This window comes from Pseudorca crassidens, chromosome 3 (assembly GCF_039906515.1).
Source record: "Pseudorca crassidens isolate mPseCra1 chromosome 3, mPseCra1.hap1, whole genome shotgun sequence".
Classification (NCBI taxonomy): Eukaryota; Metazoa; Chordata; class Mammalia; order Artiodactyla; family Delphinidae; genus Pseudorca; species Pseudorca crassidens.
In genome coordinates this window covers 79828200-79900288 of record NC_090298.1, presented here as the reverse complement: position 1 = coordinate 79900288, position 72089 = coordinate 79828200, and positions in this window count along the sequence as shown.

Genomic DNA, 72089 nt, shown 5'->3' with positions numbered 1-72089 from the left:
CCAAGTCAACACGTTGTTATAAAAATGAGGTAGGGGTGGAAGGTAAAGTGATCAAAGCCCTTGACTGAGTGGGAGATAGTAAAAGATCAACTTAAGGCAGCCATGGGATCACAGCGAAGTGCAACTTGAGAGTATCCCCAACGTCTGATTATCCGTAGACTAATTCTGACCAATTAGAATTGGTCAGATATATTTACAATTGTTATATCTTCTTGTTCTGGTGATCCCTTTTTTATTATATAATGTCCTTCTCTGACTCTTGTTACAGTCTTTGTTTTAAAGTCTATTTTATCTGATATAAGTATTGCTATTCCAGCTTTCTTTTAGTTTCTATCTGAGTTTTTTCCATCCCCTCACTTTCAGAACTAGTCAGAATTAGTCAGAAGATTAGTCAGTATTTACAGAAGATTCTTGGTTTTTGCAGTAGTAGGGTTCTCTAAAGTTGCTACGAACACTGAATTAATATGAATACTGAACTAGGGGAAAAGAGGGTTAGATTCCTGTGAGCCTCTGGTCACATTGACCTATGTTGTGATCGATTGATACATAACCTTCTTTTATGTGTGTTTCTGTTTAAAGACACCTTATCTAAGATATGTTGTTGATTCATTAACATTGAACTCATGGCCACCAGTACTATAACTTGCCCTGAAAAGGGCTTATCTAATATATGCATTTTCTCTTTAAGGCACATTAAGCCTTCCTGTGCTCAGCAGCACTAGACAGAACTTTATTATTTTGCTTGGGGATATTTTAAATAGTAAAATGACCAAGAAAAAGCACAAAAATGTGAAAAATATGGCACTAAGTAGACCACAGGAAGGACACTTCTTTATAGTATGAGAGCTGAAACAAGAAGGCAGAGTGTCACCTTGTCCAACCTCAGCTGGGATGTGGCCATTAGATGACTCAAATATTTTGCTGCTCCGCGTGTGTCTGGGAACGACCTCAAGAGCTCAGCGGGTATTGATTTTGGGGTTACAAATAACTTTTAGCAAGTAGTGAATTCGCAAGCACAGAATCCATAAATAATGAGGATTGACTGCGTATTCACTTTGATAGGTTTCAACACATGCTTAGCACTTGGCAGCTACAAATAAAATCTTCAATTCTAATTTTAATATTCCAAGTGGAAAGAAAAACAATAGAACATGACCTTTAATTATATATTCCTATTTCTCTACATGGTCAGAGAAAATATGACTAGTTTATCAACTCTTTTAAAGGTTGTGCTTTTGTGCAAAATGTTCATTTACTCCAGAAAATTGATGGAATAAGTTCCTAAAATTTTAAAGCTCACAAGTTTATAGCCTTATGTGTTCTTTCTAACTGCATAAAAAACTGTAGAAAAATTTGCAGTAATTTGACACATTAAAATCAATTTTACTCTATATTCCCAAAAGTCCCAATTGCTTTTTTAAATTTTAATACTTAAAACCATTTATGAAACTACAGTAACTACTAACAGAGTATATAAAAATTTTCAATTACTAAAGATTCCCTTTGCACCCTCAACTTCAAAGTCAGTTATCTAACTCAACAATTCAGACTATATTGATGGGATCAAAAATATAACATTCACATAAAAAAGCAATTTAAAGACATTAGTGATACAAAATATAGTATTAGGTATCTTACTTCAGAGAAAGAATCATATTTTTAAAACGTTGGCAACCAGAATCTATCAGCTGTTCTGGCATCTCTGTCTCTCCTTCCCTTTTATTATTCTTGGGCAGCCAAGTTTCCTCCAATATAAAAGTTATTTACGGCAATAGGGAACATTTTGATTTCTTAAAAAAGTATTTGTATGAGGTATTCATTAAGGTAAGCTGCAAGGAGGGATGTCATAAGGGCTCTGTTTGGAAGGTGTCAGCATAAGAATAAGTAAGACTGTTGAGCACAAGATAATTGAATAGTGACTGCCTTATAAGGGTTTGAAGTGAAACTCCTAAGTCTTGCGGACTGCTTTTGGAATGTGATAGTAAACCGAAGAAATTTTAATTTGATTAAAGTTTTAAAAAGCTCAGAATTATAGACACCTAATTTATGATGAGAATTTCCTTATCAGGTATGTGGTGGGAGAGAATTTGATGGAATGATAGTGGGTAGATGGCTTGTGTCTTTCCCTTAGAGGGCACTAGCTCACTCTGTAGGTTTTGTGCCTTGATTCTTTTGTCTAATGGAACCATAATCTCTTCCTTGGTCTTCCTTTTCTCCAAGGAATGGATGTGTGTAATTTTGTAGTTCCAGGATTAAGAAAGCACCCTGTGACCAGATAATAGATCTGTATTAATTGGAATATTTGGGAGCTTGATTTTACAAATGTGGCCTCACTGGCACCATGCTTGACCTGAATAAACTAAATGTAGTACCTAATACTCTTGTCTGCACATGGTAAGAAATGTAAGCAGTAAGTATTTGTTGATATTAATTTAATTGAAGTGGACACAATATATGGATTAAAAAAACATAACCTATTTGTGTTTTATTTATCTATTTACTACTATTTGGATTATTAGATACTAGACAGGATGACCAACAACGGGCATTAGTTATATAAACAGGTTAGCTACTAATTGATTTAGGACTTTTGGCCTGTTGAGAGACAGGATCACATACTATAGAATCTTTGGAGGCTCCTTTGAATAATACGACTGTATGATCCCATTTTATATTTGGAGATAGAAATATACATACAGAGAGACTATGTGACATTATGAGAAGTGAGCTTAATCAGAGATAAAAATTGATATGAAATATATATAAATCTTTAACTCCTTTACCTTATTATTTACCTAGCTCCTTTGTTTCTAGCCTAAGAAGTAGCTTTTTGAACATTTTTAAGGATTCTGGTTGGAGCCTGTTAAAACTAACTGGACCAAAAGACCTAGGGGCTGTTAACAAATGGTAAAATATATGCTCTGACTTGTTTAGAAATTGCTTAGAACATTAATCATGCTCATCATTTGACTAAATTGCCTACCCCCCCTGTTTTATTTAAATCTCCATTCAGTTGTCAATAAAGAGAAAGCATTTTGCAGTACAGTTTATTTTCTACTTGCCTGACTTCTCTTAATGCATTCTGCTTTGTCTTTGAAAGATAAGTACAGAAATGTACAATGATTTAAAGGAATAGAGAACTTCCTGACCAGATTCTGTATTTCCCTATGTGACTTAGAAAGAGGGCAAACCCATTAATGCAGGATTTGATTTCCTAACAGGGCATCAGAGTTATCAAAGAAGTTGATATTGTAAGCAGTTCATTTACTCATAGAGTAGGCATCTCTCCTGCCTTAGGGCCCTCACACACACGGCAGGAATAGTTTAACTTCCTTACTTGTAATCAGATATGATCTACCTTTCCTGATCATGCTCAGCATTGACTCATAGTTTCAATTACCTACAGAGGGATGAAATGAAGATGAAGGAAAGGGAGGTACACAACATACTACATTACTGAGTACTTATGTGACAGATCATGTGTTAGAATATTTTATGTATATTACCATATTTGATCCTCCTAAAACCTATGGAAGTAAACGCTATTCACATTTTATGATGGAATGTTGAAACTCAAAAAACTTAAATTATTTGCCAAAAATGATATGGTTAATAAGTAGAGATGGTTGCTAAATCTGGGCTCAAAACAAAATGAAGCATGGCATAAAGAGGGCCTAGAAAAGAAGCAGAGGGTATAACACCTATAAGGAATCAGACCTACTTGGAGTCCTTTTAAAAAGTTCAGCCACTTCTTTTGCAGAATCAGATGTGTGGCACAGTTATCTATACCCTTGTTCTTTTTACTAAATTCATTCCCTTCTCACAACAGGGAAATGTTTTGTTCATTTAAAGGTCATGTTTTTAAAGCTATTGACCTAGAGTTGTCATCACTTTCTTCCTACTTCAAATAGTCTGAGTAGTAAGATAAATATATTCTTTATCATTTTATGGTTAACCAGATTGACTCTTCAAACAAAGGGAAAGAGCCAACTTATGAAAAATAATACATAATATGTCATGATATACTTGCCTCTATGATGGAAACTCTCTTCCTAAAATATACATGGATTGGAGTATCCTCACTCTGAAATAAAAGTAATCCATATGAGAAGGTGGGAGTCTAAAAACAGGAAAAAAAAGAGTAAAGAACGTTGAATACAATGGGTAAGTAAAAAGGCATAAGGCAGTTGGGTTCAGGAGAGGGAAAGGGGTGAAGAGAAGTATTGTAGAAAATCCCCCTTTGGACATGCTAGAAGAAAAGAAGCCCAACACAGAGAGGGATTCTTTAAATGTGGAGCTGTTTGTCCAGCCAAGGCTGGTCTTCCTATTTCATGTTTCTCATGGGCAAGTTTCATGCTATAGGGCTCACATTTCTATATTGTATGGTCAGCTGTGCAGTGACCACTCAGGGAACCAGCCACTGAAGATACAGTGTGGCATTTTATGCAAAAATGTAGAGGATCACAGAGCAGGATGGGGCATGAGTAGGCCATGAGGGCCATGCAGGAGGCATGGGGATTCACCTGGGGCTCCAGCCAGTTTGGAGAACTCATCAACAGTACCAGTAAAGGCAGTTGCAGAGTGGTCCAGGCAGTGATTGGTACCTTTGGAAAGAATGAGGCACTGAAACATTCTGAGAAGGCACATAGGTTTGTGTTCATTAAGTAGGGCTGTCAAAGTCTCCCTGAGGGTCATCTCCTTTCTATCCAGCCAGGAGAAAAAAGAATACAGATGAGAGTATTTGGGAGGTTTTCATGAGATAGTCCTCCAAGGCACACATCACTTCTGCTCACATTCCACTGACTACAATTCACCCACATGGCCACATTTAATTGCAAGGGAGGCTGGGAAATGTAGTCTAGCTGTGTACCTAGAAAGAAGAGGAAAACTGGGTTATGAGGGGCACCTAGCATATCTACTGTATAAATAAGAAATTGAGGTCTAGAGAAATTGAATGTCCTGCTAAAAGTCACACAGCTTAGAGTCCAAATTATCCCTATGAAGATGTACTTCTTACTTTTTGCCTTCAGGGCTATCTGCAAGTTTGTGGATATGAGCATTCATACCAGAATAAGGTATGGAATCCACTAGTTTCAGAATAAGGGCTGACCCTTTTGCTTGGTTTTGAAAGGAAAGCATGGCATTTAGAAGATACATTTGATAGACCTAACCATATCTTATCTCTTTTGGTATTCTAAAATAAAATATGTAATTCTGGGAGAAGATTTAATTTACATTACATTATAATTGAAGTTAGTAAGAATTGGTTGTTTTAACTAATAAATAAAGAGAACTTCTTGACATTTCAGTGAACCATTAAACTAAAAAGCTCAAATCATGGTCCCTCTGTGAGAATAAATTATAGGTAGATGCTTTACTTTTCCCAAACTTTGAGGAAAAACAAGACATTTTAGTTTAACGAATGCAGGTTAGACCAACCCAAACTGTGTAGCCACAAACAAATGTTATAAGCATAATATTTCAAATATTATGTAAGATAAAGCAAATAGGACTGATCTTGATAGTTCAGAACATTGGCTAGGACTTCCATGGTGGCGCAGTGGTTAAGAATCCGCCTGCCAATGCAGGTGACATGGGTTCGAGCCCTAGTCTGGGAAGATCCCACATGCTGCGGAGCAACTAAGCCCGTGCGCCACAACTACTGAACCTGCGCTCTAGGGCCCGTGAGCCACAACGACTGAGCCCACGTGCCACAACTACTGAGGCTGCGTGCCACAACTACCGAAGCCCTCATGCCTAGGGCTCATGCTCCGCAACAAGAGAAGCCACCGCAACAAGAGAAGCCACCAAAATGAGAAGCCCACGCACCGCAACGAAGAGTATCCCCCGCTCGCTGCAACTAGAGAAAGCCTGCGCACAGCAACAAAGACCCAGTGCAGCCAAAAATAAATTAATTAAATAAATAAAAAATTAAAAAAATAATAAAAAAAGAACATTGGCTAAACCTCAAAGTTGAGGCCAATGGATAATGAGTAGTTTATGATCTAAACAGATGTGCTAGATACATCTTTGAAGCATGCACTTAATAGGTGACATAGATCCAGGACCATCACACAATTCTAATCCATGTAAGAGGAGGCTAGAGATTAATCAAGTAAGTTATTTGAAAAAACTTTTTAGGAGTAAAGAATACTTTGGCATATTTCTTTTCACTTATGAGAAAGAAGAGGGAGGGTAGGCGAGAGTAGTTCATTTCTTTTACCTTAAGTCAAGTGAGGGGGACTCAAAAAGAATTATCTAGAACATTAAACCTGTATGAAAAATGAGGAGACTTGTGCTTACGCTTATCTGGAAAACTCTGAAGCCAAGACCCAGGCTGGTAATGTTTCCTCTGCTAATGAGGCAAGGATTGAGGAGCCAGCAGTTGGTCAAATTGTACTCTGTAATTTTGTGGGAGTCAAACATTCAAGAATCTTCTGTGGCCCAAGTGAGCACATGAAAAAGATGGGTCGGCTTAAGTTTTCTCAGGACCCAGCCCAATGGGACTGAATGTGTGGCAAGAGAAACCTGGCAGAAGGTCCTAGATCAGGGGAGTGTACTAGACCTTGGGATATATCTTAAGAACCTACCAATGTACCCCATGGCATCAGATGACTATTCCCACTCCTTGGAGGATGTCCTTAGGTTCCAGATTCTGTTCTACCGAGCCTTCATTTCTGGCAACTCCCATGCACCTCTCTCTTTCCATCTGTCTCTCTGCCTTTCTTCCTTTGTCTGTGGGGTAAAAGTAGAGGTCAAAATTTAGGAATTCTTCCAAGTGACTCTGGTGCTATTTAATTGCCACAAAACAGATAATCTTCACATAAGGCTTTCTAATTTGTTTTCATTAGGTTATTAAAATTTTAGTGTGTCTTTGTTTTTCCCCTTTTCTTATTCAACTTTGCTAAGTATTTGCAGTGGGATACAATTATTTTTGGGAAGTCACTACATGGGTCTCTCTTGTTTTTTTTTTTTTTTTTGCGGTACGCGGGCCTCTCACTGTTGTGGCCTCTCCCGTTGCGGAGCACAGGCTCCGGACGCGCAGGCCCAGTGGCCATGGCTCATGGGCCCAGCCGCTCCATGGCATGTGGGATCTTCCCGGACCGGGGCACGAACCCGTGTCCCCTGCATTGGCAGGAGGACTCTCAACCACTGCGCCACCAGGGAAGCCCTCTCCTGCTATTTTTTTTAAGTGGGAGAAAAACAAATTGGTGACTTAGGGAGTTCTTTTTGGCTTCTGGTGTGTTATGATCTCTTTATTACGGGGAAGGGGTTTCAAGTCTAGAAATGCATTCTTCATCCTCTGCCTTGTCATGCTTTCCTCTTCACTAGAAGATATCCTTCAGATTTGGGGGTGTCAGTGAGATTTTTTAATATATTTGTGACTTCCTTCTTCTCAGTACTGCTTGAGGGAATAGGAAAAGGAGATGTATCATTCCCAGGGTCCTTTACTTTCTTAAATATAATAGGGGATGATCATTAAGACAGACATTTTTAGATTTATAACGGCACCTATAAACAGCTGACCCACATAGAGTTTGATTGCAAACTAAATCCAATAAAAATCCAATAATTTTCTTGGCCTTTTAAGATTAGCAGATGTGAATAGAACCATTTAACTCTGAAATGATTTAACTTGAATTGAAATTGCCACTCTACATAATAACATGTGAAGACTACTCACAGAATTAAAATGTTCTTTTCAGAAAATGCAATTTGTACATTGCACATTAAAAATAAAGAAGATTCTTGTTGGGCTCTAGTGAATACACTATCTGGAAAACAAAACAAACTAAACACCTTTTCTTCTTTTCGAAATGTTCTCCTTGGTAAGGAAAATTAGATACTTAAATTTTCTCCCTCTTTAGTTCTTTTAATAATATATCATGAAAGAATATGGAAATTGTATTCTCTGTACAACTTGAAAATAAAAGACTGATTTATACACCTTGTTAGGAAGAATAGTAGGAAGATGTTTGAGAAGAGAGAATCAGTTTTGTCAGATTTTTAAACTCTTTATAGTTCTACAGACATATTGAATGGAACTACTGCAGTTTACAGTTTCCGGAGGCACCGTTCACATCATAGTTAGCGTGAATGTTGTTCCATGAAGTTGTATGGCATTGTGCGGTGTGCAGTCTAAGCCATGTGGCTGTGTGGAGGTCATGCCCTGGAGTCTCTTTTACATTACCTTAACAATAATGATAATGATAAAAGGATAATTCTTCTCATGTCCGGTAAATTTTAGCTTATTCTCATTGAAGCATAAACAAGTTAGGTAGGAAATCTCTAAAAGACTGCACCTCAGAGACAGCAGGGAAAGCTGCTGGGAGTGCTGGTTGGCTTGTAAAAATAACTGAGGGAGGCAAAGGAGATCTGTGGGCCTGGCAGGAGAATAAGCAATACTGCCTGTGCCAAAGCAATGACAGCTGGCATTCCATGGGTTTTTGCTATGGATGAGAGTACTCAAAATTGGGCTACTTCAATATTTTCAGTTATGGGTGGCAGCTTTAATGGTCAGCTGCTGGTCATTCTTGACCAGATCCTCAATAGATATACATTGTTCACTATTATTTTTAGATCTACTCTTTCCTCAACCCCTCTCCACACATTCTGACATTTCATATTGAAACACGGACAAGAATAAATTAAGTTACCTATAGTTGGCTAGATTGGTTTTTCCTATTCAGCTTTCAGGCTGGTATGAGGATGAGGGAAGAAAAAAGTTTAAACAGACTTGCTTTGCTGTTTTTGAAATGACGGCAGTGTAAACTCAAAATGTAAAATATCAACCTTAAATTAAAAACTTAAAATTTAATATAATATAGTGTTTTCCATTTGCAAAATGTCTAAGACAAGTGGACTTTGGTTTATGAAAATTTTGTTTATCTTATTTTTCTTCTGTGGCTCAGACTAAGTCCCTGCTTTATGGTTTAGTTTTTAAGTCTTTGCTACTGGAATCTCTTCAGTAGTGTCAATTTTAATGGTTTCTCTTCCCCCATACAATGTTCCCTCAAAGCTTCCTGAGGAAGACAGGTTCAGAATGCAGGTGTAGGCTCACCTTTCATGTGAAGTGGGCTCATATACTATTGCAAGTCTTAGCTGTATTTCTTCATATGAAAGTTCTATCATACAAAACCCTATTTATTTTGCTTGATGATACACACAAGATGGGCTTTTTGGTTACCATAGATTTAAACAACACAACGTACTTATTTCAGTTGCTTTCCTAGGGAAGATGATGCATTTTTATAGAACAGATCACATTTATTCTTTAGTTGTACTTCTCTGTTACCAGTATGATGTGTTTGTGAGATAGCTGGGTTCACGTGAGTCTAGAATTCCTGGCATTACTCTCAGTATCACTCCTTTTGACAGGTGACCTTAATTCCCCTTGGCTCTACTACTTTCAGAATTTTGGATTTCATCTAACTGCCATTCTAGCTCAGTGATTCCTTCACTTAGAACTTAAGAAGTCTGTAATACTTGGCTATTTGGATTCTTGGATGAACTATTCATCACTGTCTGTCTCATGGTTTTACATTATTCTGTGTCATTTTTTTCTATGCACCGTCCCAGTCCTAGTCTGTGCCTAGATTTCTCTGTAAGTATACAAGATTTCACATATTGAGAAATGTATTAGGATTTAATTTTAATGGCAGTCATATAACTTCCAGTTAGGATCAAGGAACTAGCCCAATTCTTTCGTGTCTAATCTATGTTCTTGAAAAGAGAAGTAACTGTGCCCTCCTTAACTGGAACTTCCTCACTGCTTGAGATAAATGTTGTAACAGTGCAGACTACCACCCCGCACACCTCCGGCAACACACATACACACACACACACCCAACTCCTTTTGGTTAGTTCTCTAGAGAAGTAATAATACAAAATATCCTATAAGAGATGACCAGAAAATCATTAGAAATGATCATTTAGAAAACAAATCAGGCAGGAACAGTGAGGCAACAGTGAGTCAGGGAGCCAGGAAAACTGTCGGAGGAGGAACATATTTTGGCCCCAAAGAAAACAAAATTATGTCATTATAGGCAAACAGGAATATTTTTTCTTTGTTTGATGTTTTTCTAAGAGAAGTTCAAAATAACCTACAAACATACATTAATAATTAGTTCTCTGAACAACCCCATTTTTTGAACACTTAAATTGAGGCAGATGGATAATGATTGACTTATTCAAAGCACTCAGCATGTCAGTGGTTGGATTTTGTTGAGATCCCTCATTCACCGTAGACCACACTGTTTCCAATGATCTATGTATAATTCATCTCAGCTTTATCCAAATTAGGAGCTGATATTTTTTGGTAACACAAATCATAGCCTCTTGTCAGTAAAAGAACCCCAGTGCAGGAAACTCAGACTGCTATGAGGCTCAGTGTGTTGCTAACTTTGTTGTTTTTGTACAGATTTTAGAGAATCTAATAGTTTGCCACCTTTATGTTGGCACATGGACACATATGTTTATTGATGAGGTTGATTTTTCTTCAACCCAGGTATTTTCTGGGCAGGCAGGAAAGATCATTCTGAGGATTTTCTCCTAGGTGGTTCAACATGAATTAACAATAAAAATGCATTAAAAATGCTTTTGGTTCATGGGACTTTCCTGGTGGCACAGTGGTTAAGAATCCGCCTGCCAATGCAGGGGACACGGGTTTGAGCCCTAGTCCGGGAAGATCCCACATGCTGCGGAGCAACTAAGCCTGTGCGCCACAGCTACTGAGCTCGCATGCCTAGGGCCCGTGCTCCATAACAAAGAGAAGCCACCGCAATGAGAAGCCCACGCACCACAAGGAAGAGTAGCCTCCATTCGCCACAACTAGAGAAAGCCCATGCGCAGCAATGAAGACCCAACGCAGCCAAAAAATAAATAAATAAATAAGTTTATTTCTAAAAATGCTTTTGGTTCAATACTTTTCCAGTGATGATCTTTGAATGATAACTATGAGCCTAGAAAGCAGAATAAGCCATTTTATTTCAGTTTTTTACACGTATTTTTGGAATTTTAAAAATCTTTTCTCTCTGAGAGTTGTGTGACCCCTCTTCTCTTTGAGTCCCTCCCTGTTTTGAGAGTGAATACCTATGATCAAAGGCTCAATTTTACTTCCTTAATATGCAGAAGTCGTTGACTCCAAGACAATTTTTTTTTTTTTTGCGGTACGTGGGCCTCTCACTGTTGTGGCCTCTCCCATTGCGGAGCACAGGCTCCGGACGTGCAGGCTCAGTGGCCATGGCTCACGGGCCCAGCCGCTCCACAGCATGTGGGATCTTCCCGGACCGGGGCACGAGCCTGCATCCCCTGCATCGGCAGGCGGACTCTCAACCACTGCGCCACCAGGGAAGCCCTCCAAGACAATTTGAGATCAAGCTGAGACATGCACAGATGAAAGCAGGAGAGCAAGATCCAGAGAGGACCAAGTGATACTGTAAGGTGTATATGAACTTTGATTCCAAACATTAGCAAAGCTTTCCCTTTATCTTTATACAATATAAAAAACAAATTTATCAATTACATCTTGACATGGGTAGAAACTGGCAATGTCTTGAATACTGAAAATTCTAACTAGATATGGTCTAGATGCCACATAACTTTGCTGCATCGTATTTTCTATTAGATATACAATTTTTTCCCCATAGAATAGCTTTTTACTTTATAGACTGAGAAATATCTATGGTTAAATTTTATTTAAATTTAGGAGTCTTTATAGACCCTTCCTAATTAATTATACTTGTTTTAACTTATTACAAAATCATTTTAGTAAAATGGAATTAAAATAGTGTAGGTGTAATCATGTTTAGAGTTTTGTATAATAAGACATAGACTTTACCTAGTCAGAATACTTAATGAATGGGAGTTTAAAAATGTCCTTCTGAAAAAGAATCAAATCAACAAAGCTGCTCTTAGGAAGTTATATTTTAAAAAATCAACTTACGATGTTTTTCTTGATCAGTACATGTCCAGTATTTGTTTTCCACATCTTCTATATCTGTCATTTTCTCTAAAATCATCGGTGTTGACAGAGATAACCCTGACGGCCTGGAACATACAAAGTCAAAAGAAAGATTAGATGATATTTACTTATACGCTATTGACTAAGGCAACATGAATATTAGTATAATTTTTAAAGACTTCAAATAAAAATGGTTGAAATGAAAAAAAAGGGAGCAGCTTAGGTTAAGACTAAGATAATTAGAGAATTCAAGCAGCTGTCATCATCCATGACCTAAACAGTAGGAAACACTGGGGTTCAGTGTTTGCCAAAATTATTTTTTAACTCTCTAACTTAATATACATGTAGTTATGACAAATCAATAAAACGGGCTTGTCTATTTCTTGCAGTGTTATACAAGTGGTCCAGCCTACAGCAAGAAAAAAAAATCAATTCATTCAGGGTCATCTGTTACATTACTAAAACAGTGAGAATTAACATTCAAAATCTATCTTCCTTGTTAGAACGTTTTCCAAGAGCCATTATGAATGCTCCCATTTTAACATCTAAATATGTATTAAAGGTCATAAACCACTATTTAAGAGTCTAAATCAAAAGCTATACATTATTTATTACACTGGAATTTTACTATTACTTGATTAAGAAGGCTGGAGCTTGAATATATTTGTTGGTGGTGCAGAAATTATTGTTGAGCTCATGTTATAATTATAATTACAGCATCTAATTACTCACAAATAAAGGTTAAATGGCTCACATCTTTCCAGTGATGGATGATAAATATAATCCACCTAATCATCCACCATTTCATCCATCTTTCCAGTACTGAGAGTTTACTTTGTAGGCACTCTAATATTGATACAGATATTCTAATATCAAGAGGATTATGAATGCTATGATAAACATTAAATGTTCTTTTACCAATTCTATTTTATGCTTACTCTGTGCTAGGCACTGGACTTAGAATTAGGTATGTAATAAGAAGCAAACAAAAACAGACAAAAGGCAAAAAACTTCAAATTCACTTTTGAAAATGTATTAACAGGGCTCTGATGCAAGAGATCAGTTGCAGTGGTCCATGACATGAATAATTAATCCAAATATCTGTATCATTCTTTTCTATTAATTAGATAAAAGGATAAATTATTCTACTTTATACAGTTGAAGAGAAGTCCTCAGAACAATCTCATGATTTAAGTATTGTGTTTTTGTGGCCTTAATTAAGCCACTTAATTCTGGTAGTTCAGAAGATACATAGGAAAGTTTGCATAAATTGGCTATTTCCATAATTTTATTAAACACTCAATGGGGAAAGAGATGAGGGTGTGTAGTCAGAGAGAACAGTATCAATTACACCTCAAAATGCCTAACAAAGCAGCATTTTAGCCAGATAATAGTTGATGACTCTCTTTTCCAAGATGTTTTACATTTCTGAAATATAACTTAGGTATTAACATTGATTTTAAATTACACAGGACAATATGATAAATTAATATCAAAGGGAAAGTACACGTAATTATTTTTGTAGGCCTTCCTTACACTCATAATTAAAGATTTATGAGTCATAGTTAAAGTAAAATATAAAATTGTTTACTGGTAGGTCAAGTTGTCATTGCCTTTTGTATTTTACCACAAAAAGTATATTGATCATTTCATAAAATATTTAAAAATTGAAAGCTTCATATAATTTTTGACAGCATGAACAAATATGGTTATCAACCATGAAGACATAATGATAGTTTCAAATTAAACAGTTCAAATTAACACATATATATTGAAGACCTTTTGTGTATAAAACAATCTGTATACTAGGCACAAGTCAGTCTTGACTTTTCACGTTGACAAAGGGTTTTTAAGTGGCCATGGATCTAAGATCAATAAATTTTTGTTTTGTTATGATGCTTTTCTCTTTGCTATTAGTCTATGAGGTGTAGCTACTATCAAAATGAGAAGATTCACATGTGAATTATATGAAAATAATACATACAAAACCAATATGAAACCATGTATATAATGTAGTGGAAAGAATAACGGATTCATTTACACTTTGTACTAAATGATTTTTGTGATGGGAAAACTTGCCCTGTCTTAGTTTCTCCATCTGTAAAATAAGGAGTTTATAATATCCAACGTCTCTTTGATAAAAAATGTTATTTTGTAAATATGGCATAAAGCCAGAAATATAACTGTAAGATTATAAGGTCTACTTAAATTTCCTTTATTGGGTCTTAACCCATAAATGATGAATATTAAACTTTTGTTCAAAATTTTCTACATATACTTTTATAGTAATCTAAGCAACACAGATCATCTTATTAGATTTTACTTGGAAATACAAACATTTCTTGAAAGGACTGGATGTGCATATAGTAAATATTCTGTAAGTAAAAATTATACCCGACATTCCATAATTTTGTTTGAATGCTTGGTGGACACTGTATTCAATAAAATCATAATTAAGCAGTAGCAGCATAAAAGTAGAGGGGAGAATTTTTTCATTTATGATTAACCCTGGTGCTACTCGTCTCCACTGTTTTTTCATCCAAAGAGTCATCCATGGGATGGGTGTATCTAAGATCTAAACGATCAGGAGTTCTCGAAGATTTTGAGAAGTGCTAATTTTTATTTCCATGAAGGTTTGAAATCTCTTGTCAGGGGAATAAGAAGGGAGGTACTGATAAGAAGGGAGCCAGGTGGGAAAGCAGGTAGTGAAATTCTTGAGTAGAATAGTGTTCAAGGTGCCCTTGTGGGTTATCTCTCTGTCTACTGGTAAATGACACCAAGAATGGCATCTGACTGGAGGTCAGCCAAGTAAGTCTTCAAGATCTATCAGCAGAGCCTGATTTAAAGAGATTTAATTCTTCCAACAAGAGTTTACTTGTTGATAACTCTTGTCCCATGCCATGGTTGTGTCATATTTTTGGCGATAATATTTTATTTCTAATGTGATATCCTATATATGAGAAGAACTTTGTTGAACACATTTTGTTAAATACATATTAAAAAATACAAATCTGGAAAACTCACCTGCTTTCCTCCCTTCCTCCCTTCCTCCCTTTCTTCCTTCCTTCCTTCCTGCTGTCTTGCCTTCCTTCCTTCTACTATCATTTATTGATACCCTATCATGTCCAAGAAACACTGAGTTCTAAAGCATTCAGAAAGATCTAAAAGATCTAGCAGACACGGTTCATGCCTTGGAAGGGATATGAGTATGCAAATACTTGTGGCATAAAGCAGGACATTTATTTCCACTAAATTAGCATAAAGCACCATGAGAATTCAGAGGTTAGAGCGACCCTTTCTAGTTGTGAGGCAAGAGATAGATGGGCCCCCGGGGCAAATGGTTTGAGTTAATTCCTGTGGACCAATACTCTGAGACCAGAATAACAGGACAATTGAGAGAGGATGCTAGGCCCTGCCCAGAAAGAAGATAAGAGACCACATATTCCTCATTCTCAAAGTCAAGAGACCTCCCTGACTACTCATGAGCAGAAAGCTCCTTGGAGGTCAAAAGAGGAGTGATGCCAAGTGGCTAAATCTACCCATAGGCCTCTTCGGTAAAATCCATCTTGGTTAAGAGATGCACGTGAACACATGGGAAAATCCTGAGATATACCAAATATAGACTTTGAACCAGACAAATCAAAATGATCAGCCAAAGGAAACTTGGAAGAAATGCCCCATATAAGTGATTCAAACTGCCGCAAGGGCGCGACTCTCTGAGTCCACCTGTGTGCCTATCCATGCGTATTTTTTCTCCTAATAAATACTTTACTTGTTTCACTACTTTTCATCTTTGTGGGAATTCTTTTTCTGCAAAGCTGTAGGGCAGGGCCTTGTCACTGATCACTGGTCTAGTGGCTAGGATTCAGTGCTCTCACCGCTGTGACCCGACCTCAAACACTGGCCGGGAACTGAAACCCTGCTTCAAGGCGCTGCAGGCTGAAGCCACCGGAAATGAGTTTTAGTGAGCAGGAATCAGTCAGTTCTCCAAGGAGTCCTTATTCCTTTTAATGGACTATGGTATTTAAAAAATAAGATCTGATATGGGATTCTGCTGCTTGTTCCTGGTAGCTTTCAGTGGACAGAGATAGGGAATATATGTATGAACATAAATATATATATACTATATATACATATATATGCTCATTAACACAGTTTCATCTCTATTTTTAAATCTATGTATGTGTGTGTGTGTGTATATATAGAGATAGATATTTAAGATCATAGGTCTGTACCAATACCTCCAATTCCAATTCAAATGGTAGGCTTCATTCCAGATTTCTCACTTTCTTATTTTAACTTCTTTCCCTAACATGGAGAAACCTGGCTCCCATTATCATTAATATTATTAGATCAGTTCCTCTGTATGTAACCAATCTCCCTTTGAGGCTCCTGGCCCTTCCCACATACAGAGGCTTTCTTCATCTCACCCACCCCTGACATTCTGTGACCAGCCACCCTATCACACGATGCCCTACTCACCCTGGTCAAGTCACAATGCCCTGCATCATCTAGTCAGCTGACATGTGGGTTGCTCAATAAATATCTGATTGACTACTGTATCTCAATAGCACAATGTTTGGGGTTTTCACAGAGCAGCATATTGTCACAAGAACAATAACGCTAACAAATTTAGGCTTTATTTCTGTGCTAAAATTACATTGTGTTAGTGTCAAACTCAAGTCAAAATTACACTGTGTTAGTGTCAAACTCAAGTCCAGTTATTTCATTCCAGACAACAGAAATGAAGTATGCAAATATATTTTGGATGATGAGGTTTGAAAAGGTCCAGGATGACAAGGAAGGAAATGGATTTTCTGCTGGCATTTTAAACTGACTCATTTAATAATTTAATTCTCCCTGGCTTGTAAAAGAAAAATAGATGAGATGTTTGCAGATACAATGTAAAAGAATGCAAAGGGCACAGAGAGGAGAGTAAAGAGATTTTAAAAAATCCTTTGGTTAATTCATGGTATTTCCTAGCCATAACTTCATATATAAGTAGAAAGGGGAAATAAATGAGAAACGTTTTCTTCTTAAATATGGGCAAAAATGCTCTGCTGCAAAAAAAGTAGGAAATTAAGTTGTATGAAAAATCTTTATATCACATATTTATTTAACTAAATTATGACTTGGAAGATAAGGCCTAACATAGGTTGCAATCACATACTAGTAACAATTAATCAGCAACTGTAAACCAGAGCAAGATTGATCAGTGTATGTTATTAGTGAAATATCAATGACTTGGTAATGACCAATAGATTCATGCCAATTCATTGTGGGCAAGGGATTCTAGAATTGTAGATCTTTCATTGGTGTGTCCATTTTGCTTTGTTCCTTTCTCTGACAGACTCAGTTTACTTGGAGTATAATTATTAGTAAAATCCTTTTTAATTTTGGAAAGTGTTCCAGCTTGGATGATAAATTATATGGTCATCCTAACTGTAGATAGAATTTGGAGAGAGAAAGCTGAGGAATCTCAGCTCCTCCTGTTTGTCACTTTGACCTACAGGAAATAAGGCAATTTTAAGTAAATTCAAAGCCACATAGGGCTAGTTCCTCTCTGGACTACATATGAATACAAATTGGACCAATCAGCTACATTTTACACCAGGTGTAACTTCTGTGGGGTCTTCAAAGACAACCCCATTTAGAGTGTATTTCAGTGATGCAAGGGAAATTTCACAGACTGCTAAAATGAGGGTGGGAGGTCTGCATTTGAAAGAGGGGGTTTCAATCACTGTATTATGGACAGCAGGAGAAAAGCTTTTCTACAGCTGTCACCTGAAACTTCAGCCACTAGTTACTTCATAGCATTCTACTATTTCCCCATAACATAGAGATAAATTCTGAACACCATGCTATTCAAGGTGGTGTCATGGATTAAAAATGTAATTTAGCACTCCTTGTCCACAGTGTTCAATGTTGACCAAATATGCTGTCAATGCTGCCTTTTGTGTAATGAAGGGAAAACAAGATTTAATTGGATTTCATATTTCAGTTGTGTGATTCAATACTAATACAGTATGCTCAGGTGCAAAATTATTAGTAATATAATACTTTCACATTGAGTATTAAGATAGGAATGGGATTTCTGTCTGTCAAGATTAACTGAAAAATTCAGGACTTGACTGTGAAATATAAAGTTTTAAAGACCACCTTGTCTGATCAAATCCACCAAGAGAAAATTCTATGTACATGAACAAGGAATATTTGATGCTACACACTTGATCATAAAGACACTGAGAAGTCTTTAATTCATCTTGGATGAAGTGATGAAAAACATACCATGAGGTGGTGTCAAGATATGGAGAATAAAAATGTTCAAAAGATGAGAGAAAGAAAAATAAAGCCAGGAAGAAAGAAAATATAGGGGCTGAGAGTCTCCAAATATGAAATAAAAAAGAAGGAAACCAGCAAGAAATCTGAAGGCCACTCCTCCAATAAAATGGTAATAAAAAATTTACATTTTCTTGCTTACAAAGAAATGACTTTTCAAGAGATAGTTTTGGAAATAGGCTTTAGGCTCCCCCCCCCCCATTTCAATCATTCCTTTGGGGTATAGAAAAGCAGACGATGTCACCCAGGGTTACGTGATACAAACTTTGCCTACTACCTAAAGCTTGTCAGTTCTTCAAGCAAGCTGGAATTTTGGAGACAAAGAGGATGGCTGGTTTGGGTGTCACTTGACTCTATTTCCTTGGCCCCCAAAAAAGTCATTTTCTAATTACTGAAAATAACTTAAAATGTACACTCATTTACATCTTGGCAAAGCAAAAATAAGAGCTAGCCATACCCTCACTTAAATACATCATGTCTTTCTGTCTCATGGATTTGGGCTCTAGCAGTGAATTACTCTCAGAAGTTGTACTGTAAGAGTGGGAATGTCTTTGTTTACATCCCCTGTTCACGAAGTATAGAATCAGGATTTTGGAGGAGAGGACTGCTAAGATACCCCTATGCCAGAAGGATTTGCCCATACAATATTCATTCCACTACCTCATGAATTGACAATCTCCTAAGGTTTGAGAAAACATGGAAGTCCTATTAATTTAACTTGTGAGACTGAAGGGTATCAGAATATGCTAACCCCAAATCTGCCTCTTTGGCATATGGATTATTTTGAGCCACAGGCAAATGCACAAAACAGTCTGAAAACACAAATTTCCCTTTTATAAAGGAAATTTCCATTTGTAAAGGTATCTTCCTCTCCTGTACCAGGAGGAGGACTCTTATCAACTCTTATCAATGGAGAAGGCACTAAGTTAAATCTGTAAAATAAACCTTTATTATTATTATTATTTTGGCCATGGTGCGTGGCATGTGGGATTTTAGTTCCCTGACCAGGGATCGAACCCATGCCCCTTGCATTGGAAGAGCAGAGTCTTTACCACTGGACTTCCAGGGAAGTCCCCAAACAAACCATATTAAACAATCCTTGCTACCATACTTTTGTTGGTCAGTCACCTTCCCTTAACTTGCCTTCCTTGTCCAGAAGCTCAAACCCTTTTTCCTTTGTTTAGCCTGAGATAGTACATAATAAGCTCAAGTTCTAACCAGCCCTTTGAGTTACTCATCACTGGGTGCTCCCATGTGTAATTTGTGCATCCAAGTATGATGCACAAATTAATAAATTTGTTTGTTTTTCTCTACCTTTTGCCAGACTAATTTATAGGACCTCAACTGGAGAACCTTAGATGGGTAGAAGAAAAAGATATTTTTCCTTTCCTACAAGATTACTATTATTTACTTCTTCATACATAACAAAATATCGGCAAAAAGATTATGATTTTTTCTCACACAAAGAAAAAGATATTTTGTTTGGCAGCAAAATCAAGCTCTTTGGGGCTTCTCTGGTGGCGCAGTGGTTGAGAGTCCACCTGCCAATGCAGGGGACACGGGTTCGTGTCCCGGTCTGGGAGGATCCTACATGCCGCGGAGCGGCTGGGCCCGTGAGCCATGGCCTCTGAGCCTGCACGTCTGGAGCCTGTGCTCCGCAACGGGAGAGGCCACAACAGTGAGAGGCCCGCGTACCGCAAAAAAAAAAAAAAAAAAAAAAAAAAAAAATCAAGCTCTTTGCTATACAGTTACTCTGCCAGCTCTGTGACGATTATAGGATGTAGTACAGGTAAGAGGTGATGTACAGAAATGATCATATTATTATTTTTTATTAAAGTATAGTTGATTTACAATATTATGTAAATTTCAGGTATACAGCATAGTGGAAATGATATTATTAAATAATTCCATTTCCCCCCGAATACTGATATGCTTAAAGACACCTGTTTTGAATATTTAAAGTACATAATTATAAGCCAAAACTGGTATTTCAAAGAAAGGACAAAAAAACTAAACAATTTCAGCATATTTTTTCTTTGCATAAATCTACAAACCAAAGTAACTTAATATTCACATACAAATATATATTCTAAGTTTATTTACTCTCTCTTTTTTTTTTTTTTTTTTTGCGGTACGCGGGCCTCTCACTGTTGTGGCCTCTCCCGTTGCGGAGCACAGGCTCTGGACGCGCAGGCTCAGTGGCCATGGCTCACAGGCCCAGCCGCTCCGTGGCCTGTGGGATCTTCCCGGACCGGGGCACGAACCCGTGTCCCTGCATCGGCAGGTGGACTCTCAACCACTGCGCCACCAGGGAAGCCCGTACTCTCTTAATGCTTAATAATCAGTGGGGACTATCAGAGACCAAGAAGTGCATGCAGACAAAATAAAACAACAAATTTGAGCACTGATGCCTTCCTTCTTTTTCTCCTCATCCTTTAACCACTATTTCTTAAAATATTACCTGAGAACCCACCTTCATCTGAATTTGTAAAATTTAGAGTCTTGGCGCCCATCAGAACTATGCAATCTTAATGTCTAGGTTGTGGCCATTTATTTTCAAATCTTGCATACAATTCTTATGCCTTAATAATTGTTAATATCCCTTTCAGTATTCTCTTATTTTGCCTCCTTCTGGCAGCAAATCTACCTTAATCTTGTTTTACTGCTTCCTTCCACCACTTCTTTCAGTTTTCTTTGTTTATTTGCTCACACTTAACACCACCTTTACATTAAAAAACAAATATTCTTAATGTGCTGGTATATGGTCACAGACTTCACTTATCACTTATCCCAGGAAGCCAACCTGCAAGTTTCTAATAAAAAGGGAATAAGCAATGGGATATAAAAGGCTCTGTATGGTCATTCCCCGCTTCCAAAAAAATAATTCAAAGGAAATGTCCTGTCTTGCACCAGTGGTATTATCCTCACGGATAAAAGGACAGCCCATTAATCATTAATTGTCATGCTGCTATGAACCGAGCAGGGTGGTTTCCAAAGAACACACTATTCTCCTTCCCTGATCCTTAGCCACTTTATTCTTGCAGTACAAGTTGCTTAGACCTTGTTTCTGGGCATCATTTAAGTAGTCAGAACAGGAAGGGTGGAGTGCAAGATAACAGATGTGGAGTTTTAAGCAACAGAACATAGTGTTGTCTTTTCTGTTGAACCTTCTCTCAATAATACTAACTTTTCTGTAAAGAGGGAATTGTGAGGGGTAAAAAGTCTTGGCTTCAAGGTCTGTAGTTCTGAATCCTCCTATCCTGAGGAAAAATTTGACCATTCTTAGTCAAGTTTAAAATGTTGACAGTGGAGATTGGGACAGAAGATTCCAAGAGCAGGAAAAGGGCCCTGACATTTCTAAAAACTGTTGTGCGACAGAGTTGGACCAATGGTTATCATGGGAGTTGGGGGAGAGGGAAAGATGAATAAGGAAAGGGTGTGAAGTAACAGAAGATGGGGGAACGCTAATGATGGAATTCAGGAACTTTATGGTTAGAATGAAAGTAAAGATCGCCGTGTTCGTATCAGATGTCACACAAACAGAATGAGAAGTTATGAATTATTAGTATGATTATACATGATTATATGATTAAGATTGGATTATCATGATTCTCAGAGGACATGATTATATGATTAAGATTGGATTATCATGATGCTCAGAGGAATTTCAAATACAATTCGACAAGACCTCTGTCTCTCCTTTCACAGAAAGATATGGTACATTTTAAAATTTGTTTCTCTCAGTTTGTTGGGATGTTGATTGATTCAATTTTTTTCCTGAACTTTAATTTATATTTTAAAAATGACAACAAAGATCATCTCTTATCTCATAAATGAGGAACAAAAATGCATAAAATTGGTTTTCACAAGAGTCTTTTAAACTTTGTAGTAGACCTCTCCTTCTAATTTACGTGCATTCAAATATGTCATGAGCCCATAATGTCCCCCAAACATAACTTATAATCACAGCCTGTTATCACATCTTTAGCCTATTCTAGGCACTTGGCATTTTAATTCTATTTACCACATACACTTTCAGCATTAATAAAATTATTAAACTTAATTAATTAATTAGTTGCCCAGATTTGACCTCCCACCCTGCCCCTTTCCATGAGGTAAAGAGGGAGCTCATACTCCTGGTGCCACCTTCTGGACCGCTCTATCTATTTGATTTTAGAATAAAATATGAATTGTCAAATAAAATAGAAATTTGGTAATATACAGGCTAACGTATTGTTTGTAATATGTTATTAATAAATTAAATAAAAACTTAAAAGTTAGGTAAATAATAATACCCTTTAGGAAACAGTGCCAAATCTATCGATTTTACTCCATACATGACCTGAAAGGACCCACTGTTCTCTTTGCCTCATTCAATTCATTCAGTTTTAACTTGGGTCTATATTGTGCAAGACACTGTGCCAAGTGCTTAAAAAAAGTGCAAGGAGGAATTACAAATGTTTTGGTAAAGCCAATATTAAATCGTTCCCTGACACATAATAGATGGTCAAGAAATATTAGTTGAATGAATGACTGAATTTTCAAGATTTTCTCAATCTAAGCTTACTCTTAAAATTTGGTTTTACCCCCTTTCCCCACCTATTTGCCTTCCAAGATACCCAAGAAAGAACCAAATAGAAACAAAAAACAATGATTAGTCTGACATAATGAGTTATATTTTACCTGTATTGGTCTATGCACTGGAATAATCATAAAAGATACTGATTTTTTTTTCTAAATACAAAGGAATTTTGTATTCTTTCAAGATCAGTTTTGCTTTAAAACTAAACAGACTTACCAACCAACAAAGCCAGACCTACATAAATCAAGTGGCCATGTTATTCAGCATTCTTTTATATTTCTGTCAAACTTGTCCATATTCTTTAAGTTTATGCAACAATGTTGACTCCTAAGAGAGTTCTCTGATCACCCCATCTAAAAAAAGTCCCCTACCCTGCCCCACTGGTATCCTCCAGCACCTCATTGTGATTTAAGTTTCTTCATAAATATTTATAAAAAACTGACTTTACATGGATATTATAAATGTATTTGTTTGTTGTGCATAGTCTGCATATCTCAATAAAATATCAACTTTAAAAAGGCAAGGAGAGGGGGCACAGTTCTTGAGGTGCTAGCCTGCTGTGTTTCCCTCTTTGCCTGGCAAAGAATAAAGCCACCCTTTCATTCTCCTCCAAAAAAAAAAAAAAAAAAAAGGCAAGGAGACTTTGTCTTTCTCTATCTCCAGTACCTAAAACAGCTGCTGTTGCATAGTAGGCGCTCAATAAATTGTTAATAGATGAATTTACATTATACAATTTAAAAAATGTTCTCCAAGAATATTATTAAATAGAAGCAGCTTTAAAAAGAAAATTATTTGTTTATTTATCTTGTCTGTGTCTGGTCTTAGTTGCGGCATGCAGGATCTTTTAGTTGTGGCATGTTGACTCTTAGCTGCAGGTTGTATGTGGGATCTAGTTTCCCGACCAGGGATAGAATCCGGGGCCCTTGCATTGGGAGCATGGAGTCTTACCCACTGGAACACCAGGGAAGTCACGAAGCAGCTTTAAAATACACATTAGGGGGCTTCCCTGGTGACACAGTGGTGGAGAATCCACCTGCCAATGCAGGGGACATGGGTTTGAGCCCTGGTCTGGGAAGATCCCACATGCCACGGAGCAACTAAGCCTGTGCGCCACAACTACTGAGCCTGCGCTCTAGAGCCCATGAACCACAACTACTGAGCCCATGTGCCACAAGTACTGAGCTCACATGTGTAGAGCCTGTGCTCCGCAACAGGAGAAGCCACCGCAATGAGAGGCCCACGCACTGCAACGAAGAGTAGCCCCCGCTCACCGCAACTAGAGAAAGCCCGCACACAGCAACAAAGACCCAACACAGCCAAAAATAAATAAATAAATTTATTAAAAAAACGAAAAGAATGAACTTGACATGAAATATCTTAGGCCTATGTAAGGAATCTACAAATCCTGATCTAGGGTCATAATCAAAGACCTAAATAAATGTTAAAAAAAATACACATTAGGTTTAGAGATCTAATCAAACATGTATTATGTCCCACAGCAAGAGGTGGGAATTAACTGAGTAAAGTTTTTAGATGTGTTTAATAGACTTTTGTTTTATAAATTTCAATTAGATATGCATATTAAACTGCTTCAACTCAAGGAGGTACAAACACAACACATTGTAATTTTTTCCCCCAATCATCTTCCATCATGCTCTGTTGAGTTTCTCTCTCATCTTGGGCAGATCTCATAGCTTTCTAGCAACTTTCAATAGTTAAGATGCCCCAGTCTAGTCAGTTTAAACCTATAATCCCCTCTCTTACTTTTCTTCCTACTCAAGTAGGACCCATCTTCCATGTTCCTGCATGAGGGTTCACATTCTCTTCCCATTGCACACCTCAGAGTATGGCGTGAAACCATTTCTTTTACTTCCTCTCCCCTCTCTCTTCCAGTTCTTTTCTTTTCTGTGGCTGGATATGATAGAAGAGATGGCAGGGTTAGTTTATGTGCAAATGGACTTTCCTTCCTTGGTTGTTGCTACTCCTTGGGCTAACACTGATTGGTAATGAAAATGTTGGCTTTCTCTTGAAGTACATGTGTGAGTTCTTCAGGGAAGTCTGTGGTCTTGCTTTGTCTTCTCCTAATACTTGTAAAAGAGTTATTTAAAACCTTCAGTTGGGGCTTCCCTGGTGGAGCAGTGGTTAAGAATCCACCTGCCAATGCAGGGGACACGGGTTTGAGCCCTGGTCCGGGAAGATCCCACATGCCGTGGAGCAACTAAGCCTGTGTGCCACAACTACTGAGCCTGTGCTCTAGACCCTGTGAGCCACAACTACTGACATGGAGTGCCACAACTACTGAAGCCCACGCTCCTAGAGCCTGTGCTCTGCAACAAGAGAAGCCACTGCAATGAGAAGTCCATGTACTGCACCGAAGAGTAGCCCCTGCTTGCAGCAACTAGAGAAAAGCCCACGTGCAGCAACAAAAACCCAACGCAGCTAAAAATAATAATAAATATATTAAAAAAATTTTCAGCCACAGGAAAAATATTTGCAAAGTACATGACAAAAGGTTGGTTTCCCTTATGTTTAAGCAATTCTTATCAATTAATTAAAAAGAAAAGATATGTATCTAAATAAAAACTTTAAAAACAGGTAAAGAACTTGAACAGAAAATTCAAAAACAAGAAATACAAATAGCTTATAAATATTTGGAAACATTTAAACAGATAATAATGCTGAAGTAATCTTTTTTGTTAGGCGTATCAGATTGACAGAAGTGTAAAAATCTAGTATGTAAAATGTTTTTGAAATGAGTATTCTCACACTCTGCTTGATGGAGAAAAAATGGCTTGACGTTTCTGAGGACAAACTGACAATCGTATTCAAAGGTCCTATCCTATGAATATATACAGCATTTGACAGAGAAATTCTACTCCTGTAAAGTTATCCCCTTCTAAAATAGTCAGAAATACATGAAAAGTTTTATGTACATGGATATTAATTATGGTATTTTCAATTGCAAAAATTTTCAAATAACTAAACAGTAGAGGATTGGTCAAATAAATTGTAGAGCATCTATACAATGAGATATTATGAAACTTTTAAAATGATAATTGACATTTACTGGACACTTGTTATTTGCCAGGCATTTTTTCTGATATATTTTTAATTTTAATTTTTTAAAGTATCTTTATTGGAGTATAATTGCTTTACAATGTTGTGTTAGTTTCTGCTGTATAACAAAGTGAATCAGCTATTCTTATACATATATCCCCATATACACTCCCTCTTGCACCTCCTTTCCACCCTCCCTATCCCACCCCTCTAGGCGGTCACAAAGCACCGAGCTGATCTCCCTGTGCGATGCAGCTGCTTCTCACTAGCTATTTTACATTTGGTAGTGTATATACGTCAGTGCAACTCTCTCACTTCTTCCCAGCTTACCCTTCCCCCTCCCCGTGTCCTCAAGTCCATTTTCTACGTCTGGTCTTTATTCCTGTCCTGCCCCTAGGTTCATCAGAACCTTTTTTTTTTTTTTAGATTCCTTATATATGTGTTAGCATATGGTATTTGTTTTTCACTTTCTGACTTAATTCATTCTGTATGATAGACTCTAGGTCCATCCACCTCACTACAAATAACTCAATTTTGATTCTTTTTATGGCTGAGTAATATTCCATTGTATATATGTGCCACATCTTCTTTATCCATTCATCCGATGATGGACACTTAGGTTGCTTCCATGTCCTGCCTATTGTAAATAGTGCTGCAGTGAATATTGTGGTACATGTCTCTTTTTGAATTATGGTTTTCTAAGGGTATATGCCCCGTAGTGGGATTGCTGGGTCATATGGTAGTCCTATTTTTAGTTTTTTAAGGGACCTCCATACTGTTCTCCATAGTGGCTGTATCAATTTACATTGTCACCAACAGTGCAAGAGGGTTCCCTTTTCCCCACAACCTCTCCAGCATTTGTTGTTTGTAGATTTTTGATGATGGCCATTCTGACCGGTGTGAGGTGATACCTCATTGTAGTTTTGATTTGCATTTCTCTAATGATTAGTGATGTTGAGCATCGTTTCATGTGTTTGTTTGCAATCTATATATATTCTTTGGAGAGAAATGTCTATTTAGGTCTTCTGCCCATTGCTGGATTGGGTTATTTTTTTGATATTGAGTTGCATGAGCTGCTTGTATATTTTGGAGATTAATCCTTTGTCAGTTGTTTCGTTTGCAAACATTTTCTCCCATTCTGAGGTTTGTCTTTCATCGTGTTATGGTTTCCTTTGCTGTGCAAAAGCTTTTAAGTTTCATTAGGTCCCAATTGTTTATTTTTGTTTTTATTTCCCTTACTCTAAGAGGTGGGTCTAAAAGTATCTTGCTGTGATTTATGTCATGGAGTGTTCTGTGAAGGTTTTCCTCTAAGAGTTTTATAGTTTCTGGCCTTACATTTAGGTCTTTAATCCATTTTGAGTTTATTTTTGTGTATGGTGTTAGGAAATGTTCTAATTTCATTCTTTTACATGTAGCTGTCAAGTTTTCCTAGCACCACTTATTGAAGAGGCTGTCTTTTCTCCATTGTATATTCTTGCCTCCTATATCAAAGATAACGTGACCATATGTGCATGGGCTTATCTCTCAGCTTTCTATCATGTTCCATTGATCTATTTTTCTGTTTTAGTGCCAGTAGCATACTGTCTTGATTTCTGTAGCTTTGTAGTATAGTCTGAAGTCAGGGAGCCTAATTCCTCCAGCTCTGTTTTTCTTTCTCAAGATTGCCTTGGGTATTTGGGATCTCTTGTGTTTCCCTACAAATTGTGAAATTTTTTGTTCTAGTTCTGTGAAAAATGCCAGTGGTAGTTTGACAGGAATTGCATTGAATCTGTAGATTGCTTTGGGTAGTATAGTCATTTTCACAATATTGATTCTTCCAATCCAGGAACATGGTATATCTCTCCATCTCTTTGTATCATCTTTCATTTCTTTTATTAGTGTCTTATAGTTTTCTGCAGACAGGTCTTTTATCTGCTTAGGTATGTTTATTCCTAGGTATTTTATTCTTTTTGTTGCAATGGTAAATGAGAGTGTTTCCACAATTTCTCTTCCATATTTTTCATTGATAGTGTACAGGAATGCAAGAGGTTTCTGTGCATAAATTTTGTATCCTGTTACATTACCAAATTCATTGATTAGCTCTAATAGTTTTCTGGTAGCATCTTTAGGATTCTTTATGTATATTATCATGTCAACTGCAAGCAGTGACAGTTTTACTTCTTCTTTTCTGATTTGGATTCCTCTTATTTCTTTTTCTTCTCTGATTGCTGTGGCTAAAACTTCCAAAACTATGTTGAATAATAGTGGTGAGAGTGGGCAACCTTATCTTGTTCCTGATCTTAGAGGAAATGGTTTCAGTTTTTCACCATTGAGAATGATGTTGCCTGTGGTTTTGTCATATATGGCCTTTATTATGTTGAGGTAGGTTTCCTCTATTTCTACTTTCTGGAGAGTTTTTATCATAAATGGGTGTTGAATTTTGTCAAAAGATTTTTCTGCATCTATTGAGATGATCATATGGTTTTTATCCTTCAATCTGTTAATATGGTGTGTTACATTGATTGATTTTCATATAGTGAAGAATCCTTGCATTCCTGGGATAAATGCCACTTGACCATGGTGTATGATCCTTTTAAGGTGCTGTTGGATTCTGTTTCCTAGTATTTTGTTGAGGATTTTTGCATCTATGTTCATCAGTGATATTGGCCTGTAGTTTTCTTTTTTGTGACATCGTTGTTCGGTTTTCATATCACAGTGATTGTGGCCTCATAGAATGAGTTTGGGAGTTTTCCTCCCTCTGCTATATTTTGGAAGAGTTTGAGAAGGATAGGTGTTAGCTATTCTCTAAATGTTCGATAGAATTCACCTGTGAAGCCATCTGTTCCTGGGCTTTTGTTTGTTGGAAAATTTTTAATCACAGTTTCCATTTCAGTGTTTGCAATTGGTCTGTTTATATTTTCTACTTCTTCCTGGTTCAGTCTCGGAATGGTGTGCTTTACTAAGAATTTGTCCATTTCTTCCAGGTTGTCCATTTTATTGGCATAGAGTTGCTTGTAGTAATCTCTCATGATCTTTTGTATTTCTGCAGTGTCAGTTGTTACTTCTCCTTTTTCATTTCTAATTCTATTGATTTGAGTCTTCTCCCTTTTTTTCTTGATGAGTCTGGCTAATGGTTTATCAATTTTGTTTATCTTCTCAAAGAACCAGCTTTTAGTTTTATTGGTTTTTGCTATTGTTTCCTTCATTTCTTTTTCATTTATTTGTGATCTGATCTTTATTATTCCTTCTTTCCTTCTACTTTGGGTTTTTTTTGTTGTTGTTGTTCTTCTTCTTTCTCTAATTGCTTTAGGTATAAGGTTAGGTTGCTTATTTGAGATTTTTCTTGTTTCTTGAGGTAGGATTGTATTGCTATAAACTTCTCTCTTAGAACTGCTTTTGCTGCATGCCATTTGGGTTTGGGTAGTCGTGTTTTCATTGTCATTTGTCTCTAGGTATTTTTTGATTTCCTCTTTGACTTCTTCAGAGATCTTTTGTTTATTTAGTAGGGTATTGTTTAACCTCCACGCGTTTGTATTTTTTACAGATTTTTTCCTGCAATTGATATCTAGTCTCATAGCATTGTGGTTGGAAAAGAAACTTGATATGATTTCAATTTTCTTAAATTTACCAAGGTTTGATTTGTGACCCTAGATAAGATATATCCTGGAGAATGTTCCGTGAGCACTTGAGAAAAAAGTGCATTCTATTGTTTTGGGATGGAATGTCTTATAAATATCAATTAAGTCCATCTTGTTTAATGTGTCATTTAAAGCTTCTGTTTCCTTATTTATTTTCATTTTGAATGATCTGTCCATTGTGCAAGTGGGGTGTTAAAGTCCCCTGCTATTGTGTTACTGGTGATTTCCCCTTTTATGGCTGTTAGCATTTGCCTTATGTGTTGAGGTGCTCCTATGTTGGGTGCATAAATATTTACGATTGTTATATCTTCTTCTTGGATTGATCCCTTGATAAATGTGTAGTGTCCTTCTTTGTCTCTTGTAATAGTCTTTAAAATCTATTTTGTCTGATATGAGAAATGCTACTCCAGCTTTCTTTTGATTTCCATTTGCATGGAATATCTTTTTCCTTCCCCTCACTTTCAGACTGTATATGTCCCTATGTCCTAGTGGGTCTCTTGTAGACAGCATATATAGGGGTCTTGTTTTTGTATCCATTCAGCCAGTCTATATCTTTTGGTTGGAGTATTTAATCCATTTATGTTTAAGGTAATTTTCAATATGTATGTTCCTTTTACCATTTTCTCAATTGTTTTGGGTTTGTTACTGTAGGTCTTTTCCTTCTCTTTTGTTTCCTGCCTAGAGAAGTTCCTTTAGCATTTGTTGTAAAGCTGGTTTGGTGGTGCTGAATTCTCTTAACTTTTGCTTGTCTGTAAAGATTTTAATTTCTCCATTGAATCTGAATGAGATCCTTGCAGGGTAATCTTTTTTAAATTTATTTATTTATTTATTTTTGGCTGTGTTGGGTCTTCGTTTCTGTGCGAGATCTTTCTCTAGTTGCAGCGAGCAGGGGCCACTCTTTATCATGGTGCGCAGCCATCTCACTGTCATGGCCTCTCTTGTTGCTGAGCACAGGTTCCAGACGCGCAGGCTCAGTAGTTGTGGCTCACAGGCCCAGTTGCTCCGTGGCGTGTGGGATCTTCCCAGACCAGGGCTTGAACCTGTGTCCCCTGCATTGGCCGGCAGATTCTCAACCACTGTGCCACCAGGGAAGCCCAGGGTAGAGTAATCTTGGTTGTAGGTTTTTCCCTTTCATTACTTTAAATATGTCCTGCCACTCCCTTCTGGCTTGTAGAGTTTCTGCTGAAAGATCAGCTGTTAACCTTATGGGGATTCCCTTGTATGTTATTTGTTGTTATTCCCTTGCTGCTTTTAATATTTTTTCTTTGTACTTAATTTTTGATAGTTTGATTAAAATGTGTCTTGGTGTGTTTCTCCTTGGATTTATCCTGTATGGTACTCTCTGTGCTTCCTGGATTTGATTGACTATTTCCTTTCCCATATTATGGAAGTTTTCAACTATAATCTCTTCAAATATTTTCTCATACCCTTTCTTTTTCCCTTCTTCTTCTGGGACCCCTATAATTAGAATGTTGGTGTGTTTAATGTTGTCCCAGAGGTCTCTGAGACTGTCCCCAATTCTTTTCATTCTTTTTTCTTTATTCTACTCTGCAGTAGTTATTTCCACTATTTCGTCTTCCAGGTCACTTATATGTTCTCCTGCCCTAGCTATTCTGCTATTGATTCCTTGTAGAGAATTTTTTTTCAAACATCTTTATTGGAGTATAATTGTTTTACAATGGTGTGTTAGTTTCTGCTTTATAACAAAGTGAATGAGGTATACATATACATATATCCCCATATCTCCTCCCTCTTGTGTCTCCCTCCCTCCAACCCTCCCTATCGTACCCTTCTAGGAGGTCACAAAGCACCAAGCTGATCTCCCTGTGTTATGCGGCTGCTTCCCACCAGCTATCTACTTTACATTTGGTAGTGTATATATGTCCATGCCACTTAGAGAATTTTAAATTTCATTTATTGTGTTGTTCATCATTGTTTGTTTGCTCTTTAGTTTTTCTAGGTCCTTCTTTTATGTTTCCTCTATTTTCTCCATTCTCTTTCCAAGATTTTGGATCATCTTTACTATCATTACTCTGAATTCTTTTTCAGGTAGACTGCTTATTTCCTCTTACTTTGTTTGGTCTGGTGGGTTTTTACCTTGCTCCTTCATCTGCTGCATATTTCTCTGTCTTCTCATTTTTTTTTATCTTACTGTGTTTGGGGTCTCCTTTTCACAGACTGCAGGCTAATAGTTCCTGTTGTTTTTGGTGTCTGCCCCCAGTTGTTGAGGTTGGTTCAGTGGCTTGTGTAGGCTTCCTGGTGGAGGGGACTGGTGCCTGTGTTCTGGTGGGTATGGCTGGATCTTGTCATTCTGGTGGGCAGGGCCATGTCTGGTGGTGTGTTTTGGGTTGTCTGTGAACTTAGTATGATTTTAGGCAGCCTCTCTGCTAATGGGTGGGGTTGTGTTCCTGTCTTGCTAGTTGTTTGGCATGGGGCATCCAGCACTGGAGCTTGCTGGCCATTGGGTGGAGCTGGGTCTTAGCGTTGAGACGGAGATCTCTGGGAGAGCTCTTGATTGATATTACATGTGGCTGGGAAGTCTCTGGTGGTCCAATGTCCTGAACTTGGGTCTCCCACCTCAGAGACTCAGGCCTGCCACCAAGTCGTGGCACCAAGACTTAGTCAGCCACACGGCTCAAAAGAAAAGGGACAAAAAAAGAAAGAAAAAATAAATAAATAAAAATAAAAAATTAAAAAATAATAATAATAAAAAAGGAGAGAGCAACCAAACCAATAAAGAAATCCACCAATGATTCCCAGCGTGAAAAGCTAAAGTAAGATAAACCTGAAAATCAGAATCAAATCAGTCACAGACAGCAAAGCCCAAGTCTACCGTTGCTCCCAAAGTCCGCCTCCTCAATTTTGGGATGATTCATTGTCTATTCAGGTACTCCACAGATGCAGGGTACATCAAGTTGATTGTGGGGATTTAATCCACTGCTCCTGAGGCTGCTGGGAGAGATTTCCCTTTGTCTTCTTGTTCGCAGAGCTCCTGGGGTTCAGCTTTGGTTTTGGCCCCACCTCTGCGTGTAGGTCGCCTGAGGGCATCTGTTCCTGCCCAGACAGAAGGGGGTTAAAGCAGCAGTTGATTAGGGGGCTCTGGCTCACTCAGGCTGGGTGGAGGGAGGGTAGAGTAATCATAATTGGAATGCAAGGCAAGACTGCAGTGGCAGAGGTCGGTGTGATGTTGCAACAGCCTGAGGCATGTCATGTGTTCTCTTGGGCAAGTTGTCCTTGGATCACGGGACGCTGGCAGTGGTGGGCTGCACAGGCTCCCAGAGGGGTGGTGTGTGTGGATAGTGGCCTGTGCTTGCACACAGGCTTCTTGGTGGCTCCAGCAGCAGCATTAAGCGTTTCGTGCCTATCTCTGTGGTCGAGCTGATAGCTGCGGCTTGCACCCATCTTTGGAGCTTGCTTAGGCAGTGCTCTGCTTTCTGTGGGCACACAGGGAAGGAATACCCTCTCCTCATGCACCCCGAAACAATGGTCTCTTGCCTCTTTGGCGGGACCAGCCTTTTTCCCAGACTCCCTCCCATCTAGCTGAGGCACACTAGCACCCCTCAGGCTGTGTTCACACAGCCAACCCCAGTCCTCTCCCTAGGATCTGACCTCGGATGTCCGAGCCTCAGCTCCCAGCCCCCACCCGCCCTGGCAGGTGAGCAGACAAGGCTCTCAGGATGCTGGTTGGCACTGATCCTCTGTGTGGGAATCTCTCTGCTTTGCCCTCCACACCCCTGTTGCTGTGCTCTCAGTGGCTCCGAAGCTTCCCCTCATGCACCCCGTCTCTGCCAGTGAAGGGGCTTCCTAGTGTGTGGAAACTTCCTCCTTCACAGCTCCCTCCCAGAGGTGCAGGTCCTGTCCCTAACCTTTTGTCTCTGTTTATTCTTTTTTCTTCTGTCCTACCCAGGTACGTTGGGATTTTCTTGCCTTTTGGAAGGTCTGAGGTCTTCTGCCAGCATTCAGTAGGTGTTCTGTAGGAGTTGTTCCACATGTAGATGTATTTCTGATGTCTTTGTGGGGAGGAAGGTGATCTCCACTTCTTACTCATCTGCTGTCTTGAGGGTCTCCCCCACCCCATGATTGACTCTTTATTGTGAGAACTGTGATATCATAGACTAGCTGTCTCCTTTCTTCAAGAATTATTGTCAGCTCAGAAGTTTTTCCTCAAACACTGATATGTGGACTCCATGCATTTTCTGTGTGTGCTTTTTTTTTTTTTTTTTTGCGATACCCAGGCCTCTCATTGTTGTGGCCTCTCCCGTTGCGGAGCACAGGCTCCGGATGCGCAGGTCCAGCAGCCATGGCTCACAGGCCCAGCCTCTCCGCGGCATGTGGGATCTTCCCAGACCAGGGTACGAACCCGTGTCCCCTGCATCGGCAGGCGGACTCTCAACCACTGCGCCACCAGGGAAGCCCCTCTGTGTGTGCTCTTAAACAGGCTTTGTTAATACAAGAAAATGGGATTTTATAGTTTAATTATTTCCTGCCCTTGTTTATGTAGCATACTCAAGGATACCTTAATTCAAATTCAAAATTCATAGCTTGAGCCCCCTATTTTTGCCTAGGATAGCAACTAGCAGTTCTGAATGTCTGTAAGAGCAATATCTTTTCACCTTTTCATAATGCAGAGCTACTGAAACTGCTCATTATACAGGCTTTTCTTGGAGGGAGCAAATAATATATGTATCCTCCATGTTTATATTCAGGGCTACAACTTCAGATTTGTACTCTGGACATTAAATTTACACAGATGATTTCATGGATTTAGGCCATCTTACCATTTTGCTTATATTACAGCAACTAAAGTAGAAGTGTTTACATGTGTAATGTGTATCAGAATTCCACACTGATAGCTGTATATGAAATTTAATATTCATTAAGAGATTTAACTGATGTCTTGAGCTGCATCTTCTCTGTGAATTCAGTCATATGCTACCATAGGCTCAAATGAGAAAATTAAACAAAGACAAAACTATTACCTGCCCATTCTGATACTAGCAATTACACATTGGGAGATTCACTATGGTACTGGTGAGCAAGTGTCACCCTGTATAACCTACTAGCTGGAATATATACTGGGATGTGAGTTCTCCTTGATAATAGTGATAAAATATGATAGAATATTGAATTTCCTGTGGTACAGTGATGGACACTAAGATGTTCTACATTTAAGTATCCTTTGGATTAGCTTTAGGGTCAATGTGAGAGTTGTAAGAACAAAATACTGCACTACAAGAGAACCTCAGATGTGCTCCTGTATTCTCTGTGCAAACTCAAAAGTGCAAGGCATGTTACCAGATGATTTCCCAAGAGGATATGGTGTTGCTAAAAGAAGGATCTTTTTCCTATAAATTCAGATTGTGGAGGCCACTGGACTAGAGTGGGAATAAACAGGCCTGATAAGGCAGATAAGAGGAAGGTATCTAACAGAGATGCATGGTCTTTCCAGAGGTTCTGGTCCTAAACATCTTCCCTTCTATAGAATCAGTACTTCCTCCCTTTTTCACTGGGCAAAAATTGACCCTTATTATGCCTATTGGTAAGTAGTTTTAGGTGTAGAGATAAATGATGATAATACATGCACAGCAATCTGTAATATTAATTAAAAATTACAGATTTACCAATAATATATGCCATATAAACTGAATTAACTTAGATTTTCTTATACTCTTGAGATATTTTTTGGAGGAAAGAAAACATTGGGAAAACATAATCTTGTAACCCTGCATCTGTGGAATACATGAATAGGCAACAAATCATCCCAAATTGAGGAGGAGGACTTTGAGAGCAAGATTTATGATTTTTTCCCCTTTTCCTCTTTTTGTGAGTGTGTATGTGTATGCTTCTGTGTGAGATTTTGTCTGTATAGCTTTGCTTCCACCATTTGTCCTAGGGTTCTATCCATCCATTTTTTTTTCTTTTTAATTTTTTTCATAATAATTATTTTTTATTTTAATAACTTTATTTTATCTTACTTTATTTTATTTTACTTTATCTTTTTGCTTTCTTTCTTTCTTTCTTTTCCTTCCTTCCTTCCTCCCTCCCTCCTTTCTTTCTTTCTTTCTACTTCTACTAATTCTTTCTTTCTACTTTTTCTCCCTTTTACTCTGAGCCGTGTGGATGAAAGGCTCTTGGTGCTCCAGCCAGGAGTCAGTGCTGTGCCTCTGAGGTGGGAGAGCCAACTTCAGGACACTGGTCCATAAGAGACCTCCCAGCTCCACATAATATCAAATGGAGAAAATCTCCCAGAGATCTCCATCTCAACACCAGCACCCAGCTTCACTCAATGAATAGCAAGCTACAGTGCTGGACAACCTATGCCAAACAACTAGCAACACAGGAACACAACCCAACCCATTAGCAGAGAGGCTGCCTAAAATCATAATAAGTCCACAGACACCCCAAAACACACCACCAGACATGGACCTGCCCACCAGAAAGACAAGATCCAGCCTCATCCACCAGAACACAGGCACTAGTCCCCTCCACCAGGAAGCCTACACTGAACCCACTGAACCAACTTTAGCCAACTTTAGCCACTGGGGACAGACACCAAAAACAACGGGAACTACGAACATGCAGCCTGCAAAAAGGAGACCCCAAACACAGTAAGATAAGCAAAATGAGAAGACAGAAAAACACACAGCAGTTGAAGGAGCAAGATAAAAAACGACCATACCTAACAAATGAAGAGGAAATAGGCAGTCTACCTGAAAAAGAATTCAGAATAATGATAGTAAGGATGATCCAAAATCTTGGAAATACAATAGAGAAAATGCAAGAAACATTTAACAAGGACCTAGAAGAACTATTTGTTAAATAGATTTTAATACCAAGATGCAAAGGTCCAAGCTCAAGAGTTCTCTTGAGTATATAGCAATTTAAAAATATCTATTGTCCCAAGACATCTTACAAGGGGCAAACTTTCCATTAAGCATATTAAGAATCCTCTTAAAGATTACGGTGGTGACTAATTTATTTCCAAAATAATGACTAATTTAAGAATAGACTGTAAAAGCCAGCATTGCTATCAGTAAAGGATCTTAGTCAGTACTGTCTCATCACCAGTGGCAGTCAGCTTGGGCCATTACTCATGCTGGAGTTCTGACCTCCCTGCAGTTTTCAATTGCTCACTTCTTGTATAATCAAGAGGGATTACACAAATTTCTCTAACCAAAGCTGTGCTTGGAAGCAGTAAAGGCATCCTGATTTCTAGGTATGGACTCATTTATTTGAAGAAATTGCAGTTGTAAGTTATTTTGAATTTATTTGGCACCTTGGTAGGTCTCATTGCAGTTTACTGTTTTATTTTCCCTTTTCAAAATAATAGGAATGAAGACAATACAACTCAGGAGAGTTCAAGCCATGGAAGTAAAAGGAAAAAATCTCTATTAAGTTCTACAAAGACTTCTTGCTCAGGAAAGCAGGCAATCTTCTATCCTGGGGCGCAAGTAACTGATGCCCACAGGGGGCTATTAAACAAGAGAAGGGAAAGTGTATTCAATGAGAATGGACTCAGGGGTCTTGAATTTTCATTCACTGATGTGCGATCCACAGTTCTTTCCTTTAGGGGCTCCTTTGGCATGCTCTCAGAGAGTACTTTGAGACTTTTTTCAGGTGATCTTTTAACATCTCCCCATTTCCGTGCTGAGTTTACAGCATTCCCACTCAGAAACCTGAGTGAACAATTGCTCAGTTTTATCAGCCCTATGGGTCCCCAGGATGTAAGCAAACAACACTGAGGAAAGATGTTTCACACCTTCCAGTTCCTAAGCCTCTATTTTTACACAAAGCCAACATATTGTGTATACCTTAAGGTTTTGCATGAACAATGCAAGTACCCTGGCATCACCATATCAGAATTTTCCAAAATCCTCGTCTAGGGAAACAGTCATCCCTTATCACAGGAACAAGAATAAATTTATTTTTGTTGCCGAAAAGAAAAAAAAAATCATTAAACTTAAAGGATTAACAGATATTAAAATAATATTTGTGTAAAGTTAAGCCCACAGACTGGCAAACAGTGAACTCTCTTGAACATTAATAATCTGGAGATAATACCTGTTATACTTCAAAGGATTTAAAGGGAGCCTCTCAGCATGCGAATTAACATGGATGATCAAGAATTCATCTTAGAGTCCCAATTTTTAGCTGAATAATCAGAGACCAATGTTCAGTCACTGTATGTTTTATAGCTATTTGAAAATCTATAACCCAAAAATATCCTTTAAAGGAAAACTTCTACTTAAATTGCTCAGCTTGAATGAGGAACACTTCATATTAAATTTCATAAAATTGGTCATCCAAAACAAAGAACTCTTTGTGTCACGTTTGATGAATTACTGGAAGGCATGTGGGTAAAGTTCATCATATAATCATTACAATCACACACTGCATTATGCTACATTTCAAAGTATCTGCCAAGCAATATTCCAGATAGTAACGCACAGAACTAGCAGAATTAATCTATAAGAAATGGGTAGGAGGAGAATTAGAAGAAAGTTAGGATCTTAGCTTGAGTCATTAGAAAGCAGAACTAGAGACAAGGGTTTGTTTAATTGGGGAGGTGATCCAGAGAAATAAGAGGGTAGGACAGAGGAGGATGAAACAGGGAAAGAGAGAAAGCCCATTCAAAATGGTGTGCTCTTTAGTTGATAAATGCTCCTTGGCATTTTCCTCTGGGGATCTTCCAAGGAGCTATATGGACTACATCACAGAATTTACCCCTTGCTCCTCTGTGCCTCTCTCAGAATATAGCAGATATTATTGACAAGCAAGCTCTCTCCCTTCATCAGAAGAGAGTTATCCTATGGGGTGTTAATTCCTTTGTATACGCATATGATTGCCAGTGGTCCTACATCATAGGTTCTATATCATAGAGCTAGAGAAGATTCCACAAGGATCAGTAAGGCATTCTGTAAGTCCTTACATGGTGTTGGTGTGGAGGCCCTGCACACAGGGAATTTACACCCATAGGTGGAGTAGATGAAATTTCTGTTAACGATAAGTCTCTGTCTCCTCCAGGGTGGAAAGGTCCACGGTAATCCACCTGTCAATCAGTAGAGCCTACTGCAGTTTCTATTTATCATATCATCCTGTTTATTTTCTTCAAAACACTTTACATTCTGAATTTATCTTGTTTGTTTGTAAATCCCAATATAAATGAAAACTCCTTGAAGTTATAAATGTTGTCTCTCTCATATTGTATTATATATTCAGGAGGTCTGGCATGTAGTAGTACGGACTGGATATATATTTCTCTTTGCATTCTGAACTGATACTTCATCTTTGGTAATTTACTTCCTTTGGGCACCAGTCAGAAGGGAACTTGCATTTATTGAATTCTTTCCATGCAAGCAATTTATGTACATTATCTATGATGTAGGTGTCGCAATTCTTGTCATTCTATATTTGAGGAAGAGCTGGCAGTAAGCTTGCTTAGAGTCATACAGCTGCTCAGGCCTCTGGGTCTAAACTCAGGGTTGTCTGGCTCTGAAATTACTGTAGCTCCTATGGGATGACTGTTTGGCACCAATTCCTTATTATCCCCTTTTGTGATGACGTGCCAGATTTCTAATAAATGATTCTGATAGGGGCCAAAATAAATAGACCATCATTTCCAACAATCATTTATTCCCACTCAGGTAAATGGCACCACTCTCCACTCAGCGGGTCTAGTCAGGTAACCAGGGGTTATCTCTAACTTCTTCCTCTTTCTCACCTCCTCTCTAGTATTTCTTTCAGTGGTACATTTGTTTAAACAAAATGCCAGCTGCACCTACACTTTTGTGATGGATGCATCACATTTAGGTTTCTGCTATTTACACAATTTCTATTCCTGACAGAAAATTCAAATGCCATATCATCTAGCTCAGAACTGGGTACCACAATTCTATTGGCCACTTGCCAAGTCCTGTCAATTTTGCTCCTTAAGTATCTCCCATTTCTGTTCTTTTCTTTAACCAACAATTCCACAAGTTAGTTTATGTTCTTGTCGCTTTCCACCTAGCTACTAAACCATAGTGGACATTTGCTGTTTCTGTCCATACAAAATCTCTTCTCACTTTCTGCTTATAGTAGGCCCACCTTCCTTTCGGTAACAGAGTTTCACTCCCTATTTTTCCAGGTGTTTTGGGCTTGCCTGTCACAGTCTTCTGCCCCACTGACCATGGAGCTGAGCACCCAGGCTTGGCCAACTAGTGTTCTGTCTTCCTGGCTACAGTGCTTGGTGAAAGGAGTACATGATCCATCAGGCCATCAGACACTGCCTGTGGAGTTTTTCTTAATCTCTTTTCATTCATATTTTTCCAAGCTCAAAAGATATGATCCTGCGATTGTCAAGTTCCTCACCACACAGACGAACCTAACAAGGTGAGCCTAACCCTCAGGTAGATGTTGGAGGAGATGGAGTGAGTCCTGATCACATGTTTTGAGGCTATTTATTCAATGAAGTGTAAATCCAGTTTCATCATGTCCTTTCCAGTAACAACTATCAGTAAATTAGGTGCTTTTCATTTTTGTTTAACATGGGCTGATTTGAGTTTATTCAACTGCAATTTGAAGCACCTAGTAATGAACTTATTTTCTTGCCCTACCCTTGGAATGCCCATATACCCTACGCTGGCATAACCTTCCTTATGGTTTTACCCATTAATTCATTCTCCATGTGAGCGTGCATGCATGCATGAGTAAATACGTGCTGAGAGAGAGGGGATTTTTCTCTAAAGATGACATGTGTGCCCCAAATCTTCATGTTACATCCCTTTAAATGGACTGAATTCTTCTGGATGTATCTATTTTTTCTTAGATCTCTCTACTCTAGGTCGGTATGGAACTATTTTCTTTTAATTTCTTTATACCCCACAACAGTAAGAATCTTTTTTGTTTATGCACAACATCCAGTTATATTTGTAATTCCTTTTCTAAGTGTCATCTGAATCCTGACATGCCAAAGTTTCCAACAAGTATTTTCTCACATTACGTCTTCTATATTTTGGGGATGCAGCATCTTACTCCAGTATCTTAGGTTGATTATTCTCTTACTTCCATTCATTTTCTATCATTCCAATAGCTCTAAAATTGGATTAAGCTTTCTCTTGAGGTGCCAAGGTTTTTTTTTTTTTCTTTCTCCTGAACTTCATTCTTTAGTGCGTGTTGCTTTGCCATCATCTGAAAACATCTCTGCCAACTTCCCCTCCCCATATCTTGCCAATCCTTCCACCCCTAATACACTCTTTCCCTAATACCAGTACCAGTCCTTTACCATCCTTTAAGACAGTCATTTATAATTAACATCTATACAACTTATAGTTCAATTTCTCTGTTCCAGTGCGGACTGGAAAAGGCTTTTGTATTTTTGGCTGTATTTATCTCACAAGAATAAAATCTACCAGCATTTTTTAACATTGGAAATATGGAGTAAATAACAGTTTTATAAAAGAAAGGATGTTTTGAATTTATGTTTGTTTTACATTTAGAAAGACAGTAGTTCATTATCATGCTCTACAAAAATACTCTGCATCTTGTACACAGAAAGAAAAGGAGGAGAAATACTTTCTTTTATCTCTGTGAATGTGTTTCCAGTGCTTATAAAATGGCCTAGACTAACATGCAGAATGGAGCCTTCGCTCTATTTGAGGTTTTGTGGGTTCCAGAACTAGAGCTTCTTCATCCAGCAAACAGCATCTATATTTCATTACATGCAATCCTCTATTTAATTAGACAAGATCTTTAAGCAAATTTCTTCCCAAATCTCATTCTCTCTTTGCATTTTCACATCATAGATCAGAAAAATCATGTTCTTAGTTCTTCCTGTTGGTCAAGGGGGCACTAGCAAGTTGTCCCTGGGGACTAGTTGGGATGGACGAAGCATCAACTCCCATCTATCAAAGACCACATAAGATTCTAAAAATTGTCTTGCAAATTAACTTTTTCATTTGATAATAAAAATAAATTCAACAAACACAAATTGAAGTTATCAAATAATATTTAAATAATATTATACTTAAATAATATTTACTTAGAAGTTTTACATGATATTATTTGTTGGTGGGACTTGCTATGAAAACGTAACATTCAAGGAGTTCTCCCTGTTTGGGGAAGAAAGAATGGTTAGATTCAGGCCAAATCTAATCAGAAGAACTTTCATAAGGGCATTGTGTTCCCCTGTTTTTATATTCTTCAAATAGGAAGGTAGCCACTTTCAATGTTATTGGAACATTGTCTCCAGTAATTACTGTTTATTGAACACTCACTATATGAAGGCTATTTTCCTTGCTGTATTCAGTAGCAGATACTATCAAGAAAACTGCTGATTAAGACTATTGGATCTAAGGTACAGCTGTTGGCAGTGATGCACCAAAGGTTATCCTTATTATTTTAGCCAATAGGTAGTTTTTCTCTCTACAGTAATTTAGCTTCCAAATTTAAATGTCATATGACTAATGGAGGAAAGTAAATAATATTCTTTTTCAGTATAAGTTTTCTCTTTATAATTTCCAGTGCTCATTGGCATGTAGATGTAAAATGAATTTGCTCTGCCCAGATCTTCTTGGTAAATTTAGGCAACCAATCAAGATAATGCAGGCTTTGGCTCTGCTTATGACAGGACATAGCTGGATCTTTTATCCGTCCATACTACTGGCATTTCATAGGTAATTTCCAACTTAAGTCTCTTTGGCTGCCTGGGAGCCAGGTAAAGTATGTCGGATAGCCGGAGCAAACATTTTGGCAATAAAGCCTTCAATGCAAGGAAAATGAACGGCCAAACTGGGCCCAAGTGTTCTGAGTTGATGACACTCTGGTTTGGAGGTGATGAAGAAGAGATGGGCTCACCTCAGCTTCATTCTGCCAGGCAAAACCAGGGACTATAGGCTACAACTGCTTAGGAAAGAATTTCTTTCATGGATTTCTAAAATGAATTTATTTATTTGGCTGGATCTGAATATTCAAGTGGGTTGCTTGAAGATGTTTACTTTATAATTGAAAAGAAAGCAATTTCATTTAGTGGATGGAAGAGACAGTCCTTTCTGGAGGCCACAGTTTGTTGGTGTCAGGATTTGAACCTTACAATCACTTCTCCACACAAGGGTGGAGTCTAGCAAACACGTGGTTTGTCTTTCAAGACTGTGCTTTCTAGCTCCACTTCAAACATTACTCAGCCTTACCTTTACTGACCTTCTGCTGCCGCTGAATGATATCTGTCCCTCCACTAAAATGTTGTGGTGATTCGTACATTTCTTGTGGAATAATCGCTGCTGTGTACTTCTCCTATGCTCGCTATTTGACTGTGACTATATGAGGACAGTGAGAATGTAAATGACCTTCAGATTTAAAGTGAAAGCTCATTATAAGTCATGATGTGTTACAGTATTAAAAGTGCTAATTTGGGCGGGGTGGTAAACCTGCATGTACAGATGTAGATGTTTTCCCCTCCAGGACTTATTCCAGTATTAGCACACTGCCTCCTCCTTGCCCACTTGTTCGAAGGCAGGTTCTTGGTTTCTTAGTTCTTCTGCGTAGCGCGATTTCTATATTCAGATACACAGGTTGTCCCCACATTGCCTATGTACCCTCCCTCAGGTTTTACTTTACTTGGCTTCCTGTTTCTCCTCTGTACCTGAGATGTCTTCCCACTAACCAAGAGACATATTTGCATATTAATCCTGCCCTTTGTTTTCTGAGTCTGGCAAAGTTTCTCTCCAACCAGTAATATATTCTTCACTAAATGTGACACTTGCATTCCTAACAAGTTCTCAGGTGATGATGCTGGTTCAGAAACACCCTTTTGGAATCACTGATCTAGAAAAACATTTGACTCTTTTTTTGTTGTTTTTATTTTAAAAACTACTTCTATTTCAAAAAAAGTGTTTATCTTTAAATAATTTCAAATTTGGTAAAAGTTGTAGTAAATACACAGAGTTCCAGTGTGCCTTTTACTCAGATTCCCAGTTGCTTACATTTCAAATGAACCATCTGAGAACAACTCTCCTGTATCTAACCAACTCCTAGTTGTACCTGCCTAGTGTCAGAATCACTAAACTGTTACCAGCATGGCTATTAACCTCTTTGTTTGCTTTTCTTTTTTTTTAAAACTACTGTTTTTGTTTTCGTTTTAAAATTTGGGAAGTTATTAAAAAATTTTCAATTTCAAAATCTTAAAAACCTCCTTTTGAGGGAGGACTGTTCTACTTTCCCCCAGTTTTGAAGAAGAGGGTCAAAGGTAGAATCCCTGGAAACCAGAATTGGTGAGCTTGAAACCATTGGTAGAGTCACTCCTGCAATGTTAAGTGTGAATTTATATGGTACTTTCTACTAGCAAACTGTTTTATCTTCAGTTTTCTTAACAATTTATTTCAACAACGACATGAAATATATAGGGAACTTGGATCTGTTAATGAAGAATGATATTGAATTTCCTTCACAGAAAATCTTTAGAAAAAATCTCTCCCACGTTGAGGTGGATTTGACTTTCCTATCTTGAATCCAAGAAGTATCTGTAAATATTGTTTAATAGACAGATTTTAAAAATTAGGTAAAAAGCTTTATTAAGCTACAAAATGGTCCACAGTCTTTCTCTCACTTGATAGTGTCAGGAGCTGATTCTAGTGAATATCACAGGCTTTAAGAAGTCCAGTACAGTTACCAGGGGCAATAGTTTTAATTTTTATGAAACAACTTATCTTCCTGGGGCATGATTTATTTTAGGCATGGCCTAATTTCTTTCAAGCCTTAGGCCCAAGTCTCTATGATAATTTGCAAAAGTTGGTGAGATAACCTGGAATTTTTCATGTCAATGTAGTATTACTGCTTCTGATCTTGCGAGAGACGTAATAAAATGAAAGATTGCACCACAAGTTGGCAGAATAGCTAAATTAGACCTCAATCTCTTAACTCACTATCAAGTTAGAAAATCTCTTCCTTGTTACCTTCTTTTTCAGTCTGATTTCCATCCCAAGACATGGGTCTCTTCATCTATTCCAAGAACAAAACTTCATTTACTTCAAAGGCCTTCCTACATAGAGGAAAAAGAACAAGAGCCTGGCCTGATTGGTATTCTGCTTCCAGATTTGTAAGAATGTTTGTCGAAGATTGATACTGTGAGCTTGGTTAATGATGAAGAAAACTCAATCCTTGACCTACTATTTAAAATTATGTAGCTACATGATACAAACTTGATGGGTGAAACTACTAGCCATGAGGGTCTACCTAATGGCCTTTAAAGTCAAAAAAATTTGCATGCTAATCTCCCCAATACTGACTTGAGACTCTATAATGTGGGATATCCACCTTCTGATTTAATAACTCCTCTTCTCCCCTAGTACTCTCCTAATCCACCTGAGATGCTGCCAAATTTGTGAGTATTATGAGGTGAACACCGATTTTAATGTTGATCCCAGTAAACTTTCACCCAAAAGATAAAACTTCCACTCCTCCCCACTGTCTCCTCAGGTAATTTCAAATATTTTAAAGTGAAGTAAAAATGACATCTATTTTTACTTCCACAAACTTATTTCTATCCCTGCTGCCTTCTATCATCACAACCTCCCCAAACTGGAGGTTAACTTCGGGTTTTCCTGTATTCACGCTGCTTTCCCTACAGTGTGCTCTAAGCGAACTGCAACAATTCAGCAGTCCGTCTTCTTCCCCTCATTAGTGATTCATTTAATAAGTATGAACTGATAAAGAAATGGGCTGGTATAAAATTTTGCACAGCTGTTTCTAAGAACAAAGATCAAAGATGCTGACTTGGAAACTAATAAAGAAAAAAAAAAAAGGATAATATCCCTGTTCCCAGGACCTCATAGTGGCCACTATCCTAATGGGTAAGAGGTAAGACACCACTTAAGATATAGAGCTATAAGGCAAGAAAAAATTCCATTGAAAAGGGACACATTCAACTTCTGTACAGTGAGGAGATCTCTATTTGGAATTAACTGTCTGTTAGCCTCCCTTATTATCTCTTAGCATTCCAAATAAACGTGAACCAGTAATAATGCTGTGGTCCACGGGATGACTCACAAAAGCATTGGGTGGTCGGGGCTTGCCCAATAAAATCCAACTTAGTGCTCAGTTGAAGGGAGACTTGTAGAGTAAAACTGGTGTTTTAGGGCCGCCATGCTAATTCTATCTGTTCTTCTACTATTTGACTGCTGCTGGCCTGCTGTGTTTTTGCTCTAGGCTATGCAAATAAAGACCTTTAAGAGAAAGTCATAAATACTTGATTTAATTAAGACCATTACCAACACCACTTCTCGCCTCATTTCTCCAAGTGCCAAGGTACAGATTACATTTGAACAATGGTGATGCAGTAAATACATAAGGATAAAATGCAATTCCTCTTTTATGGCTTGTAAAAAACAGAGCAACACAACAAGATGCCCTGTAGCAACTACATATTTCCTAGTCAGCAGTTTTCTTTGGAATTGAGGTTTTCAGGGCTAGAGGATGGGGGTATATTCAAACCTTTTTGCTTCAGTCAAAAAAGAAGAGAAAAGAAAAAAAATCTCAGCCATCTGATTCTATGCTGAAGTATCCAGTGCTATTATTTCAAAGCCACAAGCCACAGGAACTGTGCTATTTTCTGCACCAGCTGGACAATTTTGACTTTTGTGCCAAGAAGAACAACGGTAATCCTGTTCATCCACTGACCCTTATTTTTAGTTTGAAGAATTCATAATGTTTAGTCAGATGCTGTTTCTAATATTGGTAAACAGTGGATAGAGTGAGTTAATCTTAACCGCTTCTAGATTATGTCTCAGGATTAAATATATTTCTTTTTTATGAGTAACGCATCTCAGTTTGCCTGGGGTTTTCCTAGTTTAAAAACTGAAATTTCTGTACACTGAGAACCTGTTCAGTCAAGGGCAAACAGGTCGGTTGGTAACACTACTTATGAACAATTTTCAAATTCTACTATTTGATTCTTCCCTTTGGGAGATTTCCTTCTGAGAAATAGTTTAAGTATAGCTAACATTTGTATGCCAAGTACTAAGTCCTTGAAATGAATTTGTTTTTTTAACACCCTCAGATGCCAGTGAAGAGGGTTAACTTATACAGTTGCACTGGATGTGTGCTGTACAACCCTGGGGAGCAACAATCACATAGATGAGGTGGCCCTACTGAAGAAGGTAGACATTATTATTATCCCCATTTTACAGATGAGAAAAAAGAAGCAGAGAGAGATCAAATATCTTTCCTATGATCAAACAGCTAGGGAGTGGTAAATAGGGAGTTTACCCTAGAAGTCTTATTTGAGAGCTCCCTATGGGGCTAGTATTGTTAATAACATTTGCAATAGTAATCCTTATTCACATTTGAAATGCGTATTTACATATCTGTTGCCTTTCTGTCTTTACTTGCTCAAAGCTGCCTGAAATTGTTGTACTTATGGTGACTAACCTAGTATGTCTTCTCCAACTAAATTGCTTAACTATGTCTTTTGTCTTTTTATTTTTTTTCTATTTCTCCACAATGACTGTTGGACAGAGTGATACCCAAGGATATGCATATCCTCCCTGGTTCAATATGAAAATGTAATAGTGTACAGAACAATACTGTCCAATAGAACTTTTTGTGATGATGGGAATGTCCTATATCTTCAGAGTAGCCACTAACCCTGTCCAGTTATTGAATATTTGAAAAGTAGCTGGTGTGACTGAAGAACTGAATTTTAAATTTTATTTAATTTTAATTAATTTTACATTAAATTTAAATACCAGCATGTGGCTAGTGGCTACCATATTGAAGAGCACAAGTGTTAAACTCATTTGTCTATTAAAGACATCTTAATATTTATTACAAAAATTACACTAATTGCTTCATTAGTTAGAAGTATACCTTTCAGCTAGCTCCTGTGTGACTTGATATAAAGGAGAGATAGGAGATGGTATTGAGAGAGAAACTATAGCAGCGGAAAGATACTCCCACTCTCCTATGCTTCTTTAGTCTAATAATGTTTCTAAGGGTGCAAAGAGGATCACAAAGTAGATGACTTTGGGAACCATAAAACCTGTATTTAGGCATTTTCATGGAGACTGGACACAGCTGGGCTTAAGGTCATCAAGGTGAAGATAAACACAAGGATTGTGGTTTTTAAGAAATGTTACAAAAATTACCTCCAAAATATCAATTCTTAGTTATTGCCCATCTCCTTCCACCATCTCTGTACATTCATTCACAATTTTACATATTACATGTGTAATTAAATGTAATTTGTTTTTTACTATTTTAACACATTTTTGACAAAAGCTGTAACTGAGATTTGTGCTAAAAGACTCTTGGGAAATCGCTCCAAAACAGAATCTGCTTCATATAATAAATGATTGTCCTTTTACCTTTGATTCTTTTGAATGATTGGGTGGAAAATAGATACCTAAAAGAGGGACGATTATGAAAACAAGGTAGATGGCTTGTTTCTCCATTTAAGGCCTTTTCCTGGCTTTGCTTGACTATTTTGGTAGCACATCATTAGTCTTGAAAAGAAGACTCACAGGGAAATCACCTAACGGTGACAACCCATTGGGAGCAGGTGCGTGTCCTTTATTGCGAGCCCATGAGTACTACTGAGGCCTTTGTTGTGGGCCACTGCTCTCCCCAGGGCTCAGGCTCTCTCCAGAGCCCAGCTTCATTCACCTTGCCAGCAAAATCTCTCTTTGTTGGCAGGATAAGTATTTTTAAAGGCCCCTGTTCTGGCTCCCACCTAACTGTCAGTTGGTACTTGAATCACCCGCAGCTATTGATCCCTTCTTCTCTAGTTTCACTTGTCCACTTAATAGTGATGTCATCAGGTAGGAATGCTAGCTAAAATGCAGGATGCACAGTTAAATTTGAATTTCAGATCGACAATGAAGTTTTTTTTAGTGTTACTGTGTCCCAAATTTTGCACAGGACATACTAATATATATACATTAGTATAAATATATATTTATATATATGAATATATATATTCATTGTTTATCTGAAATTCACATTTATCCTGTATTTTTATTTGCTAAATATGGCAATCCTAAATCTGAGCATTATCTCCAAATCTTAACAGGGAAGAAAGAACTGATGCAACTGAAACTTTGTGGGAAGATATCATAAATCATTTGAACAGTGTGGTTCACCTTTCAGAAATACAAAATGTGCTTTTCTTGGAGTGACTAAAACTTTGATAATAGGAATAATCACTGAATTTGGGTCTTAGCTCTTTAATCATCACAGAACAGCAATTTAAGCTGCAGAAGACTAATTCAGAGTCCGGAACTCTCTTTTTTTTCCTCCTATGGAGGTGTGAAGAGCAGAACTAAAATAAAGTAGCTTCAGCTCTGGAAGTTGTTTGTGTTCAAGGATAAGGCATGCTACTGTTAATATTTCAGTAGATTTGTTTTTGCAGTTAGCTGAGGCTACAGAACTTGTGGCATAATACTTTAAAGTATAAAAAGAAGAACAGTCTGATAGTGTTTTACAAGGCACAGTGCAGAACTGAAAAAGGAGAAGAGAATGTGTCATAATTTAATTCTTATTAAATAGAGTCAGTGATATAGACATCAATGTCATTGTTCATCGCAAGACTAATGACAAAGGGGACGTGATCAGGAAAGCAACATGACTTTGCAGCCTACCTAGAAATTCTGACTCTATCAGAGGTAACCCTTAACTTGAGGCAAAGCCACAACACTCAGTCCCAAACATAGCTCTTTTATAGTTGTCTGAGTTTGTTTCTTCTCCCCTTTATTCTTGGATTAGTGGCTTTAAAATGGAAATGCTGGATTCATTTCAGTTATTAGGCTGATGTAAGCATTGTAATTCTCTCTCTTGAATTCTTAAATGTGTTGATTGTACTCTGGGAATTTTATGGTTCTTTTTAAAATACCAAAAGTGCTTTGCTCCATTTTTCTGATGTAATTGCTTGTACTATTTAATTCCCAACTCTGTTATATTTGAACTTTTGTAGTGGAATCAAGAGACACAAAAGGCATTCTAAATAATAAATTTCCATTTCTTCTTTCAAAATACAAATAAAACTAGTTTGGAAGAAATAGGAGGTAAAGACATTTGCTTTAATGTGGAACTTATTCTGAGTCTGGAAGTCTTGGTTTTTTAAAAGAAATACTCTTGTGATCAAAACAAATGGTGGTGAGTTGGTGACACAATAATAATTGGCAGACTCTGGTGTCCAAAGCCATTTGCTTGAATTATTTATGTCTCAAAACTGACAGGAATTTCATAAGAGCAAATAAGGCAAGTCCAGCGGGTGTCGTTTACATGAGGCAATCACACATCTGATTGACTGCAGGTCTCATCTGCCAGAGCTGATGCCTTAAAAACCCAGGGGAGGAGTTTACTTCAAGACAGTCCTACACCCATCAGGGTTTGATTAGTCCTCCACTAGCTTGATTCCATTCCTTGTCAAAAGCAGGTTGACAAAAAACAATTCACATAATGCCCTCTATGTGAATTTAAAGTAACTCAGTAGAAGGTATTGCTACTGGATTGCCTCCTTAGACTTTGAAATCATCTTTTAGTCCCTTAAAAAATACTCTAAAATTATCATGAACCCAGTGAATTGTGATTTATTGCTTTATAGTATCTGAGATGTGTCTATTTCATTTTGGCAACCTCCTAGGATGATTTGTCAGGCATGTCTCTGGGACTCAGCTGGCCCTTGATGTCTTCTCCCTCCCCTCATTAACTCAGATTTCCCCCTCTGCAGTGCCCTTCTGGCAAGGCGGGTGGAGACGAGGACATGGCTGTATTTACTGGTCTTGGGAGTTGGAATAGCAAGTGAGCAAAATTAAACTGCCTCAAGACAATTTATAGAGTCCTCATTACATACAGATGAGTGGCTCTTCCTGCCCATTTTCATATGGACTTTGGAGAAATGTTCATGGAGTTTATGATCCTTAAAATTTAAGTTTATTTTATAAATTTTAAGAGAGAGGTTTTTAATGCTTGAAGACGGTAACATATTTATGAAATGTCCACTGGATTTTACATTTACTTATTTTTGCCTTGGGCATGGTAACGAACTATGGGAATTAAGTGAATGACTTATAGTACTCTTCAAATTTTTAATATTTTATAGAACATTTCTCATATTCTTATGTACAGTTGGTCCTTTGTATCTCCGGGTATCCCATCCATGGATGTGGAGGGCAGTCTGTACTATGCCATTTTATATAAGGGACTTGAGCATCTGCAGATTTTGGTATCTGCAGGGGAGATCCTGAAGCCAATCCCCTGTGGATACTGAGAGATGACTGTACTTTAAAGATTTTGTTCATCAAAACTCCACTAGAGTAAATTGCTCAGAGTATCATGGTCATTGTTTACAATTAAATTGTTAAAGTTATTTCAATATCAATTTATAACATTTGTGACAACATGGATGAAACTTGAGGGCATTATGCCAAGGGAGATAAATAAGAGAGAGAAGGATAAATAATACTTGATATCACTTATATGTGGAGTCTGAAAAGGCAAACTTGGAAACATGAGTAGAGTGGTGGTTGCCAGGGGCTGGGGGTAGGGCAAATGGGAAGATCTTTGTCAAAGGGCATAAATTTCCAATTATAATATGGATGTTTCTGAAGCTCTAATATATAGCATAGAGGCTATGGTTAATAACACTGTATTATATACTTGAAAGTTATTAAAAGAGTAGAACTTAAATGTTCTCACCACAAAAAAGAAATGGTAATTATGTGATGTGATGGAAGTGTCAGCTAGCATTTTGATGGTATACGTGTACCAAATCAGCATGTTATACCGCTTAAATTTATACAATGTTAAATGTCAATTATATCTCAATAAAGCTGGGGAAAAAAAGAAAAAAAGTCCTGGAGATGGATGGTAGTGTCGGTTGCAGAACAAAGTGTAGGTACTTAATGCATTAGAACTGCACACTTAAAATGGTTAAAATGGTAAATTTTATGTTATGCATATTTTACCACAATAAAAAAGATTATCTTAAAAAGTTATTTCTTTTGGACAACCAGTAGGTAAAATGAATTGATGTTCATCAGTGTAATTTATGATAAAAAGAGAATCTTACCCCCAAAAGTTCTTGAAAAACAAATACTGTCCTATTCACAAGTAAAAGTTATGAGGAAACACACATAGATTTTACTCTTTGGGGGAGCTTGGGAGAGTGAACAATTGTTACAGATTAAAAGCAGTGTTAGCTCATCTAAGGGCCAATCTTAAGCGGAAAGAATGGTCATATGGTCCCTAGAAGAGAAATCTTTAGCTTCAAAAATATCCCACTAGAGACAAAAAAGTCCTCCTTCTTATCCTAACATATTTCTCTATTCCTTCAAATTACCTTATCCCAAGTCTGTGGTATGTTATTTCTTCTCTCTTATGCTGAACACAATTATAAAATTTCTTATTGTTACAGACCCAAGTGTTAAGGACAACTGCATTAGCAGGAAAACAATTTTATTTTTCTTCCTAAAGGGGGCTTTTTAGCCTTTATTGAGTGGATTATCTTTTCAGTGGTACCTAGCTTTCCTAGATCTTCTAGGATGTCTTGCATTCATTTATCTAGCTTGGTACAGGAAATTGTTCATCTCACTGCCTCAGACTGCATCCACCTTAAATGTTTGTGGTCTTGATGTCAGAAGGGAAGCCTCTCCAAAAATCATGTTGGTATTTGGTTAGCCTTTTCTAAGCTCCTCTGGTCCACGCACCTATAAAAATGTTTAGGTCCTGCCAGTATCATGAATAAATGAGTTGTATTCTTCATCTCCAACTCCTGTGTTTATAAAGATGTCCTGGGCACCTGGAAAAGCAGTCAAACCTCATTCAACACTTGACATTAAGTTTAACCTCCTTCTAAGAAATAAGCTCTGAAAATCTGCTGAATCATCGATTCTCACACTTCTTTTCACGGGAACCATAGACTAGGAGGTTTCACTGGGTGTGCTTACAGTCAGAAAATATCTATCATTTTCTCACTGCTCAGCCTGAGCTTTTGGAACATAACTCGTTCTTGTAAACATACTAAGATACTTAAATTTTAAGACTTGCCTTCTCTGAGCCATTCTTACTTCCCCAGGTCATCTGAACAGCTCATTTCTCTTTCTTGTTCAGAGAACAGCAAGAGATGACACAGTGATCACATTCAGATCAGAGAAGGCAAGCAGATGACTATTCTAAAAACCTCAGGCAGGTAATTCTCCTCTTTAAAGCTGCAGGAAAGTTTACTCATTAGAATACTTATTAAGGAATAGCTTTAATTGCATTGTGCTTAGTCAGTCAGTCAATGAGCATTGTCTCAGCATCCACAGGTAACATATTAGCAAAGGAGGACCTGGGAAACTGGACATGGTTTCTGCCATAACAAACACGCAATGGGGGAATCATCATAACAAACACCCAACGGAAATATGTGCATGTGAAAAAAAATAGTTCCGAAGTAGGCTGAATGTTTACTGTTGAAACAGAGAGTTGATGTTAGTAAGGAAGAGCTTCCAAACAGCGCTCTTTCTAGAGAATGAATATTAATTCATTTAAATGTGACAGGAAAGAGTTATATCAGAATTTATTCACCTCTGAACTACACCTAGTATGGCACTGACAACTGCACAACTGCTTCACATTTTGTGTATGTGCAGTACACTGGAGAAATTCATAGTTTTTACTAGAGAGAAAATACTCATCTTGTCCTCCACAGGGGTTGTGGTATAGCCTTCCTCAATTTGTCCTGTTTTCTTTGGCAAGCCTAATAGTATCTTTGCAGCATTTTGTGCGGGAGAGTTGGGGGAAAGGAGCAATACCCCCTCTTTTTTTCCTTTATTACCACATTGTAATAAAGGAAATATGGAGGAATGGTACAGCTGAATTGTGAACAGAGGTACTGCTATACAAATTTTAGCATAAATGTATGTTAACAGCAGAGAGTGAAGGAAGTTTGTTGAACTTTCTAAGTACCTTGGTAGAGGTTCTATTAAATAAAGATTGTATTCAACTCCTAAACTCTTTTTTTTTTTCTTTAGAGGATAAAGTGTAGTTCAATAAATATCACAAGTATATAACTGAAGATTATGGGGAAGAAAGAAATTCAGATGTCTTAAAGGGTAATACATTTCTTTAAGCTACAATGCATTTGTGAACTACAGAGTCACTGCTTTGTACTATATTTTATTGTAAAATGTTACAGGGGATATGACTGATTTAAACTTTAATTGTATATCATTTCAAGCTATTAGATTAAACCACAAGTAATAACAACAACAACAACTACTAATACTACTACTAATTTTTTATTGAGTACTCTGCTAAATTCCTTAGGTTTATTTTGGATCTTAAAAAATAATTATTTCTAAAGTCACCTTCTATGAACAAGTGATGAAAAAACTAAAAGATAGTGGTGAAAGAGACTGTTCACTTCAGTTGGTCAATAAGATGGTATATTTGGTTCCCAAGATTCAATGTAGTCCTACTTTGGGGTCTGCTGTAGATGGAATGCTGTGTTCCCCCCAAATTAATGTTGAAATCCTAACCCTCAGTGTGATGGTAATTGGAGGTGATTACGTCATAAGGGCAGAGCCCTAAAAATAGGATCAGTACCCTTATACAAGAGACCCCAGAGAATTCCCTTATCTCCTTAGCTGTGTGAGGTTACAGTGAGAAGATGGCTATCTATGAACCAGGATGTAGGTCATCACCACAGTGAATATACCAGCACCTTGATTTTGGACTTGCCAGCATCTAGAAATTGTGAGAAATAAAATTCCATTGTATTATAAGCTACCCAGTCTATGGTATTTTGTTATAGGCATACAAACAGACTAAGGTAGGGTATATTTTTCTAGTTGGATTTCACATGGAGTAGCTATAAGACAAGTTGATATAAATGCTTTTGTATCAAGTAAGCATAAGGCATCTGAGGCTGAGACAAGCAAAAATATTTTTCTGAGTAGTACATTGCTAATTCAAGCAGAATTAGCTTTCTTCATGGAAGTTACATAAATAAAAAAGGAAATAACATTTTCTTAGGAATATATAGAAACCCCCAAAATACTCTCTATCCAATTTTCACATAAATTATTTCATATTCTGCCTCAGAGCAACTAAGCCCGTGTGCCACAACTACTGAGCCTGTGTTCTAGAGCCCGCAAGCCACAACTACTGAGCCTGCATGCCACAACTACTGAAGCCCGTGAACCTAGAGCCCATACTCCACAACAAGAGAAGCCACTGCAATGAGAAGACCAGGCACTGCAACAAAGAGTAGCCCTTGCTCACTGCAACTAGAGAAAGCCTGCACGCAGCAACAAAGACCCAATGCAGCCCAAAATAAATAAATATATTAAAAAAATTATTTCATGTTCAATATTCTTAGGAAGAAAAAAATTATTGTCACTATTTATTAAATAGAAAAAGTTATGAGATCTAGATCAATACACTAATAAAACACTTATCCTAAAGCCAATTTGCTGACAGCTAATTTTTCCACAACAAATTCACTAAAAGGCTAATTCAATGACAACTGATTTGAATCTAATAATAAGATTAATATGTTTTATTGATAATTACCTTAAATGTAAATGGATTAAACGTTCCCACCAAAAGACATAGACTGGCTGAATGGATACAAAAACAAGACCTGGAGACTCTCGGAGGGCTCATGCCAAGGAGTACTTCCAGGAACTTCTGCTGCCAGTGTCCTTGTGCCCACGGAGAGCCACAGCGACCCCCTGCCTCTGCAGGAGACCCTCCAGCACTAGCAGGTGGGGCTCCCAGGGGCAGCTGACGTGAACCTGGTCTTCTCAGGACCCGATGGGGCTTCGGCTTCTGGAACACATGGGGCTGAGTCTATGCTGATAGCGTGGGGGCTTCAGGACAACACAGGTCGAGTCCATGCTAATGGGAGCCAAGTCTCCTCAGGAGTTCCTGAGGCTGTGCCTTTGGGACGTTGTGGATCCAGTTAACGCTGATGGGAGCCCCGTCTCCTCAGGACCGGCTGGGAAGAGATGCAGCTGACGGATAAGCTGTGTGGATGAAAGGCTCTTGGTGCTCCAGCCAGGAGTCAGTGCTGTGCCTCTGAGGTGGGAGAGCCAACTTCAGGACACTGGTCCACAAGAGACCTCCCAGCTCCACATAATATCAAACGGAGAAAATCACCCAGAGATCTCCATCTCAACACCAGCACCCAGCTTCACACAATGAACAGGAAGCTACAGTGCTGGACACCCTATGCCAAACAACTAGCAAAACAGGAACAGAATCCCACCCATTAGCAGAGAGGCTGCCTAAAATCATAATAAGTCCACAGACACCCCAAAACTCACCACCAGACATGGACTTGCCCACCAGAAAGACAAGATCCAGCCTCATCCACCAGAACACAGGCACTAGTCCCCTCCACCAGGAAGCCTACACAGCCCACTGAACCAATTTTAGCCACTGGGGACAGACACAAAAAAAAACGGGAACTACGAGCCTGGAGCCTGCAAAAAGGAGACCCCAAACACAGTAACATAAGCAAAATGAGAAGACAGGAAAACACACAGCAGTTGATGGAGCAAGATAAAAACCCACCAGACCTAACAAAAGAAGAGGAAATAGGCAGTCTACCTGAAAAAGAATTCAGAATAATGATAGTAAAGATGATCCAAAATCTTGGAAATAGAATAGAGAAAATGGAAGAAACATTTAACAAGGACCTAAAAGAACTAAAGATGAAACAAGCAATGATAAACAACACAATAAATAAACTGAAAAGTACTCTAGATGGGATCAATAGCAGAATAACTGAGGCAGAAGAACGGATAAGTGAACTGGAAGATAAAATAGTGGAAATAACTACTGCAGAGCAGAATAAAGAAAAAAGAATGAAAAGAACTGAGGACAGTCTCAGAGACTTCTGGGACAACATTAAACAAACCAACATTCGAATTATAGGGGTTGCAGAAGAAGAAGAGAAAAAGAAAGGGACTGAGAAAATATTTGAAGAGATTATACTTGAAAACTTCCCTAATATGGGAAAGGAAATAGTTAATCAAATCCAGGAAGCACAGAGAGTCCCATACAGGATAAATCCAAGGAGAAATATGCCAAATATTAATATAGTATAATATAATATAATATAATTATAATATAATTATATAAATATATAATTATATAAATATATATATATAATATATTAATATAATATAAATATATTAATATAACATATTAATCAACCTGTCAAAAATTAAATACAAAGAAAACATATTAAAAGCAGCAAGGGAAAAACAACAAATAACACACAAGGGAATCCCCATAAGGTTAAATGCTGATCTTTCAGCAGAAACTCTGCAAGCCAGAAGGGACTGGCAGGACATATTTAAAGTGATGAAGGAGAAAAACCTGCAACCCAGATTACTCTACCCAGCAAGGATCTCATTCAGATTTGATGGAGAAATTAAAACCTTTACAGACAAGCAAAAGCTGAGAGAGTTCAGCCCAACCAAACCAGCTTTACAACAAATGCTAAAAGAACTTCTCTAGGCAAGAAACACAAGAGAAGGGAAAGACCTATAATGACGAACGCAAATTAATTAAGAAAATGGGAATGGGAACATACATATCGATAATTACCTTAAATGTAAATGGATTAAATGCTACAACCAAAAGACACAGACTGGCTGAATGGATACAAAAACAAGACCCATATATATGCTGTCCACAAAAGACGCACTTCAGACCTAGAGACACATACATACTGCAAGTAAGGGGATGGAAAAAGATATTTCATGCAGATGGAAACCAAAAGAAAGCTGGAGTAGCAATTCTCATATCAGACAAAATTGACTTTAAAATAAAGACTATTACAAGAGACAAAGAAGGACACTACATAATGATCAATGGATCGATCCAAGAAGAAGTTATAACAATTGTAAATATTTATGCACCCAACATAGGAGCACCTCAATACATAAGGCAAATACTAACATCCATAAAAGGGGAAATCTACAGTAACACATTCAGAGTAGGGGACTTTAACGCCCGACTTTCACCAATGGGCAGATCATCCAAAATGAATATAAATAAGGAAACACAAGCTTTAAATGATACATTAAACAAGATGGACTTAACTGATATTTATAGGACACTCCATCCCAAAAAAACAGGATACACATTTTTCTCAAGTGCTCATGGAACATTCTCCAGGATAGATCATACCTTGGCTCACAAATCAAGCCTTGGTAAAATTAAGAAAACTGAAATTGTATCAAGTATCTTTTCCAACCACAACGCTATGAGATGAGATATCAGTTACAGGAAAAGATCTGTAAAAAATACAAATGCATGGAGGCTAAACAATACACTACTTAATAACAAAGTGATCACTGAAGAAATCAAAGAGGAAATCAAAAAATACCTAGAAACAAATAACAATGGAGACATGATGATCCAAAACCTATTGGATGCAGCTAAAGCAGTTCTAAGAGGGAAGTTTATAGCAATACAATCCTACCTGAAGAAACAGGAAACATCTCAAATAAACAACCTAAACTTGCACCTAAAGCAATTAGAGAAAGAAGAACAAAAAAACCCCAAAGTTAGCAGAAGGAAAGAAATCATAAAAATCAGATCAGAAATAAATGAAAAAAAGATGAAGGAAACGATAGCACAGTTCAATAAAACTAAAAGCTGGTTCTTTGAGAAGATAAACAAAATTGATAAACCATTAGCCAGACTCATCAAGAAAAAAGGGAGAAGACTCAAATCAATAGAATTAGAAATGAAAAAGGAGAAGTAACAACTGACACTGCAGAAATACAAAAGATCCTGAGAGACTACTACAAGCAACTCTATGCCAATAAAATGGACAACCTGGAAGAAATGGACAAATTCTTAGAAATGCACAACCTGCCAAGAATGAATCAGGAAGAAATAGAAAATATGAACAGACCAATCACAAGCACTGAAATTGAAACTGTGATTAAAAATCTTCCAACAAACAAAAGCCCAGGACCAGATGGCTTCACAGGCAAATTCTATCAAACATTTAGAGAAGAGCTAACACCTATCCTTCTCAAATTCTTCCAAAATATAGCAGAGGGAGGAAAACTCCCAAACTCATTCTACGAGGCCACTATCACCTTGATACCAAAACCAGACAAGGATGTCACAAAGAAAGAAAACTACAGGCCAATATAACTGATGAACATAGATGCAAAAATCCTCAACAAAAAAAAATTACTAGTAAACAGAATCCAACAGCACATTAAAAGGATCATACACCATGATCAAGTGGGGTTTATTCCAGGAATGCAAGCATTCTTCAATATATGCAAATCAATCAACGAGATACACCATATTAATATATTGAAGGAGAAAAACCATATGATCATCTCAATAGATGCAGAGAAAGCTTCTGACAAAATTCAACACCAATTTATGATAAAAACCCTGCAGAAAGTAGGCATAGAGGGAACTTTCCTCAACATAATAAAGGCCATATATGACAAACCCACAGCCAACATCATCCTCAATGGTGAAAAACTGAAAGCATTTCCACTAAGTTCAGGAACAAGACAAGGTTGTCCACTCTCACCACTCTTATTCAAGATAGTTTTGGAAGTTTTAGCCACAGCAATCAGAGAAAAAAGGAAATAAAAGGAATCCAAATCGGAAAAGAAGTAAAGCTGTCACTCTTTGCAGTTGACATGATCCTATACATAGAGAATCCTAAAGATGCTACCAGAAAACTACTAGAGCTAATCAATGAATTTGGTAAAGTAGCAGGATACAAAATTAATGCACAGATTGTGACTGCCTGGAGGGGTGGGATAAGGAGGGTGGGAGGGAGGGAGATGCAAGAGGGAAGAGATACGGGAACATATGTATATGTATAACTGATTCACTTTGTTATAAAGCAGAAACTAACGCACCACTGTAAAGCAATCATACTCCAATCAAGATGTAAAAAATAAATAAAAACAAACAAACAAAAAATTAATGCACAGAAATCTCTGGTATTTCGGTACACTAATGATGAAAAATCTCAAAGTGAAATGAAGAAAACACTCCCATTTACCACTGCAACAAAAAGAATAAAATATCTAGGAATAAACCTACCTAAGGAGACAAAAGACCTGTATGCAGAAAATTATAAGACACTGATGAAAGAAATTAAAGATGATACAAACAGATGGAGAGATATACCATGTTCTTGGATTGGAAGAATCAACATTGTGAAAATGACTCTACTACCCAAAGCAATCTACAGATGCAATGCAATCCCTATCAAAGTGCCACTGGCATTTTTCACAGAACTAGAACAAAAAATTTCACAATTTGTATGGAAACACAAAAGACCCCGAATAGCCAAAGCAATCTTGAGAACGAAAAATAGAGCTGGAGGAATCAGGCTCTCTGATTTCAGACTATACTACAAATCTACAGTAATCAAGACAGTATGGTACTGGCACAAAAACAGTAAGATAGATCAATGGAACAGAATAGAAAGCCCAGAGATAAACCCATGAACATATGGTCACCTTATCTTTGATAAAGGAGGCAGGAATGTACAGTGGAGAAAGGACAGCCTCTTCAATAAGTGGTGCTGGGAAAACTGGATAGGTACATGTAAAAGTATAAGATTAGATCAGTCCCTAACACCATACACAAAAATAAGCTCAAAATGGATTAAAGACCTAAATGTAAGGCCAGAAACTATGCAACTCTTAGAGGAAAAGATAGGCAGAACACTCTATGACATAAATCACAGCAAGATCCTTTTTGACCCACTTCCTAGAGAAATGGAAATAAAAACAAAAATAAACAAATGGGATCTAATGAAACTTCCAAGCTTTTGCACAGCAAAGGAAACCATAAACAAGAGCAAAAGACAACCATCAAAATGAGAGAAAATATTTGCAAATGCAGCAACTGACAAAGGATTAATCTCCAAAGTTTATAAGCAGCTCATGCAGCTCAATAACAAAAAAACAAACAACCCAATCCAAAAATGGGCAGAAGACCTAAATAGACATTTCTCCAAAGAAGATACACAGAGTGCCAACAAACACATGAAAGAATGCTCAACATCATTAATCGTTAGAGAAATGCAAATCAAAACTACAATGAGATATCTTCTCACACCAGTCAGAATGGCCATCATCAAAAAATCTAGAAACAATAAATGCTGGAGAGGGTGTGGAGAAAAGGGAACACTCTTGCACTGCTGGTGGGAATGTGAATTGGTACAGCCACTATGGAGAACAGTATAGAGGTTCCTTAAAAAACTACAAATAGAACTACCATACGACCTAGCAATCCCACTACAGGGCATATACCCTGAGAAAACCATAATTCAGAAAGAGTCATATACCAAAATGTTCATTGCAGTTCTATTTACAATAGCCAGGAGATGGAAACAACCTAAGTGTCCATCATCAGATGAATGGATAAAGAAGATGTGGCACATATATACAATGGAATATTACTCAGCCAAAAAAAGAAATGAAATTGAGCTATTTGTAATGAGGTGGATAGACCTAGAGTCTGTCATACAGAGTGAAGTAAGTCAGAAAGAGAAAGACAAATACCATATGCTAATATATATATATATATATATATATATATGGAATTTAAGAAAAAAAAAGTGTCATGAAGAGCCTAGGGGTAAGACAGGAATAAAGACACAGACCTACTAGTGATAGGACTTGAGGATATGGGGAGGGGGAAGGGTAAGCTGTGACAAAGCGAGAGAGAGGCATGGCCATATATACACTACCAAACGTAAGGTAGATAGCTAGTGGGAAGCAGCCGCATAGCACAGGGAGATCAGCTCGGTGCTTAGTGAGCACCTAGAGGGGTGGGATAGGGAGGGTGGGAGGGAGGGAGACGCAAGAGGGAAGAGATATGGGAACATATGTATATGTATAACTGATTCACTTTGTTATAAAGCAGAAAATAACACATGATTGTAAAGCATTTATACTCCAATAAAGATTAAAAAAAAAAAAAAAAAACAAGACCTGTACATATACTGTCTGCAAGAGACCCACTTCAAATATAGAGAGACATAGAGACTGAAAGTGAGGGGATGGAAAAAGGTATTCCATGCAAATGGAAACCAAAAGAAAGTTGGAATAGCAATACTCATAGCAGACAAAATAGACTTTAAAATAAAGAGTGTTACAAAAGGCAAGGAAGGACAATACATAATGATCAAGGGATCAATCCAAGAAGAAGATATAATAATTATAAATATATATGCACCCAACATAGGAGCACCTCAATATATAAGGCAAATGTTAACAGCCATAAAAGGGGGAAATCGACAGTAACACAACAATAGTGGGGGACTTTAACACCCCACTTACACCAATGGACATATCATCCAGACATAAAATCAATAAGGAAACACAAGTCTTAAATGACACATTAGACCAGATAGAGTTAATTGATATTTATAGGACAGTCCATCCAAATGCAGCAGAATATACTTTCTTCTCAAGTGCAGACAGAACATTTTCCAGGATAGATCGCATCTTGGGCCAAATATTATGGCTTGGCAAATTTAAGAAAACTGAAATCATATCAAGCATCATTTCTGACCACAATGCTATCAGATTAGAAATCAATTCCAGGAAAAAAACTGTAAAAAACACAAAACACATGGAGGTTAAACAATATGTTGCTAAACAACCAATGGATCACTGAAGAAACCAAAGAGGAAATCAAAAAATACCTAGAGGCAAATGACAATGAAAAAAGGACGTTCCAAAACCTATGGGACACAGCAAAAGCAGTTCTAAGAGGGAAGTATACAGCAATACAAGCTTACCTCGGGAAACAAGAAAAATCTCAAATAAACAACCTAACCTTACAGCTAAAGCAAGTAGAGAAAAGAAGAACAAACAAAACCCAAAGCTAATAGAAGGAAAGAAATCATAAAGATCAGAGCAGAAATAAATGAAATAGAGACAAAGAAAACAATAGCAAAGATCAATAACACTAAAAGCTGGTTCTTTGAAAAGATAAACAAAATGGATAAACCTTTAGCCAGACTCATCAAAAAAAAAAAAAGGCAGAGGACTCAAATCAATAAAATTAGAAATGAGAAAGGAGAAGTTACAACTGATAACACAGAAGTTCAAAGGATCATAAGAGACTACTACAAGCAACTGTATGCCAATAAAGTGGACAACCTAGAGGAAATGGACAAATGCTTAGAAAGATACAACTTTCCAAGACTGAACGAGGAAGAAATAGAAAATATGAAGAGACCAATCTCAAGTACTGAAATTGAAACCATGATTAAAAAACTTCTAACAAACAAAAGTCCAGGACCAGATGGCTTCACAGGCAAATTCTATCAAACATCTAGAGAAAAGTTAACACCTGTCCTTCTGAAACTCTTCCAAAAAATTGCAAGGAAGGAACATCTCCAAGCTCATTCTATGAGGCCACCATCACCCTGATACCAAAACGAGACAAAGATACCACAAAGAAAGAAAATTACAGGCCAATATCACTGATGAACATAGATGCAAAAGTCCTCAACAAATACTAGCAAACTGAATCCAACAACACGTTAAAAGTGTCATATACTGTGATCAAGTGGGATTTATCCTAGGGATGCAAGGATTCTTCAATATATGCAAATCGGGACTTCCCTGGTGGCGCAGTTGTTAAGAATCTGCCTGCCAATGCAGGGGACACGAGTTTGAGCCCTGTTCTGGGAAGGTCTCACATGCCGTGGAGCAACTAGACCCGTGCGCCACAACTACCGAGCCTGTGCGCTAGAGCTCGTGAGCCACAACTACTGAAGCCCGTGCACCTAGAGCCCGTGCTCCTGAACAAGAGAAGCCACTGCAATGAGAAGGCCGTGCACCGCAATGAAGAGTAGCCCCCACTCGCTGCAACTAGAGAAAGCCTGCGTGCAGCAACGAAGACCCAACACAGCCAAAAATAAATAAATTTATAAAAAGTATATGTATAGGCAAATCAATCGATGTGATAATGATAAACTACATTAACAAACTGAGGCATAAAAACCATATGATCATCTCAATAGATGCAGAAAAAGCTTTTGACAAAATTCAACACCCATTTATGATAAAAACTCTCCAGAAAGTGGGCACAGAGGGAACCTACTTCAACATAACAGGGGCCATATATGACAAACCCAGAGCAAACATCATTCTCAATGGTGAAAATCTGAAATCATTTCCTCTAAGATCAGGAACAAGACAAGGATGTCCACTCTCCCCACTTTTATTCAACATAGTTTTGGAAGCCCTAACCACAGCAATCAGAGAAGAAAAAGAAATAAAAGGAATCCAGATTGGAAAAGAAGAAGGAAAACTGTCACTGTTTGCAGATGACATGATACTATACATAGAAACTTCTAAAGATGCTACCAGAAAACTACCAGAGCTTATCAATGAATTCGGTAAAGTTGTGGGATACAAAATTAATACACAGAAATCTCTTGCATTCTTATACACTAAGAATAAAAGATCAGAAAGAGAAATTAAGGAAACAATCCCATTTACCATTACATCAAAAAGAATAAAATACCTAGGAATAAATCTACCTAAGGAGACAAAAGACCTGTACTCAGAACTACAAGATACTGATGAAAGAAATCATAGATGATAAAAACAGATGGAGAGATATACCATGTTCTTAGATTGGGAGAATCAATATTATCAAAATGACTATTCTACCCAAAGCAATATACAGATTCAATGTAATACCTATCAAATTACCAATTGCATTTTTCACAGAGTTAGAACAAAAAATTTTTACAATATGCATGGAAACACAGAAGACCATGAATCACAATTTTGAGAAACAAAAACAGAGCTGGAGGAATCAGGCTCCATGACTTCAGACTATACTACAAATCTACAGTAATCAAGACAGTATGGTACTGGCACAAAAACAGAAATATAGATCAATGGAACAGGACAGAAAGCCCAGAGATAAACCCACCACCTATGGTCAACTAATCTATGACAAAGGAGGCAAGAAAATACAATGGAGAAAAGACAGCCTCTTCAATAAGTGGTGTTGGGAAAATTGGACAACTACACGTAAAAGAATGAAATTAGAACACTCTCTAACGCCATACAAAAAATAAACTCAAAGTGGAGTAAAGACCTAAATGTAAGGCCGGACACTATAAAACTCTTAGAGGAAAACATAGGCAGAACATTCTGACATAAATCACAGCAAGATCTTTTTTGACCTACTTCCTAGAGTAATGGAAATAAAAACAAAAATAAAAAATGGGACTTAATTAAACTCAAAAGCTTTTGCACAGCAAAGGAAACCATAAACAAAACGAAAAGGCAACCCACAGAATGGGAGAAAATATTTGCAAATGAAGCGTCTAACAAGGGATTAATCTCCAAAATATACAAACAACTCATGCAGCTCAATATCAAAAAACCAAACAACCCAATCAAAAAATGGGCTGAAGACCCAAATAGACATTTCTCCAAAGAAGACATACAGATGGCTACAAGCACATAAAAAATGTTCAACATCTTCAATTATTAGAGAAATGCAAATCAAAACTACAATGAGGTATCACCTCACACTGGTCAGAATGGCCATCATCAAAAATCTACAAACAATAAATGCTAGAGAAGGTGTGGAGAAAAGGGAACCCTCTTACACTGTTAGTGGGAATATAAATTGGTAAAGCCACTATGGAGAACAGTATGGAGGTTCCTTAAAAAACTAAAAATAGAACTACCACAGGACCCAGAAATCCCACTCCTGGGCATATACCCAGAGAAAACCATAATTCACAAAGATACATGCACCCGACGTTTACTGCAGCACTACTTACAATAGCCCAGACATGGAAGCAACCTAAATGTCCATCAACAGAGGAGTGGATAAAGAAGGTGTGGTACATATATTCAATGGAATATTACTCAACCATAAAAAAGAATGAAATAATACCTTTTGCAGCAACATGAATGGACCTAGAGATTATCATACTGAGTGAAGTAAGTCAGACAGAGAAGGACAAATATTATATGATATCACTTATATGTGGAATCTAAAAAAATGGTACAAATGGACTTATTTAAAAAGCAGAAATAGAGTTACAGATGTAGAAAACAATCTTATGGTTACCGGAGGGAAGGGTGGGGAGGGATAATAGGAGATTGGGATCTATATATACACACTACTATATATATTCAATAAAATAGATAACTAGTAAGGACCTACTGTATAGCACAGTGAACTCTACGCAACACTCTAATGATCTATATGGGAAAAGAATCTAAAAAACAGTGAATATATGTATATGTATAACTGATTCACTTTTCTGTACAGCAGAAAGTAACACAACACTCTAAATCTACCATACTCCATTAAAAAAAATTTTTTTTAATGTTCTGTAAAATGTTTGGTAGAGTAGTGAATTTGATGAATTTGTCATTTGGCAAAATGATTCTTTAGTAAAGTGGCCTGTTTCCATTTCAAACTGAGAGATTCATTCATTCAATGCTAAAATAATACATTTAATGAACATATAATATGCCAGGGATTGGACATTTAATAGTGAATGAGGCAGTGTTAGACAAATTATACTTTAGTGGAAGAGAGAGTCAAGAACATTATCACAACAGAAAGTGCCACAGTAGTAATGTTACAAGAATACAGAAGAAGGTTATAGGGGAGAAAGATTGTTCCATCTGGCTATTGGTCACAGGAGACTTCTAAGAGAAGATGATGCTTTTGCTGAGATTTGGAGGCTGAAATTGATTCACCCAGCAGAGTGAGCAAGTGATCAGAACGTAAGTTAAGGGATCAGAATGTGCTAAGGTAGTGAAATCAGTGATGGTTTGTGGTTCACAAAATAAATATCAAATAAAAAGAAAGTCAGTACTGACATTTTAAAAGTAAAATAGAATGGAACAGAAAATATGAGAAGGCACTGAATGTGGTAAGTATTGTGTTATAAAATTCTGTTATGTGTATGTTTATAGGTATACATATTAAGTTATCACATGTATTTCTTACTGTGCCTCCTAGATAAGAGATAGATAAGCCACAGAGGAAAGAAAAGATTTGTTCAGAAGAGGTACTCCATGTAGATTGTTAAGTGGGGAGGAAACATTTGATGTGAGAGACTGCAGGGAGGGAAGCCTGGAGAAATAGAGGTCAGATCATGAAGGACCTAATAGACATTCCAAGAAGTTTAAACTTTATCCTGAAGCTAAAAGGAGTCACTAAAGGGATTCATGGCTTAAAATAACCAATTTTCTTTTACTAAATAAATAATATAGAAGCATAAATGTAAGAAGGAAAATTTTCATTTCCTGTGCTACTGCTTACCCCTCAACTCAAGCTTCTATTCCTAGAGGCTACAGCTAATATCAGTTTCTGCTTTGGTTTCTTTTGGTTGCAACAGAAAACGGTACCTGATATGCTCTATTTCTTGATTTTTAACTTTGGACAAGAAAATTTGATTTCTTGTTACAAAAGATAATGAATCTAACATAATTACACTGTTTAATTACACTGTTTAATACCTTTTCCCTTCTGCTTCATGAATTGTGTTAGATGTTTTTCTTTTTTTTTGTAGTTGTATTTATGATTTTAAGTAGTATACTTAAATCTTGGTATTTCAGTTATATAGCATACCTACTGACTCTTTATTATGGAAATGGAAAAATTAATGTAGTAAATTTTTGATAGGCAATTATAGACTGAGCCATGTATTTGTTACCCTTAGAAAATTCTAATTTAAATGATAGAAAAAATATTTCTCTCTGAATCTCTCTCTCTCCCTCTCATATCTATCTACTGTGTACCTATTTATCTGTATATCTTTTTTTTTTTTTTTTTTTTGCAGTACGCGGGCCTCTCACCGCTGTGGCCTCTCCCGTTGCAGAGCACAGGCTCCGGACACGCAGGCTCAGCGGCCATGGCCCACGGGCCCAGCCGCTCAGCGGCATGTGGGATCTTCCCGGACCGGGGCACGAACCCATGTCCCCTGCATCGGCAGGCGGACTCTCAATTACTGCGCCAGCAGGGAAGCCCCACTTCACCAGTTTTTAATCTTTACCATATTACTTTGCTTTCATAATTTGGACAAGATGCTAATTAAGGTATGAGCTTTGCTTTCTTTAATCTGCAAAATAAGAGGGAAGGTGTGATAATGATGTCTGTCCTGCCTACCTCTCAGGGATCTTCTGAAACACTCTGCAAAGTTATGGTATAATTATTATTATGATCCTGCCTCTTCTGTTTATATGTACATGCATAATTATCATAGCTAACATTTACATAGTGCTTACAATGTGCTAGGCACTGTTCTAAGCATGCTACATATAGCTATCACAATAATCTTACAAGGTACATACTAATATTATCCCCCTTTTATAGTTTAGAAAAATGAGACCTGGGGCACTGGTAGGTGCCAGGTAGCTGTGTGTCCAGAGCCTGTGCACCTAATCATGTTATTCTGTATTCTAGGAGACTCTTCAAGATTCTTGTGTCCTGTAGATTTCTTTTTGCCCCTAACTATATTAGACATCATTTAATACAATGAGAAGACCACAAGTTTTTGGAATTCTTGATATTTCTATTGATCTGTGATGGGCCACTTCTCTCTGTTGTACATGTGCCTGCCTCTGTGAATTTTCCTGCCCCTATTTTTGTTGCTTCTAATAATTACTGAGGGCCCTGAGGCTCCGTTAAATAGATGCTACGATCTATTTCTTACACAAAACACTTTTGACACAAAATGAGAGGGTTTCTTTTCTCACATTAACCAATTTTCCAACTCTTTGGACACCAACTAGATCTCTTCAATTCAGCTCAACCTTGACACTAACTACCTGGCGTCAGCACAGACGCACAGGGCTCAGTCCCACAAGACTGCTTTTACTTTGGACACCAGCTGCAAGTCTGGGCCACCCGTACTTCTCACTGATGGGTTGTAAATCCGGGGTTCCCATGACGCCCTTCTCAGGTTCAATAATTTGCTTGAAGGGCTCACAGAACTAAGACAAACACTTTATGTACATTTGCCGGTTTATTATAAAGGATACCACCAAGAGCATCCAAAGGGAAGAGATGCATAGGCAAAGTACGGGGGAAGCTTTCGTGCCTACTCCAGGTATAACACCTTTCCAGCGCCACAGTGTGTTTACCACCACAGAAGCTTTCAGAAACCCCACTGTTTAGCATTTTTATGGAGGTGACATTATATAGGCATGATTGATTAAATCATTGGCTACCAGTGATTAACTCAATCTCTAGTCCCTCTCCCCCTCTGGAGGTTTGGAGGTGTGAGACTGAAAGTCCCAACTGTCTAATCAGATGGTTGGTTCCTCTGGCAACCAGCTTGCGTGCTGAAGCTCTCTAGGGGCCCACCCACAGTCACTTCATTAGCATCAACTCAGTTATGATTTAAGGGGCTTATCATGAACAGCAAAGGATGCTCTTCTCACCCGTCTCACTCAGGGAATTCCACGGGTTTTAGCAGCTCTTGTGTCAGGAACCAGGAACAAAGACCAAATATTATAACAAAAGATACTCCTATCACTACTATCACTCAGGAAATTACAAGGGACTTAGAACCTCTGTGCCAGGAATGGGGGATGAAGACCAAATATATATTTCTTATTATATCACAATATTAGAGCAGACCATTAAAGTTAGGTCTAAAATGATGGAAATGATCATGGAAGGAGCCTGAGGAATCTCCTATGAGTGAAGTACTGTAGTATTCTTATGTGGACTTTATGACATCCTGATCTGCTTTGCTGTTTGATTCTGTTCTGAGCAGCTACAGTGAGCAGCTATCTATGGTGACCATATTGCCTGAAACAGTTGGTCCCATAGGTAGAAATAATTTCAGTCCATATGTTCCGATTTTGGTTAAAAGCTTTTGTTCCTATACAAATAAGGGACTTCCAGAGAAGAGAAGCCTTACTGAATTCTATTATAGCAAAATGAAAATCAAGCCACTGGATCGCAAATCATAATAGGTTTTTCTGTAGTTACTTACAGTCTTCAGTTTACTAATAAGAAGAACAAATTTCCAAAAGGAATATAAGAATTAGAGAAGAAAAGGCTCATTTGGTTGCGTTATCCAGCCTCTTTTCTGACTGTGCCCAGTGTCCCCCAGGGCCAGTTCCATTCCGGTTTTAAATGACTCAGCTGGCAAAGTTTCTTAGCCCCTGCCCCCTCCCATTTCAGGAGAGTCCACAACCTAGTGACTATCACATCCAAGAATGCTTTCCTGACTTTCAGCACAGACATCACTCTGGAAGGCACTCATGGCTCTGGTAATGCTAACTCAGGACTGCAGTATTTCTTTGTCTTTATGAGTCCTCATACATCAGATTATGTGCTGGATAATTATGTAAAATACCTTGGATGGATCCCAGACTGAAAGTCTTCAAAAGACAAACAGATTAATCATACACTAAAAGAAGGCACAGGACCCACTTGTACTCTTACTAGATACACAAGACATCCCTGAGTAATAGCTTACTCTGAAAGAAATGCCTGAGCAAAAGAAAAACTAGTGAAAAAAATGGCAGGACAGTCCAGAAGTTTCTGTTTTCTCCAGATTCTAGATGGTCTTCCCTTCCCCTCTCCAATCTTCCTCCCCCCATCTCATTAGCCACAGATATTCCTGTAATGAATGTTGACCTAACACACAAATAAAACTGAAGCATATGTTTACTCATGCACCCTGTACTTTGCCACTCAGTTTTAAATGTTGTTCTCACAAGTTCTGTGTTCAATACCTTTGTCTACATTTAAAGTATCTCTGATCCTATAGTTTATTTTTGATGCTTTGCAAACTAGGCTAGGAAAACTGTCGTAAGTACTCTTCTGGATTTTCATATCCATTAGGAAAGACACTGGCTATGGCTTCTTTCGGGCCTTTATTTAAGATTTTCTTTTTTCAGGAACATTCAAGGAGCCATAACTCCTAGAACCTGTAAAATTTGAATTAATTCAAGCACACAAGCAAGGAACAAATTTAAAACCCACATAACACCAAAAAGAAGGAAAAAAAAAACCAATACATAACCCTTCCATCTTGAATAAATACCTTTACTATGTATTGTTCTTAATTATGTTAATTAACTAGCTCCTAACCTTTTTGATCTTTAACTTTTCAGGGCCTGGCTATAATGTTCAAGGGTTTTAAAATCCAGGTATGGTTGTATAGTTCTGGAGGACTGTTTATCATATCTCCTGATTACTTTGGAGTGGAATAAGTGTATTGAGATCACTCTGATGTGCAGTGTCTGTGTTCTTGATCTATTAGTGGGTTATAAGAAGGCTTAGAGAGGATATAATGTAAATATGGAACACTTTTTACTTTTGTTCTTGATTAAGATCTGGTGGGAGAATCCCTGGCACTATTTTACCTTCTTTTTCGGCAAGCAACAAGAATCTAAAAACACTAGAAAAAGATGGACATGTATCCGTAATTTACCTGCTTGTGAAATGAAAAAAAAGAAGGTATGCAACAAAATGGAACTTTTATTCATTCACTTTTCTGCAACTGATCAGGCCAGGGGCTCTATGAATGCAATGAAACAGAAGAATCGACTGTCTGATGTCATTTTAGCTCAAGACCTCATTTTTGAAACTAAATAGGTAATTGTAAGGAGGCTCAATTAATATGCAAATCAGTACCATCGTCAAGGAGAGACGGAAACCTACTCAGCTTCTCATTACATACAAAAGACTTATTGATTAAGCTTAGTCATATCAATAACTATTTAATATCAAACATTAAATATTTATTTTCTGTAAGTCACTGTAAGTGCATTATCTCATATATTACCCACAAAAATTCTATGAAGAAGGTACTAACTGTCCCAATTTTATTTTTATTTATCTTTAAAAATCAACTTTATTGAGGTATAATTTAAGTGCAATAAATTGCACATATTTGACTAGTTTTGAAATATATTTTGTAAAGCCACAACAATAATCAAGATACAGAACAATTCCATCCCCTGTAAAAGTGCCCTTGTGCCCCTTCACAGTTTATTCTTCCCTCTGCCCCTGGCCCAAGGCAAAACCACTGTTATTTGCTGTCACTATAGATTGGTTTGCATTTTCTAGAATTTTATATAAATTTTTATAAAAATGGAATCATTCTGTATGAGTCTGACTTCTTTCACTCAACAAAATGATTTTGAGATTTATCCATACAGTTGCGTGTATCAGGAGTTAATTCATTAGCTAAGTTTTGATGAGTGTGGATATATCATATTTTGTTTATTCATTCACATGTTGATGGTCTTTGTTTGCTTTTTTTTTTTCCAGTATTTGGCTTTTGTTCAGATTTTACTGGGCCATTTGTCTTTTACGGAGTTGTAAGAGTTCTTTATATGTTCTGGATACAAATCTTTTGTCATATAGATGTATTGCAAATATTTTCTTTCAGTCTCTGCCTTGAATTTTCATTCTTTTAACAGTAATTTTCAAAGAGCAAAAATTCTTAATTTTGATAAAGTCCAATTTATCAACTTTTTCTTCTATCAATTGTTTTTGTGTCTTATTTAGATCTATTTTCCTACTTCAA